The 72,089-nt window shown below is 37.4% G+C and overlaps 1 protein-coding gene and 2 non-coding genes across 5 annotated transcripts; all 3 read left to right on the top strand.

The window, feature by feature from the left end:
* The first annotated feature begins 13,016 nt into the window (after positions 1–13,016).
* Positions 13,017–20,054, top strand: LOC130936698 (uncharacterized). Of its 3 annotated transcripts, none has more exons than XM_057866830.1 (6): positions 13,017–13,342; positions 15,149–15,370; positions 17,967–18,171; positions 18,259–18,331; positions 18,689–18,854; positions 19,494–20,054. In XM_057866830.1, the coding sequence occupies exons 3-6, from the start codon at positions 18,006–18,008 to the stop codon at positions 19,596–19,598; spliced, it is 510 nt and encodes a 169-aa protein (XP_057722813.1). In that variant the 5' UTR covers positions 13,017–13,342; positions 15,149–15,370; positions 17,967–18,005; the 3' UTR covers positions 19,599–20,054. The 3 variants fall into 3 exon arrangements, with proteins under 3 accessions (XP_057722813.1, XP_057722812.1, XP_057722814.1); XM_057866829.1 differs by having other exon boundaries at positions 14,841–15,370; XM_057866831.1 differs by having other exon boundaries at positions 14,841–15,370; positions 18,689–18,859.
* Positions 20,055–37,725: 17,671 nt separating this feature from the next.
* On the top strand, positions 37,726–37,829 carry LOC130938517 (small nucleolar RNA R71). The gene has a single exon (XR_009069681.1). It is a non-coding gene; the product is annotated as a small nucleolar RNA R71 (small nucleolar RNA).
* A 5,473-nt stretch (positions 37,830–43,302) lies between these two features.
* Positions 43,303–43,406, top strand: LOC130938551 (small nucleolar RNA R71). The gene has a single exon (XR_009069713.1). It is a non-coding gene; the product is annotated as a small nucleolar RNA R71 (small nucleolar RNA).
* The last annotated feature ends 28,683 nt before the right edge of the window (positions 43,407–72,089 follow it).

Below are 72,089 nucleotides of genomic sequence, written 5' to 3'. Positions count from 1 at the left end.
GGCGTTTAACGCCAAAAAGGGGCACCAGACTGGCGTTAAATGCCAGGAAAGGGCAAGAAGCTGGCGTTAAACGCCAGAAATGGTCACCAGCCTGGCGTTTAACGCCAGAATTGGCATGAAGAGCAATTTTGCTCGCCATTTGGTGCAGGGATGACTTTTCCTTGACACCTCAGGATCTGTGGACCCCACAGGATCCCCAACTACCCCACCACTCTCTCTCTTCTTCACCCATTCACCAATTACCTCAACACCTCTTCCCCAAAAACCCCTCACTTATCAAATCCCATCTTTCTCTTCACCACTCACATCCATCCTTCATAAAATCCCACCTACCTCACCATTCAAATTCAAACCACTTTCCCTCCCAAACCCACTCTCCCATAGCCGAAACCTACCCCTCTCTTCACCCTATATAAACCCATCTTCACTCCTTCATTTTCACACAACCTAAACACTACTTCTCTCCCTTTGGCCGAACCACAAAGCCATCTCCATCTCCTCTATTTCTTCTTCTTCTACTCTCTTCTTTCTTCTTTTGCTCGAGGACGAGCAAACCTTTTAAGTTTGGTATGGTAAAAGCATTGCTTTTGTTTTTCCATAACCATTTATGGCATCCAAGGCCGGAGAAACCTCTAGAAAGAGGAAAGCGAAGGCAAAAGCTTTCACCTCCGAGTCATGGGAGATGGAGAGATTCATCTCAAGGGTGCATCAAGACCACTTCTATGAAGTTGTGGCCTTGAAGAAGGTGATCCCCGAGGTCCCTTTCAAACTCAAAAAGAGTGAATATCCGGAGATCCGACATGAGATCCGAAGAAGAGGTTGGGAAGATCTCACCAAACCTATTCAACAAGTCGGAATCTTAATGGTTCAAGAGTTCTATGCCAATGCATGGATCACCAAGAGCCATGATCAAAGTGTGAACCCGAACCCAAAGAATTGGCTTACAATGGTTCGGGGGAAATGCTTAGATTTTAGTCTGGAAAATGTAAGGTTGGCATTCAACTTGCCCATGATGCAAGGAGATGAACACCCTTACACTAGAAGGGTCAACCTTGATCAAAGGTTGGACTAAGTCCTCACAGTTATTTGTGAAGAGGGCGCCCAATGGAAGAGAGATTCAAGAGGAAAGCCGGTTCATTGAGCATTCATGAGCATCAATGATTGGAGAATAGAAGTAGAAGTTCATGAGGTTATAGCCCAAGGCTTTATAAGGTGGCGGACAAGTCCTCTACCTTGGCAAGGTTAGCCTTTCCTCATCTCATTTGTCACCTCGTTATTCAGTTGGAGTTGACATAGAGGGAGGACATCCCATTGATGAGGACAAGCCCATCACTAAGAAAAGGATGGAGCAAACAAGAGATCCCACTCATCATGAAATCCCTGAGATGCCTCAAGGGATGCACTTTCCTCCACAGAACTATTGGGAGCAAATCAACACCTCCCTAGGAGAATTGAGTTCCAACATGGGACAACTAAGGGTGGAGCACCAAGAACATTCCATCCCCCTCCATGAAATTAGAAAAGATCAAACAATCATGAGAGAGGAGCAACAAAGACAAGGAAGAGACATTGAGGAGCTCAAGCACTCCATAAGATCTTCAAGAGGAAGAACAAGCCGCCATCACTAAGGTGGACCCGTTCTTTAATTTCCTTGTTCTTTATTTTTTCTGTTTTTCGAAAAATCATGCTTATGTTTATCTATGTTTGTGTCTTGTGATCATTAGTGTCTTAGTGTCTATGCCTTAAAGTTATGAATGTCCTATGAATCCATCACCTTTCTTAAATGAAAAATGTTCTTAATTGAAAAAGAGAAGAATTGCATGAATTTTGAATTTTATAACAGATTAATTATTTTGATGTGGTGGCAATACTTTTATTTTCTGAATGTATGCTTAAACAGTGCATATGTCTTTTGAATTTGTTGTTCATGAATGGTTGGCTCTTGAAAGAATGATGAAAAAGGAGACATGTTACTGAGGATCTGAAAAATCATAAAAATGATTCTTGAAGCAAGAAAAAGCAGTGAATACAAAAAAAAAAGAGAAAAAAAGGAGAAAGAGAAAAAGAAAGAAAAAGAAAGAAATAAAGTTGTGATCCAAGGCAAAAAGAGTGTGCTTAAGAACCCTGGACACCTCTAATTGGGGACTCTAGCAAAGCTGAGTCACAATCTGAAAAGGTTCACCCAATTATGTGTCTGTGGCATGTATGTATCCGGTGGTAATACTGGAAGACAGAGTGCTTTGGGCCACGGCCAAGACTCATAAAGTAGCTGTGTTCAAGAATCATCATACTTAACTAGGAGAATCAATAACACTATCTGGATTCTGAGTTCCTATAGAAGCCAATCATTCTGAATTTCAAAGGATAGAGTGAGATGCCAAAACTGTTCAGAGGCAAAAAGCTAAAAGCTCCGCTCATCTAATTAATACTGATCTTCATAGATTTTTTGGAATTCATTGCATATTCTCTTCTTTTTATCTTGTTTGATTTTCAGTTGCTTGGGGACAAGCAACAATTTAAGTTTGGTGTTGTGATGAGCGGATAATTTGTACGCTTTTTGGCATTATTTTTAGTATGTTTCTAGTAGGATTTAGTTGGTTTTTAGTATATTTTTATTAGTTTTTAGTTAAAATTCACTTTTCTGGACTTTACTATGAGTTTGTGTGTTTTTCTGTGATTTCAGGTATTTTCTGGCTGAAATTGAGGGACTTGAGCAAAAATCTGATTCAGAGACTGAAAAGGACTGCAGATGCTATTGGATTCTGACCTCCCTGCACTCGAAGTGGATTTTCTGGAGCTACAGAAGCCCAATTGGCGCGCTCTCAACGGCGTTGGAACGTAGACATCCTGGTCTTTCCAGCAATGTATAATAGTCTATACTTTGTCCAAGATTTGATGGCCCAAACCGGTGTTCCAAATCAGCTCAAAACGGCCCGGCGTTAAACGCCAGAACTGGCACAAGAATGGGAGTTAAACGCCCAAACTGGCACAAAAGCTGGCGTTTAACTCCAAGAAAAGTCTCTACACGAAAATGCTTCAATGCTCAGCCCAAGCACACACCAAGTGGGCCCGAAAGTGGATTTTTCTGTCATTTACTCATTTCTGTAAACCCTAGGCTACAAGTTCTCTACAAATAGGACCTTTTGCTATTGTATTTTCATCTTGGGATCTTAGATCATCTTGAGATCTTTGAATCTTTTGATCACGTTTTGGGGGCTGGCCTCTCGGCCATGCCTAGACCTTGTTCTTATGTATTTTCAACGGTGGAGTTTCTACACACCATAGATTAAGGTGTGGAGCTCTGCTGTACCTCGAGTATTAATGCAATTACTATTGTTCTTCTATTCAATTCAGCTTGTTCTTATTCTAAGATATTCATTCGTACCCAAGAACATGATGAATGTGATGATTATGTGACACTCATCATCATTCTCACTTATGAACGCGTGCCTGACAACCACTCCCGTTCTACAAGCAAACAAGGCTTGAATGTTTATCTCTTGGATTCCTTAATCGGAATCTTCGTGGTATAAGCTAGAATTGATGGCGGCATTCAAGAGAATCCGGAAGGTCTAAACCTTGTCTGTGGTATTCTAAGTAGGATTCAATGATTGAATGACTGTGACGAGCTTCAAACTCCTGAAGGCTGGGCGTTAGTGACAGACGCAAAAGAATCAATGGATTCTACTCCAACCTGATTTAGAATCGACAGATGATTAGCCGTGCCGTGACAGGGTGCGTTGAACATTTTCACTGAGAGGACGGGATTGTAGCCACTGACAACGGTGATGCCCAACATACAGCTTTCCATGGAAAGGAGTAAGAAGGATTGGATGAAGACAGTAGGAAAGCAGAGAGACGGAAGGGACAAAGCATCTCCATTCGCTTATCTGAAATTCTCACCAATGAAATACATAAGTATCTCTATCCTTATTTTATGTCTTATTCATAAATCATTCATAACCATTTGAATCTGCCTGACTGAGATTTACAAGATGACCATAGCTTGCTTCATACCAACAATCTCCGTGGGATCGACCCTTACTCGCGTAAGGTTTATTACTTGGACGACCTAGTGCACTTGCTGGTTAGTTGTACGAAGTTGTGTTTATACCATGGTATTGAGCACCAAGTTTTTGGATTCATTACCGGGGATTATTTGAGTTGTGAAAAGTAGTGATCACAATTTCGTGCACCACTTTTCCATCATCTTCTCAACAACAGACAGAGAATTCTGAACAAAACACTTCTAATTTAGCCAATCTAGTCTCTGATCTGTCAAAGGCCACTTTCAGTTTCATGAGTGAAACAAGATCCTCCATCAGAAATCTGGAGGCACAAGTGGGCCAACTGAGTAAGAAAGTCATTGAAACTCCTCCTAGTATTCTCCCAAGCAATACAGAAGAGAATCCAAAAGGAGAGTGCAAAGCCATTGATGTGATCAACATGGCCGAATGCACAAGGGAGGAGGAGGACGAAAATCCTAGTGAGGAAGACCTCCTGGGACGTCTCTCAAGCAAGAAGGAGTTTCCTATTAAGGATCCAAAAGAATCTGAGGCTCATATAGAGACCATAGAGATTCCATTAAATCTCCTTCTGCCATTCATGAGCTCTGAAGACTATTCTTCCTCTGAAGAGGATGAAGATGTGACTGGAGAGCAAGTTGCTCAATATTTAGGAGCTATCATGAAGCTGAATGCCAAGTTGTTTGGTAATGAGACTTGGGAAAGTGAACCTCCCTTGCTCATTAGTGAACTAGATACTTGGATTCAGCAAACTTTACCTCAAAAGAGACAAGATCTTGTCAAATTCTTAATACCTTGTACCATAGGCACCATGACCTTTGAAAAAGCTCTGTGTGATCTGGGGTCAGGGATAAATCTTATGCCACTCTCTGTAATGGAGAAGCTGGGGATCATTGAGGTACAACCTGCCTTGTTCTCATTACAATTGGCAGACAAGTCAGTAAGACAATCTTATGGGTTAGTAGAGGACGTGTTAGTAAAGGTTGAAGGCCTTTACATCCCTGCTGATTTCATAATCTTAGACACTAGGAAGGAAGAGGATGAATGCATTATCCTTGGAAGACCTTTCCTAGCTACAGCAGGAGCTGTGATAGATGTCAACAGAAGTGAAATAGTCCTTCAATTAAATGGGGACTACCTTGTGTTTAAGGCACATGGCCATCCCTCTGTGACAAAAGAGAGTAAGCATGAAGAGCTTCTCTCAGTTCAGAGTCAAGAAGAGCCCCCACAGTCAAACTCTAAGTTTGGTGTTGGGATGCCACAACCAAACACTAAGTTTGGTGTTAAGACCCCATATCCAAACTCTAAGTTTGGTGTTGGGACTATACAACATTGACCTAATCACCTTGTGGCTCCATGAGAGTCCACTGTCAAGCTATTGACATTAAAGAAGCGCTTGTTGGGAGGCAACCTAATTTTATTTATCTAATTTTTATTCTATTTTATTTTATTATTATTTTGTGTTTTATTAGGTACATGATCATGAGGAGTCACAAAAAAATATAAAAATTAAAAACAGAATCAAAAACAGCAGAAGAAAAATCACACCCTGGAGGAAGGACAGACTGGCGTTCAACGCCAGTAAGGAGCATCTGGCTGGCGTTCAACGCCAGAACAGAGCATGAATCTGGCGCTGAACGCCAGAAACAAGTAACATTCTGGTGTTTGAACGCCAGGAATGTGCCCTGAGGAAAGCTGGCGCTGAACGCCAGTAACAAGCATGGAACTGGCGTTCAACGCTAGAAACATGCTACACATGGGCGTTGAACGCCCAGAACGTGCATCACCTCGGCGTTTAAACGCCAGAATGGTATGCAAAGGCAATTTACATGCCTAATTGGTGCAGGGATGTAAATCCTTGACACCTCAGGATCTGTGGACCCCACAGGATCATCTCAGGATCTGTGGACCTCACAGGATCCCCACCTACCTCGCCCTCTCTCTCTCCATTCATGGTCATCCCTTCTGTTTTCCATTCACCACTCACATCCATCCACTCTTCCCCATACACCCCACCTACCTTCAAAATTCAAAATCTCTTTCCCACCCAATCCCACCCATATAGCCGAATACACATATCCCTCCATCTCCTCCATATCTTCTTCTTATTCTTCATCTTTTCTTTCTTTTCTTGCTTGAGGGCGAGCAATTTTCTAAGTTTGCTGTGGTAAAAGCATAGCTTTTTGTTTTTCCATAACCATTGATGGCACCTAAGGCCAGAGAAACCTCAAAAAAAAAGGGAGAGAGAAAAGGGAAGACAAAAGCTTCCACCTCTGAGTCATGGGAGATGGAAAGACTCATCTAAAGGGTTTATAGCTCAGTGGTAGAACATTTGACTGCAAATCAAGAGATCCCTGAGATACCTCAGGGGATAAATTGCCCTCCACACAATTATTGGGAGCAACTAAGGATAGGAACACCAAAATTACTAGGAATCATGCAACAAAAGCAAGGAAGAGACATAAAGGAGCTCAAAAAGCACCATTGGTCCTTCAAGAAGGCGCCATCCTCACTAAGGTGGATTCATTCCTTGTTCTTATTTCTTTCTGCTTTTCGGTTTTTATGTTGTGTTCATTTATGTTTTGTGTCTCTACTTCATGATCATTAGTGTTTAGTAACTATGTCTTAAAGCTATGAATAAAATCCATTAATCCTTCACCTCTCTTAAAAGAAAAATGTTTTTAATTCAAAAGAACAAGAAGTACATGAATTTCAAATTTATCCTTGAATTTAGTTTAATTATATTGATGTGGTGACAATACTTTTTGTTTTCTAAATGAATACTTGAACAGTGCATAATTTTAATCTTGTTGTTTATGAATGTTAAAACTGTTGGCTCTTGAAAGAATGATGAACAAAGAGAAATGCTATTGATAATCTGAAAAATCATGAAATTGATTCTTGAAGCAAGAAAAAGCAGTGAAAAACAAAAGCTTGCGAAAAAAAATAGAAAGAAAAAAATAGCGAAAAAAATTAGAAAGAAAAAGAAAAAGCAAGCAGAAAAAGCCAATAGCCCTTAAAACCAAAAGGCAAGGGTAAAAAGGATCCAAGGCTTTGAGCATCAATGGATAGGAGGGCCCAAGGAAATAAAATCCAGGCCTAAGCGGCTAAATCAAGCTGTCCCTAACCATGTGCTTGTGTCATGAAGGTCCAAGTGAAAAGCTTGAGACTAAGTGATTAAAGTCGTGATCCAAAGCAAAAAGAGTGTGCTTAAGAGCTTTGGACACCACTAACTGGGGACTCTAGCAAAGCTGAGTCACAATCTAAAAAGGTTCACCCAGTTATGTGTCTGTGGCATTTATGTATCCGGTGGTAATACTGGAAAACAAAGTGCTTAGGGCCACGGCCAAGACTCATAAGTAGCTGTGTTCAAGAATCAACATACTTAACTAGGAAAGTCAATAACACTATCCAAAATTCTAAGTTCCTAGAGAAGCCAATCATTCTGAACTTCAAGGGAAAAAGTGAGATGCCAAAACTGTTCAGAAGCAAAAAGCTACAAGTCCCGCTCATCTAATTATAATTAATATTCATTGATATTCTGGAATTTATAGTACAGTCTCTTCTTTTTATCCTATCTGATTTTCAGTTGCTTGGGGACAAGCAACAATTTAAGTTTGGTGTTGTGATGAGCGGATAATTTATACGCTTTTTGGCATTATTTTTAGGTAGTTTTTAGTAAGTTCAAGCTACTTTTAGGGATGTTTTCATTATTTTTTATGTTAAATCCACATTTTTGGACTTTACTATGAGTTTGTGTGTTTTTCTGTGATTTCAGGTAAATTCTGGCTGAAATTGAGGGACTTGAGCAAAACTCTGAAAAAGGCTGACAAAAGGACTGCTGATGCTGTTGGAATCTGACCTCCCTGCACTCGAAATGGATTTTCTGGAGCTACAGAACTCAAAATGGCGCGCTCTCAATGGCGTTGGAAAGTAGACATCTAGAGCTTTCCAGCAATATATAATAGTTCATACTTTATTCGGGAATTGACGACGTAAAGTGGCGCTCAACGCCAAGTACACACTGCTGTCTGGAGTTAAACGCCAGAAACACGTCACAACCCGGAGTTGAACGCCAGAAACACGCTATAACTCGGCGTTCAACTCCAATAAAAGCCTCAGCTCGTGGATAGATCAAGCTCAGCCCAAGCATACACCAAGTGGGCCCCGGAAGTGGATTTATGCATCAATTACCTACTCATGTAAACCCTAGTAGCTAGTCTAGTATATATAGAACATTTAACTATTGTATTAGACGTCTTTTGACCACGTTTCATCTTTGGTCTCAGTTTTGTTGTATTCTTCATCTTAGGAGGCCATTGATCACGTTTTGGGGGGCTGGCCATTCGGCCATGCCTGAACCTTTCACTTATGTATTTTCAACAGTGGAGTTTCTGCACACCATAGATTAAGGGTGTAGAGCTCTGCTGTACCTCAAGTTTCAATACAATTACCATTACTTTCTATTCAATTCTCTTTTATTCTTATTCCAAGATATACGTTGCACTTCAAACTTGATGAATGAGATGATCCGTGACACTCATCATCATTCTCACCTATAAACGCGCGTGACTGACAACCACTTCCGTTCTACTTTAGGCCGGGCGCATATCTCTTAGATTCTCCAACAGAATCTTCGTGGTATAAGCTAGATAGATGACGGCATTCATGGGAATCTGGAAAGTCTAACCTTGTCTGTGGTATTCCGAGTAGGATTCCGGGAGTCCGGAAAGTATAACCTTGTCCGTGGTATTCCGAGTCGGATTCCGGTATTGAATGATCGTGACGAGCTTCAAACTCCTAAAGGCTGGGCGTTAGTGACAGACGCAAAAGAATCAAGGGATTCTATTCCAACCTGATTGAGAACCGACAGATGATTAGCCGTGCTGTGACAGAGCATTTGGACCGTTTTCACTGAGAGGATGGGATGTAGCCATCGGCAAGGGTGATGCCTCCAGACGATTAGCCATGCAGTGACAGCGCATAGGACCATTTTCTCGAGAGGATGAAAAGTAGCCATTGACGACGGTGATGCCTTACATACAGCTTGCCATGGAAAGGAGTAAGAAGGATTGGATGAATGTAATAAGAAAGTAGAAATACAAGAGGAGCACAGCATCTCCATACGCCTATCTGAAATTCCCACTATTGATTTACATAAGTATTTCTATCCTATTTTATTTTCTGTTTATTATTAATTTTCGAACTCATCATAAACTATTTAATCTGCCTAACTGAGATTTACAAGGTGACCATAGCTTGCTTCATACCAACAATCTCTATGGGATCGACTCTTACTCACGTAAGGTATTACTTGGATGACCCAGTACACTTGCTGGTTAAGTTGAACGGAGTTATGATCACACCAGGGATTATTAAGATCCCAATTCATCACACCATGATCTCTTTGGGGTATTTTTGATTTCATACAAATACAAAGAGACCAACTTTGAGGATCACAATTTCGTCCACCAATGAGGCCCAATTTATTTTCCCTAGTAGCGTTGGCACATCCTATATTATTGGGCCAAGCAATGAGTTTTTTTGTGTTTATATTTTTTTGCCTCAAGACCCCTTTCTTCAGCTCATTGTCCCACCTCAATAATCCCAACATAACAGTTTTTTCATATTCCACCTCATTTATATCTTTATAACCCACAAAATCTGCACTTTCCTCTAAATCTTTCTTATACGTTACCCTGTGATTGTTCTTCTGATTTGAATTTCAATTAATCCATTCATTCAAAATATATTCTAGAATTACCATCCTCCCTTGGCCTCGCCATCACCAACTCAACCGCCGGATCACTGCCCACTACTGTGAAACTATAGATCTTTTACCACTAACAACCAAATTCCCTGGTGCTCTTGTAAGACTCAATTTCACCTTCCTCTTCCAGCTTGCAATCCAATTCGTAACTCTCATGGCCAACCTCTTTTACTAGAACATCGACTCTACTTGTGCCTATTGTTATGTGGATCTACTCGTTGATTATGTCCATAACACAAGTATTAATTTGTACACGTCCCACACTAAATGATATGCATAATTCTGTGTCTTTGTCACACCCAATTACTTTTCCCTACTAGCCTCCTATCATCTTGAATGTCTCCACTAACCACGTATGCAAAGGAACACCAAAACACTCTAGCCACACCTTCGAGTTTCACTTTGCTCCTTCTTTTTCCATCTCCATACACTATAGAAAACTTGCAAAAGGCTGTTCATTTTGAATGTGAGGGGTTCTTATGCATTCAATAAACTATTAAAAGTCAAAAATGCTTTGTACGCTCCTAGTTCTCGTACTTGCACAACTTGAGAAAAATTCTTCCCAATCATGGCCTTTAAAGAATTATAATCAATGGCCTTCATCATATCGCCTACTAAACTCCTATGTAACCAGTTTAAGTTCTCTTTTGCATTGGGTACTTCCATCTTTTTTGTCCACCCATTGCCATGCGAATATTCTTTTTTCTCTTTTCTTAGATCTTTCACATTCATCCTGAATTCCTTTGAGTCTTCCCTTGAGAATGATGCTTTACAATATTTGGAGCACCATGAACATCATGATACCTCTTTATATTCTTTACTTCATTCACCGATACCTAACTTCTCCTATTGAAACAACATTTCCTTGCAATCTCATTCTATTCATTTTTGCAATAGTCTTCATAGATCAACCCTTCGCATTATATCGTATGAAAGCAAAAATATAAATATTACCATTTTTTATTTTCGTGATAGATATATATCATTTATACGTTCAATCCAGTTGAATAAGTGGTACAATTCCTTCTTTGATATATCTTTGGAAAGATGATATACAAAAATAGAGAATGACTCATTTTTCAGACGACAATACTCTTCTCAGTTCCAAACTTTATTATAGTGCCCAAATTTTTCCTATAAATAAGATCTTCATGGAGCATTAGTTCCTTGTCTAAAAACAAAAGCAATTAATAGTTTCTGTGAAATAAATATTGTAGAGAGTGTCTAATGTAAAATTAGAGTGTTGTAAGGAATATATACTGAATTTTAGGTGGACTCTCTAGTACTCATTAATTACTATAAATTGTGATATAAGAGTGTCCCATTGTGATCACACTATATTGTAACTATGATTGAATATAGTGGATATTTTTTGTAGTTTTACCTGTGATTTTTTTCAGATATTTTATGGGTTTTCCATGTTAAATTGAGGGTGTTATTTTGTTGCTGACGTAGTACATATTTCACTATTCACTATATGGGTACTATTCACTGTATAGTACTATTTAGGGTTAAGTACTTTTGTCGTTTCTAAGGTCTGAGGTCAAAATCAAAATTGTGTGCGACTTTTTTTTCTTATTAAAATCACCATCAACATTAAAAATGTTATAAAGTCATCCTTTTGTCTATAAATAACATTTTTCGGACAATTTTACCCTTAAACAAAAATAAAAAGAAAACCCGCCCTACCCTTACCACTAACCCCCTACATCATCAGTCATCACCACCACCACCACCACACCACTCTTCATCCATCAATCTGAATCCCTCACAGCACCATCCCTTCATCTAAACAACACCAACAATGGCAACAACTCAATTTTAAAGTGAAAAAAGAAGGAAAAAGCTTAGCAACAACAACTCAATGGCAACAATAACTTAAAAGTTATATTTTTCATTCCATCTCCATCAAATACACACCAATATCTCATCTCCAGAAAATAACTAGTACTTATCTCTAGTTTTTTTAGTCACTTTTAACAAATTTAATTGTAATTTAAAGATCTCAGAACAAAAAATCAAAACTTTTTTATAAAATAATAATAATTCCACAAAAACACTGATGTATATATTCTTCAAAAATAAAAATAAAAATAAAAAATAGGAAGAACGGAGAACAGAATAAGAACATCGAACAAGGAACGAGAGCAAAAAAAAAATAGGAACAGGAAACTTGAGGCGGTGAAAAGTGTAGCTGAGTTGGTCTGTTGAGGGCGGCAGAGACGGTGGAGTAGGAGAACCAAGTCGAGATTCAACTTCAAAATGAGATATTTGGGCTTGACACTAAAGTAGGAGACTTAAATCGGCAGCTTAAGCTAAAACGACGCCATTGATGTTGATGCCGACATGGTTGTCATTGAGGCTTAAGAAGGGGCCGAGATCACCAAGGAGAGGTCGTCGTGAGAGACGAAGATGGTGAGGCCGACGCCAATGGAAGAAGGGTTGAGGTTGGTGATGGAGAGGGAGAAGAAGGTGGTGGAGAAGGAGGAAGGGGCGGAGGTGTTAGGGTGGCAGAAAGGGAGAGAAGAAGAATTGGGGTGGGGGGAGTGGGAGGAAGTTTGAAGAGAGACTGGTCAGAGGAAAGGGATAGGGTGGGAAGAGAGTGAAGAGATATCGGTGGTAGGGGTTGATTTTTTTTAATATTATTTTTATTATTGTTAAAGGTAATTTGGTCAAAAACTAAAAATTGAGGTAGAAAAATGACGATTTCATAATGTTTTGTAATGTTGAGGATGATTTTAATAAGAAAAAAAATCGGGGGGCGATTTTGATTTTAACATCAAATCTTAGGGACGAAAAACGTACTTAACCGTGCTATTTACTTATGCGGTTATTGTTCAACTGCACGAAATTACAGCACTTACAATTTTGTTTGCTGTACTTACTAGTGATATTTTACATCATTTTTTGGTGCGCTTCCACTTACACTCATAGTATTTAATATGCTAGGAGCAAGATTCTAAAAATCGGACCGGACTGGTCGGTTCGACCAGGTTAACCGGGAACAGGTTATCTGGCCGGTCTAGTTGATCTCCAAAACTTCTCTACAAAAAATTGGTCAAAAAACCGATTGAACCGGTGGTTAACCGGTGGTCCATACGAACCGGACGGGTTTTTTGAAGTTCTGGTTTTTGAAAATAGCCCAAAACGGCGTCGTTTTTTCAAGGGAAAAAAAATAAAACAAAACCCACGACCCACGACCCACTAACCTAACCCACCCCCAAATCACGGTGTTGTCACCACGCCTCCCTCAACCCAACTTTCCTTTTCCTCCAACGAGCAGAGGGACTCCACCATCCACACCACAATCGACGCCGCCAGTGAGCCAGTGACCACCAGCGGTTGCCACCCTCGCGGTTTGAAGCGTCTAGAATCATCGTCGTCTGGTCTTCGGAAGAACACACACGACACACCCCACAACACAGCTGTCAGCGGTGTCGTCGTCTTGAGCTCTGAACACTGAAGCTTCTGGTGTCGGCGTCGTCGGCTTGTCGTCGGCTTCTGTCAACATCGTAGTCAGGCATCTGTTCTGCTGCCGTGAACCGCAGTGAGTTCTTGGGTTTTTCAATTAATTTTTTTATTTGGTTTTAATTAACTGTATGAATTGCTGGTTGCTGCAATAAGGAATTTAGTTCAGATTTAAGTTCAGTTGATCTTTTTATTTTGTTAATTATATGAATTGATGGCTTGATGCAGAGTTCTTATTCTGCTTTTCAATTTTTTTTTGTTTTGTTAATTATATGAATTAATCGGTATGTAATTCTGAATTTTACTGAATATAAATTTGATATAAGTTCAATTTTGGAACTTTGGACTTTGAATTGAATTTCGCTGAATATAATTTTTTATTTTGAATGCTGTATGAATTGATATAATCTTCTGGGTTCTGAATTGTTATCATTTTGAATTTTTCTATAATTGTTGGATGTAATTTGTAATTTGGATTTCTAAATTTTGAATTTGATTTCGCTTCTGAAGCCATGACAAATCCCTTCCAATTCAATCAATCATGGCATTTACAGACATGTTCCTGCATTGAAGTATTTTTTCTTTTGTCAATCTCTCCATATGTTGTGTTCTCTTTTGGCTACATAAAGTCACTCTTGGTATGGTAGAAATTTCTAGAATTAGGTAATTGTTGAGAATGTAGTTTAGAGGGTTTTTTATTTTTATTGGTACCATTTGTTTCTAAATAATGGAGAGATCCTGTCTTAATTATTATGAATGTATTATTTCTATTAGTGTTTTTAATGAGCATCTTAATGTATCCAGTGTTAGTATTTTTAAGAAATCTGTTAATGTCTAATTTTCAGGTATAACACCTTTTAGTCTCATGTTGAGGTATAACTTCAAAATTATTTTCATATTAAAATTTTTAGATTTAGCAATTATTAAATTTAAATATTGAAAATTATATATTAAATTTTTAACAATTTTATTTATATTTAATTAAACCGGTTGAACCCCGATCAAATTCCGGTCAAACCACTGAATCAGTGAACCAGTTGCCTCACCGGTTCATTGACCGGTCCGGTTCTCGCAACCTTGGCTAGGAGTGTACCCGACTCTGATTACCCCTAACACGAGCTGCGTAACTACTCTGCTCCTCTTCAGTCTACCACCTTCCGCTTCTCGATCTCCTCGATCATCTCCTTCTCTCCTAGACCTCTCTTCCAATTCGCCGTTTGTCGTTGATTTCTCCGTACCTCATCCGCCTCACCGTTGCTTCTCGGGCTTTGCAACCTTCTGTCGTCAATCTTTTCTCCTTGTACTGGTTTCTACTGTACTTCTTGTTTATTACATTGTTTTTGTTGATGCTATTAAAGTTTAACCCTTCTTGTTGTTGTGTCTTGCATTTTAAACCCTTGTTTAATACATTGTTATTACTACTACTGTTTCTTACATAGTACTATTAGTTTTGCAGCTGCAGTTTTTTAAACAACCATTGGTGTTATTTATGCTGTGAAAACCCTCATTGTTGATTCTATTTTATTAATTTTATTATTTGCAAAATGATGAAGTTTTACCAATGTTTTGAAAACTAGTTCGAACCGATCTGATCGGTCGAACTGGAAACCAACAGGCATAGCGGTTCGGCGAGTAAGCATAATCGCTGGTGTCAAAAACCGTTGGACCTCTGAATCGGCCGAAAATTGCCCAGTTGAACAGACTGAGATCTGGCTGGTTTTCAACTTTGACACAAAGTGGGCCCTTTCATCATATAATTAATTAAGAAAAACCTAACGTAAACCTAATTTCCATAACCTGCATCTCCTCCTTCTCGAGCTCTCCGCTCCTCCCTCACTCCCTCAGCAAAAGAAAAATAAAAAATCACATCACTTGCTCTGTCCAGCCACTGCCGCCGTCGCATATGCTCGAAGCGGACGTCCCTACTGCGCTCGTCTCTACCACTGCTTGAAGCTGTCGTCCCCACTGCAACTCGTCTCGCGTCGTTCCTCCGTCGCGCAGCCGCTGTTTCACTGCGTCGGCTCTGTTCCACCAGGCTCCAGCCCTTCTTTGCTCCAGTTCTGTTGTGTCAAGCCCTTCGTGCTCCCTCACCGCTGTACTCTAGAAGGTATTTTTTTACTGTCATTGTTGTTTTAATTGGTTTATGATTATTAATCTGTGATTTTTCTTGTTCAATTATTGTTGTTATTACTGCCGTTTAGGATTGTTGATCATGCTCTTGATTCTGTTATATTGTTGTTGTCCTGTTTTCTTTATTTATTTTTTTTTTTTTTAACTGAATTTCTGTTCTTGAACTTGTTAAGTTGAGAATTTGCTAAATTGTTGGGCTGATGTTGTTTGAATTTGCTAAATTATTAAGTTGATAATTTGCTAATTTGCTAAATTGTTGTTGAGATTCTTGAGATTGAGATTGTCCTTGTTTCTTGTTATTGGGTTGCTTGAATTTTATTCGGGCCTTTCTTGTATTTAGACGAGATTATAACATTGAGGTTGATGTAATATTTTTAATTTGGATGATATTTTAAAATTTATATATTTGTAATGCCTCGGATGCTCAGTTAGTGCTCACTGCTTCTTGATAAATTTCAATTCTGTTACTGGCTTACTAGCTTGTTCTTGCTTGTTCTAGGTTGGTTAACTATGTTATATTGATGATAAATTGATGCTGATAAATTGTTACTACCTTGTTCTTGCTTTTCTTTTCTGTTAAATTTTGTTAAAATTTCTTGGTGATAAATTTTGTGCTCATTGCCTCATTCAGTATTTTTTTTCTGTTGTTAATCATTATGCTGAGATTGTTAAAAATTGGGTTGAAAACTTTGTTAATCTTTGTTAAAGCATGTTAATTTTTGTGTTAAAAATTAGAAATCATGGATAACAACATCATAGTAAAACAAGAAAATGGGTATTGAAATGAACTTGCAAGTTATGGCAGGTTCTTGATATTGATGTTTTGGTTATTGCAAGTACTGTGTAATAGATTGTCCTGCTTTGTCAGGTTGAGTTTCTATGAACTACTTATAAACCAAAAAACAAAACAAATGCATCCTAAAGGAATACTTGTAATTTAATCACAAAATATAACAAATTATGTATTGAAATAAACTCAAATAATTATCGTCTTAATGATATTTTAGCAACTATGTTTTACTGTTTTAGCCATCAGAAACTAGGTAATTATCATTTCTGTCTGTATTAATACCATTGAATACAGTAAAACACTGAAATGATATGTGATTAATCACTATTATGTCAACTTGAAACTTGAAAGTAACTGTGTGTAAAGTTTGAATATTGTTAGTTTTACTTTATTGGTTAAGAAATCAACGTCTAGAATCTTTGGGATTTCATACTTTAAAACCAAACTTGATTAGCCAAACAAAGTGGCAACAAACACACAAAACATGAGCGTATGTATCCTTTGATAGTACATATTGCCATAAGTTGGTGCTTAATACTCTTACTATATCACAAAGCTCTTAAACTTATAATTGAAGAAGTTAACACTTCATTTTTTGTCTGATCTATGCTCTTAGCTAAAGTAACAATAGACCTTGTTTTAAACTTATAACCAGAAAAGTTAAGATTTTGGTTGATGATATTTTGTTAGTTTTAAATTTGAATGACATTTTAAAGTTTATGTTAGACTATAATTATGTTCTAGTGTGTTTATTTATATTTTATTTATTATTTTATTTTAAAACTGATATTCCGGTTGAACCAGTTGGACCAGTGAACCAGTGAACCAGTGACTTGAGCAGTTTGATGACTGGTTCGGTTTTCAGAACCTTGTAATTATGTTTTAGTGTGTTTATTTATATTTTATTTTTTATTTTATTACAAAACGGTAGAACTGGTTGAACCAATAAACCAGTGAATCAATAGTTAGAGCAATTCAATGACTGGTTCAGTAGTCGGAACCTCGAATTTTACTAAATGTTTATATAAATAAGAATGCATAAGGCTTTTTTTGAATCTTATATATGTTGTATACCATGCTTTTATTATTTTATGTATTATCTATAAATAATAAATGATGTGTTATAACAGAGAGGGTGCTTCTGCTCCCAAACTTAATGGAAAGTCTTACTTAGATGTCTTGAGAATACTGAATGACGATTATTGTTGATGAAAAATTAAATCATGTGGTCAATATTTGTAGTTAAGAAATGTCATTAATGAATAAGCTTCAGCTAGACCTGTTAGATTCTTTAATTTAATTTGTTTTGTTAAGTAAGTATGTTTTAAAGCACTTTAGATTACTGTTCTAGCTTGATTGTATCAGCAATATATTGGAAAGAGGAAATTACTTTTTGTTCTTGGCTTTATCTTTTCAAAATTTCTTAATTAATTAAGCAAACTAGATGCTATATTATTAGAGTTTGTGGATGTTTAGGGCTTGGTGGGGTCTTAAAAAATGAGAAGGCTTATAACATGATGAAGTTTTTATTTACAAATTTTTCATTTCACATATCCACACTCCATTGACAACGGAGAACTAGTTTCATCTGTTTTGCATAAAAGCTTATGTTATTTTTTGTCCTTTTATTTTTGTCTTAAAAATTGTAACAGTTCTGCACTCAAAAATCATAAAAAGGAAAATTTTGATTGACTAATGCAATATATTTAAATGAATGTGCTTTTATCCTTTTACATTCCTCTATTCCCCTGTTCTCATTGATATTTCGGGAAGTTGGTTGCAGATGGTTTACATACATTTGGCATAACATGCACTTGAACAAATGGGATCAAGCAGCTTTCTGTGGAATTTTACCAAAAAGTTTGTCACATTTGGGATCATTACTGTTACTGTGTCTGATCGTTATGTAACAGTGGTTCCAGTTCGGGGTGGCTCTATGTCTCCCACACTTAATCCAAAAACCAGCTCTTTTGCAGGAAACTTCTCTGGTAATATTCTTGCCAAAGGGGGTTCATAAGAAACATGGTTTTTTGGGATTGCAGATTTTGTTATTTGACCATTTGGTTATGCTGCAGATGATTATGTCTTGGTTGAGAAGTTTTGCATTGACAAATACAAATTTTCACATGGAGATGTTGTGGTCTTCAGGTAATACATTTGTTTCACTCTTGAATATATGTTTGCATTTATATGCCATATTTTACATTAGTATATGATGTCTAGATGAAGTTAAACAACATAGTTACGAAAAATTGCCACCTTGGACCCTGTGATTGTTTGACTTCACAAAGGATTTTTTCTTGGACTAATGTTGCACTTCTGTTCAAGTTATTGGTAGTGCTGGTGAATGATTATGCTATTATATTCAACTACTAAGATAATTCATGTTTTATTAGAATGTAGATTAGATCTAAGTTTTGCTTCTTTTGAAATTCTTAATTGGTGATTTTATTTATTTATTTATTTATTTAAGATTTTAATTAGTGCATCCCAAACCTTTTGTAGTTCCCCATTGAATCACAAGGAGAGACACATAAAGAGAATAGTTGCATTATCTGGTGAATGGTTTAGTAGTCGTCAGAACTATGATGTGTTGAAGGTTCCAGAAGGACATTGTTGGGTTGAGGGAGATAATGCGGCTTTTAGCATGGATTCAAAACAATTTGGATCTGTAAGGTTCTCTTATTACTTAGTTTAAGGCGTGTTACTTATATAATATATTGCAAAACTTGACCAGCCAGGCTTCTATTGCCACAAAAAAAGCAATTTATTATTTGTCAATGTCAATTTTGTTGACATGTTTAAAGATAGTAGTGTATATGAGCTTTTTTGTTTAATTCAATATCCTTATGTTCCATGCGTAATGTATTCAATCAAGGTGCTATTCACTGTGGTTTTACAGCTACAGCTGAGCCATCTTACTGATTTATATTTCACATGAATACTTGCATACATTAATATATCAGTCGTTTAACAAGACTCCGGTTTTGGGTTTCGTATATTGATTTTCATGTGCATTGATGTTGAGATAGATAATAAGGGTACCATGCTGTTAGCCTTGACTGAAAATTTTTATTGATTTGGATTTTCATTGTTGTAGACTTTGTCTATGTTTTTTTCCTTTTATTTTTGGTCATTATCACACACACACACACAAGGGGGAGAGGGGAAAGGATCGATTCCGAGAATCGAACCAGGGTGTGGTTGCTCATGAGTCAAGTGAGTTGCCATTGCGCCAAGGCCTCAAACCATGCTTCATGTATGGTTGCAACCTTTTAACATCTTGGTAACATGTAAATTGTGTTTGCAGATTCCTTTGGGCCTCATACGAGGAAGGGTGACCCATGTTGTGTGGCCTCCACAAAGAATAGGCGCCATCCAGAGTCCTCCACGAGAAGGATTATCTTCTTTATAGTTGGATCCTGATGATGCTGTTGCCGGGCCTCCTCAAAGTGCAGAATTTTGTGAGGAGAATCCTTCCTGGAGTATTCTTTTCTCTTCCCTAATGTTGTTTTAATCGGACACAAACCATTCTTTGCTCCATTTGTTTCGCTTTGCGGAGGAGAGTTACTACAATTCATTTGTTAATTGGATTATCGTATAACCGTTTAACCCTTCAATTATTTTTATTTTTATTTTTCTCGGAACCGAGCAATTAATCAAAATAGAAATGAGATGAATGATATGTTGCTCGTTTTTTAGCAGAAGAGATTAAGATGGTAATGTTCAAAATTGATACTTCTAGTCTCCTTGTCCAAAATTTTCTCGTTGTTCTCTTTTTAGAGATGATTTGGGACATGTTGGTTCTTTGCATATTTATTATTATTTAATTAATTTAATATCAAATACGTGAATAACGTATATTTTAGAACCCTTGTACTTTTAGTTGGGGAACCAAATAGGCAACTACTGGATTTACGATTTTCACAACCTTGCTTTTCACATGGTCAGTTAATTTGCAATACATTTTATTTATATTTCTTTGTCTGTTGGAGCAATAAAACCATAATAGTAAAAAAAACTAGAATAACCATAATAACCATTGAAAAAATATTTCTAAAGTCAGGAGATTGATAGTGTGATAAACTTAACTATGTGAAAATGTAGGTAACTAACTCTATATGTAGTTAACTGGTTAATCTAACAGCTAATTTTTTTAAAAAAAATTTAAAATTTTGAAAAACTAGGATTGCGCTAAGAAAATATGCGCCTTCCCACTCCAGTTCTCACACACCAATTCCTTGCACGGTGACCTCCTTCGAATTCCTCTTGCTGTGATGCACCCTTCCCCTCCAACTCTTCTCATTGCGCCGCCGCGCGCTCCTTAGTGAACTCCTTTCGCCGCACCGGCGTGCCCTTTGTGTGCAACTCCTCTCGTCGCGATGCCTTCAATCCTTCAGTGTCCCTCCTCTTCTCCAACAACGACATTCTAATGTCTTCTTCTGTCTATATTTCATTCATTTTAATGTTTCTTTTTATTAAGTTTTAGATGTTTCTTCTTTTTATGTTGGATGATTCTTTTTAATGCTTTTAGATTTTTTTATCTTAGTTTTTGGATATTTCATTTTCTTATGTTTTGGATGTTTTCTTTTATTTTTGGGTGTTTTTTTCTCAATAATTTTGAATATTTCGTTTTGCTAGGCTTAGGATGTTTTTAAAATGATTTTGGATATATCTTTTTTGTTAGGTTTCGGATGTTTCTTTTTGTTAAGTTTCGAATGTTCGTTTCTCAATAATCTTAGATTTTTTTAAACATTTTTTATGTTTCTTTTTATTAAGTTTTTTATGTTTCTTTTTATTACTGTTCATACCTTGACCCAAAATTAAGGCCATGACCAAAACAATTAGTTTGGTCTACAAAGATCTAAAGGGATCATTTCTCAACTGTCCGTCCAGTGCGAAAAGTGACTCCTTTGATCTACGCACCCGACCCGACTTGCTTGACAAGAAGATCTCAACTGCACTAATGTACATCCCTACAAATTCGCCCATTATTTTAGATATGGGATCACAACAACCCCCTAAACATAAGGGAAATAATCACCCATCATTATAGGTGGAGTAGTTACAAAGTGATAGTTAGACTAGCACTCCAACTGTATAATCAACCATAATTTATAAAAAACTGCCTAAAACCTTTGCTAACTTAAGCATTAGAGTCCCTTGCAGGTACCATTCCTCACTCTCACTAGAAGACCTCGGACGACTTTGCCTCGCTTGGAAAGACGTCGAAACCCTCATAGAAAAGAGTCTAGACCTCACGCTCAGACCCAAACCACATCAATTTTAAGTAATCCTCAGAACTGTTAGGCTTCAGATGTTCTCTTCCTAATAATGAAAGAGAAAAGGAAAAAAGGGTCTCAACATATTTTTCTGTGAGGGAAGTGTCAGAGTGATTGAGTCATGAATTTGGAATTTTTTATTTTTAATTGACTTTTTTACGATCCAACTAATAATTGACTGTTACCTTAATTGGTTACGAAGTATGCTTGTAATCACTTTTAAATTTGTCATTTTCATTATGTGCAAATTTTATTATCTTGATTTAAAAGCGATTACATCCTCAATTTTATTATGGACAATACATATATTAATTATAATAACAAGCTACACATCCATGTAATTTTTCATTCAAGTCTATCCAAGCTGGCCCAATAAAAAAAAAACCAATTTCATTAAATGAACCGTGAAATACACGCGCTCCAAACTCCCGAAACGTTAACATTCATTCGTGCCTTGAATATGAAACAACGTTCCTTCTTCAACCTTGAAACCCCTACTGGAGAACTTTGAATCTCTCTCAAAATCTCTCAAAGCTCGATCGTTTTCTCTGCGAAAATTTCTTCAACTCAGGAATCGCGAGAAGATTTCGAAAGGAACAAGAAAAAACAAACGAAACCAACAACAGAGATTGTGAAAAGTATGATAAAAACTACCGTTCATTTAAAATCTCGTAACCTCGCGTTTGTCCTAGCTACATTTTAGGTTTAATGGATTGAGTTGCTTTGTTTAGTAGATCGACTTATTCTGAATCAATTTTTTTTGTGTAACTAGGGCATAGGAATGGAAATGTGTTCTTATTTTCATTCAGTTTAGTGGAATTGGTCATTTTGATTTACTTGATTGTTAGTGTGTTCAGTTGAGTTCTTTTGCATGTAAAAATATTTTTCTTGATGATTGAATGTTTATCATGTTTTATTTAAAACATGAATGGTGTTCTGTTCAGTGGAGTTAGTCATTTTGATTCACTTAATTGTTAGTGTGTTCAGTTGAGTTCTTTTGCATGCAGACATATTTTTCTTGATGATTGAATGTTTATCACGTTTTATTCAGAAGATGAATGGTGTTTGGTTCAGTGGAGTTGGCCATTTTCATTCACTTGATTGTTAGTATGTTCAGTTGAGTCATTTTCTTGATGATTGTGTAACACCCTAACTTTTAGCACCTCATGATCGTAGTAAAAGTCCATGCATCACTTACCTCTAAACCTTTATATTTTATATTACCTTTATTTAATATTGAGCATTCGCGAATACGAATCGAAATTTTAATCAAGAAATCGAAAGAATATTTTAATTCACTTAACCACAGAAGTATATATTCACAAAGCTTTATATACATAGATATTTTGAGAGATCGTCAAATATAAATCCTTTCCCCTCTAAAATCCAAAGAAAATAAGCGACGAGGGGAAAATATAGTCTAAAACAAAATCAAAAACAGAAAATACGGATATATATTACATAAAACTCTTATGTTCAGTCGTGGCTCCGCGCCAAGGATTTTTGAACCTGTTGCTGAAAAAAAAAAGATCTATAGGGGGGTGAGAACGTCGTCTTCGCATGTTCTCAATAGGGAAGGTGAATGCCGTGAGAGTAAAAAAATAATATGCAAAAGATTACTTTATAACTTTAAAAATAATTACCTTTAAAATTCTTTGAACTCACTTTAATGACTTTAGTTAGTTTTCTTTAAATTACATTACTAAGTTCGCAGCATAACAAAATACCCAATTAAGCACACAAGCAAGACACTAAGGCAAACAGCACAAGCAAACAACACAACCACAGGAAAATAAAATAAACAACCACAATCAAATGCTAATGCGCAAACAATATGATGCATGTCTGTCCTAAGCAAACCATGAGCTCATGTGTCGGTTGCGTACCTACTCCCGACATTACCCGGGCACGAGTCCCAGATATGGCTTTCCAGATGCATACAGTGTGCTTATAAGTCTTACGACTAGGTCGCATACAGTGTGACTTTCAAATCAATGAGCTTACATCTGGAAAACAATTCTCAGTGTGTGGATGTCCCTACTATACATTTGGCACTAAGGCCCAAACAAAGTCACATTTGCTCTCCTGTGGGCTGTGGCAGACATTCCTTTAATTAATATATTCCTTTGATCTTTGTTCTCTGCTCTCCTGCGACAGAGATTCCTTTAATTATCTCTCTTTCCTTTACTTTTCGTTCTTCTTCTTTTCTTTCTTATCAAACCGAACTCAAAACATAACTTAAAGCAAAATCCCTTCTCAAAAGATTGAGTTTAAAACATTATACTTTTCTTAATAAATCGAATTGAAAACAAAAATATTTTTGTAATAAATCGAAATCAAATAATATTCTTACATCAGATTTACTTTTAAATAACACTTTAAATAAAATCTTAGAGTTTTATAAAAAAATTGGCAGCATTTCCTCTAAAATTCGGACTATGCCACCCTTTCAAGGTCCCAACCAAATAATCTCTCAACCATTTCAAATATCAAATCCTTTTCAATAATCAAACCATTTTCAAATATCAAATAATTCTCAATAATCAAATCTTTTCCTTTGAAACTAAGCCTCGTTCTATTTCAATAAAATTCAGCTTTCTTTCAAATCCTTTGCTCTTGAATCAAACCAATAATTACTAATGAATCAAACCAATATTTTTCCAAACTCCTTCAAACGGTTTCAAACCCAAGTCACTCATTAGTGTAAATTTTATAACTCAAACTTTGAATACAAAACCCTTTTCTTAATATGAGTAAATATGCAATCAGATCTTTTTCAACGTATGATCATTTTCTTAAAATAGGTTTATAAATCGGATTTCCAATAAAAAGATCATTTCTTAATATAAGTATATCTAAAAATCAAGATTTCAAAACAAAATCACTTTTTTGTTTATTTTTACAAAAATACGGGCGGAACCCCTCCTTAAAACTCGACTTCACCATCCTTACGGGCTCCCTCACTTTCATAATTATCGACAGTTTACCAGCCTTCCATCAGCACTTTTCAAATACAAGGTTCTCAATAATCGACATACGATTCCAATCCTAGTAAAATCATTTATATAGTAACACCAAAATTAATTACCATTCACTTTCTCAACCAAAAATTCAATCACAGTCACAGCCAATCATTCATAGCAAAAAAGTCCAAACTCAATAACATTATAATTACTAACATATTTGTAATTATTTACTATACTTTTGGGCATTCTTAAATTGAAAACTGTTAATTTTAAAATAAAATCTCTATCTTTGTACGGAACCAAAATAACGAAAGCTCTGGAGAAGCTTTCTGTTGAGCTGTTGAAGAAGAAAACGTCAGAAATCGTCTGTGCCTTCTAGAACTCCAATTAGTCAAACTTAAGGAGAAGAAGAACTACATCACTGTCAATTTCTACGAGACAAAAGTAACGCCAACGTGTAAAAGAGGAGGATACGAACACTTTACCAAATTAAATTTTTTATTGGAGTTACGGATCTAAAAAAATTGAAGTCGAAAGTTCGGTAGAAGGTTACGGTTCTCTCTCTCTGGGTGACTCTTCTCTCTTCCTCACCATTTGCATGCAATCAACTAAGGTTATATGATGAGTAAGGTAATAAAAATAGTTATGTGGCTTACTTTTATATGGGCCACGGTTTATGCTTTTATGAGAATGATCATGCAATACTAGTATTATTTTGCCTATCATGCAATACTAGTATTCTTTTGCCTATATATATATTACTTTTATATGGGCCACGATTTATGCTTTTATGAGAATGATCATGCAATACTAGTATTCTTTTGCCTTAATAATATATATATATATATATATATATATATATATATATATATGTGCGCGCGCGCGTAACTAATGGAACTCCACTTAATAATAATAATAATAATTATAATGCTAATATGATTATAATAATATATATAAAGTTAAATGTATATGAGTTACTAATATAAATGATATTAACAATATAACAATAAAAGATATACCGTGAAATATTAGTAAAATTATGTTTACTGAAAAGTATCGATATTTATTTATATCGGTGGATATCGAACTCGATAATAATATTATTAATTAAATTTTGTTTTTAAATTAAAAATATCAAACTTAAATTAAAAAATATATATAATTTTCATTATTTATAAATTAATAAAATTTTAATTTTAATTATTTAAAATATTTTATCATAATAAAAATATATATAAGGTTCTGAATTTAATTGAATTCAAATAGTTATAAAATTATATATATATATATATATATATATATATATATATGTGTGTGTGTGCGCGCGCGCGCGTAACTAATGGAACTCCACTTAATAATAATAATAATTATAATGCTAATATGATTATAATAATATATATAAAGTTAAATGTATATGAGTTACTAATATAAATGATATTAACAACATAACAATAAAAGATATACCGTTAAATATTAGTAAAATTATGTTTACCGAAAAGTATCGATATTTATTCATATCGGTGGATATCGAACTCGATAATAATATTATTAATTAAACTTTGTTTTTAAATTAAAAATATCAAACTTAAATTAAAAATATATATAATTTTCATTATTTATAAATTAATAAAATTTTAATTTTAATTATTTAAAATATTTTATCATAATAAAAATATATATAAGGTTCTGAATTTAATTGAATTCAAATAGTTATAAAATTAATTTAATTACTTATAATAAAATAATTTCTAAAATATGAAACTCCAATTTATAAAATAAATTATAATTTATTTATATTTATATTTTCAAAAATGTGGGTTGTTACATCCTACCTACCTTACAAAAATTTTTGTCCTCGAAAATTGATATAAAATGAAAAAGATTTATTCTAACCTCCCTTTTCAAACATGTCAAAGAAAAACAGAAAGATTTGACATGTTTAATTTTCAAACATGAGGGAAATCAAAGTCATACTGACACCAAACTGTAACAAAGATGGATGTTCCAAAAGGTTCAAGTAGACAATTAGGAACATGGTCAAGCCAAGATATATGCGAATGATGGAATATGATCAGAAGAGAATCAAAGCATGGTTCAGGAAAGGTATCAGAAACTAAGAATTCCAATAAAGATGAAAAAATAGGAAATGCTGTGCCAACTCTTGTGTCAAGAATCGTAAGTCGAAACTGAACGGACCATTGAGAAATAACTCCTAACGTTTCTAAACTCCGTGATTCGCATAACCTATTATTTTTACTTTGTCCATGACAACCCATTAGTGTTTCCATATACATAAGTCATTAGTATTAAGTTGGCCAGACTTAATACCATGAGAAATGCAATGGTAAGCTAATAGCGTTAATCAACAGACAGTCATGCATATAAAATCTAAACCCTTGCCATTAAGACAAGTCCTATCGCATGACAGACACTCAGAGTATGTAGTGAAGCATAGTTAATCCATTCCCAAGGCTCTAACAGGAACGAACTGCTCTGATACCATAATGTAACACCCTACCACACAGAGTCTTATGCTTAAGTCATAAAGATGAGGTGATAAGGTATTACGACCTCTAAAAGTAAAAATATATGTATAATAATAGTTGAAAGGAATTTTAACTAGCTTCGCGTGTAGAGTCAGAAGCCTTGCTATATGTATCTTTCGAATTCTTCTCTCATATTTATCGCTTACGCGAGTGATGCAATTTTCTATATATTTAACGCCTTGCTTAACTCTTCTTCACAAGCTTCTAGTTAAAATTTCTTTTAACTATTATTATACATATGTTTTACTTTTAGAAGTCATAATACCTTGCCACCTCAACTTTATGATTTAAGCATAAGACTCTGTGTGGTAGGGTGTTATAGATTGAATGTTTATCACATTTTATTCAGAACATGAATGGTGTTCAGTTCAATGGAGTTGGCCATTTTCATTCACTTGTTGTTATGAGTCCTTTTCTTGATGGTTGAATGTTTATCACATTTTATTCAGAACATGAATGATGTTCAGTTCAATGGAGTTGGCCATTTTCATTCACTTGATTGTTAGTGTATTCAGTTGAGTCCTTTTCTTGATGATTGAATATTTATTACATTTTATTCAAAACATGAATGATATTCAGTTGAGTGGAGTTGGCCATTTTTATTCACTTGATTGTTAGTGTGTTCAGTTGAGTCCTTTTTTTGATGATTGAATGTTTATCACATTTTATTCAGAACATAAATGGTGTTCAGTGGAGTTGGCCATTTTTATTCACTTGATTGTTACTGTGTTCAGTTGAGTTCTTTTCTTGATGATTGAATGTTTATCACTGGTGCACGAATTTGTGATCATCAACAATGGCTCCAATAATGTGGTAGCTCTCACACGTGAATTACACTTAGTCACAACTCCGCACAACTAACCAGCAAGTGCACTGGGTCGTCCAAGTAATACCTTACGTGAGTAAGGGTCGATCCCACAGAGATTGTTGGTATGAAGCAAGCTATGGTCATCTTGTAAATCTCATTCAGGCAGATAATAATTGGTTATGGGAAATATAAAGAGATACTTGCTTAAATAATAAAGGATAGAAGTACTTATGTAAATTAATGGTGGGAATTTCAGATAAGCGTATGGAGATGCTTGTCCCTGTTGAATCTCTGTTTTCCTACTGCTTTCATCCAATCTTTCTTACTCCTTTCCATGGCAAGCTGTATGTAGGGCATCACCGTTGTCAATGGCTACATCCCATCTTCTCAGTGAAAATGGTCCAAATGCTCTGTCACAGCATGGCTAATCATCTGTCGGTTCTCAATCAGGTTGGAGTAGAATCCAGTGATTCTTTTGCGTCTGTCACTAACGCCCAGCCTTCAGGAGTTTGAAGCTCGTCACAGTCATTCAATCCCAGAATCCTACTGGGAATACCACAGACAAGGTTAGACTTTTCGGATTCCCATGAATGCTGCCATCAATTCTAGCTTATACCACGAAAATTCTGATTAAGGAATCCAAGAGATATGCGCCCGGTCTAAAGTAGAACGGAAGTGATTGTCAGTCACGCGCGTTCATAGGTGAGAATGATGATGAGTGTCATGGATCATCATATTCATCAAATTGAAGTGCAACGAATATCTTAGAACAGGAATAAATCGAATTGGATAGAAAATAATAGTAATTGCATTGAAACTTGAGGTACAGCAGAGCTCCACACCTTTAATCTATGGTGTGTAGAAACTCCACCGTTGAAAATACATAAGTGATAGAGGTTCAGGCATGGCCGAATGGCCAGCCCCCAAGATCTGAGAACTAATCGTCCAAAGATGTCTAATACACTAGTAAAAAGTCCTATTTATAATAAACTAGCTGCTAGGGTTTACAGAAGTAAGTAATTGATGCATAAATCCACTTCCGGGACCCACTTGGTGTATGTTTGGGCTGAGCTTGAACGCCAAGTTGTAACGTGTTTTGGGCGTTCAACTCCGGTCTGTGACGTGTTTCTGGCGTTTGACTCCAGACAGCAACATGGAACTGGCGTTGAGCACCAGTTTATGTTGTCTAATCACGAATAAAGTATGGACTATTATATATTGCTGGAAAGCTATGGATGTCTACTTTTCAACGCCGTTGAGAGCGTGCCATTTGTAGTTCTGTAGCTCCAGAAAATCCATTTTGAGTGCAGGGAGGTCAGATTCCAACAGCATCAGCAGTCCTTTGTCAGCCTCCTATCAGAGTTTTGCTCAGGTCCCTCAATTTCAGCCAGAAAATACCTGAAATCATAGAAAAATACACAAACTCATAGTAAAGTCCAAAAATGTGAATTTAGCATAAAAACTAATAAAAATATCCCTAAAAGTAACTAGAACCTATTAAAAACTACCTAAAAATAATGCCAAAAAGCGTATAAATTATCCGCTCATCACAACACCAAACTTAAATTGTTGCTTGTCCCCAAGCAACTGAAAATCAATTAGGATAAAAAGAAGAGAATATACTATAAATTCCAAAATATCAATGAATATTAATTCTAATTAGATGAGCGGGACTTGTAGCTTTTTGCTTCTGAATAGTTTTGGCATCTCACTTTTTCCTTTGAAGTTCAGAATGATTGGCTTCTCTAGAAACTTAGAATTTCGGATAGTGTTATTGATTCTTCTAGTTAAGTATGTTGATTCTTGAACACAGCTACTTTTATGAGTCTTGGCCGTGGCCCTAAGTACTTTGTTTTCCAGTATTACCACCGGATACATAAATGCCACAGACACATAACTGGGTGAACTTTTTCAGATTGTGACTCAGCTTTACTAGAGTCCCCAGTTAGAGGTGTCCAGAGCTCTTAAGCACACTCTTTTTGCTTTGGATCACGACTTTAACCACTCAGTCTCAAGCTTTTCACTTGGACCTTCATGACATAAGCACATGGTTAGGGACAGCTTGATTTAGCCGCTTAGGCCTGGATTTATTTCCTTGGGCCCTCCTATCCATTGATGCTCAAGTCTTGGATCCTTTTTACCCTTGCCTTTTGGTTTTAAGGGCTATTGGCTTTTTCTGCTTGCTTTTTCTTTTTCTTTCTATTTTTTGCCTTTTTTTCGCAAGCTTTTGCTTTTTCTTGCTTCAAGAATCAATTTTATGATTTTTCAGATCATCAATAACATTTCTCTTAGTTCATCATTCTTTCAAGAGCCAAAAATTTTAACATTCATAAACAACAAGATAAAAAATATGCACTGTTCAAGCATTCATTCGGAAAACAAAGAGTATTGTCACCACATCAATATAATTAAACTAAATTCAAGCATAATTTCGAAACTCATGTACTTCTTGTTCTTTTGAATTAGAAACATTTTTCATTTAAGAGAGGTGAAGGAGTTATGGAATTATTTATAGCTTTAAGACATAGTTACTCAACACTAATGATCATGAAGTAGAGACACAAAACATAAATAGACATGAAGCATAAAAATTGAAAAACAAAGAAATAAGAACAAGGAATGAGTCCACCTTAGTGGCATCTTCTTCTTGAAGGACCAATGATGTCCTTAAGCTCTTCTATGTCCCTTCCTTGCCTTTGTTGCTCCTCCCTCATTGCTCTTTGATCTTCTCTTATTTCATGGAGAATGATGGAGTGCTCTTGATGTTCCACCCTTAATTGTTCCACATTGTAACTCAAATCTTCTAAGGAAGTGTTGAGTTGTTCCCAATAGTTGTTGGGAGGAAAGTGCATCCCTTGAGGCATCTCTGGGATTTCTCGGTGATGAGCTTCCTCATGCGTCTCTTGGGTTCCATGAGTGGGCTCTCTTGTTTGCTCCATCCTTTTCTTAGTGATGGGCTTGTCCTCCTCAATGAGGATGTCTCCTTCTATGATAACTCCAGCTGAGTAACATAGATGGCAAATAAGATGAGGAAAAGCTAGCCTTGCCAAAGTAGAGGACTTATCGGCTATTTTGTAGAATTCATGGGAGATGACTTCATGAACTTCTGCTTCCTCCCCAATCGTGATGCTATGAATCATGATGACCCGATCCACAGTAACTTCAGATCGATTGCTAGTGGGGATGATGGAGCGTTGAATGAACTCCAACCATCCTCTAGCCAGAGGCTTGAGGTCCAGTCTTCTTAGTTGAACCGGCTTGCCTTTGGAGTCTCTTTTCCATTGAGCTCCTTCCACACATATGTCCATAAGGACTTGATCCAACCTTTGATTAAAGTTGACCCTTCTAGTGTAGGGGCGTTCATCTCCTTGCATCATGGGCAAGTTGAATGCCAACCTCACATTTTTCGGACTAAAATCTAAGTATTTCCCCCGAACCATTGTAAGATAATTCTTTGGACTCGGGTTCATACTTTGATCATGGTTCCTAGTGATCCATGCATTGGCATAGAACTCTTGAACCATTAAAATTCTGACTTGTTGAATGGGGTTGGTTAGAACTTCCCAACCTCTTCTTTGGATCTCATGTCGGATCTCCGGATACTCATTTTTCTTGAGCTTGAAAGGGACCACAGGGATCACCTTCTTCTTGGTCACAACATCATAGAAGTGGTCTTGATGGGCTTTGGAGATGAATCTTTCCATCTCCCATGACTCGGAGGTGGAAGCTTTTGTCTTCCCTTTCCCTTTTCTAGAGGATTCTCCGGCCTTGGGTGCCATCAATGGTTATGGAAAAACAAAAAGCTTATGCTTTTACCACACCAAACTTAAAATATTGCTCGCCCTCGAGCAAGAAAAGAAAGAAGAGAAGAAGAAGAAGAAGAAAAGATGGAGGAGAAGGGGAGGTGTAGGTTTCGGCCAAGGTATAGAAGAGGGGGTTGTGTTGTGTGAAAATGAAGTAGAATGGAGGGGTATATATAGGGAGGGGGGAGGGGGTAGGTTCGGCCATTTAGGGTGGGTTTGGGTGGGAAAGATTTTTGAATTTTGAAGGTAGGTGGGGCTTATGGGGAAAAGTGGATGGATGTGAGTGGTGAAGGGGTAATTGGGAAGAGAGATTGAGGTGATTGGTGAAGGGTTTTTGGGAAAGTATGTTATAGGATTAGGAGGTAAGGTGGGAATATGTTAGGTGGGGATCCTGTGGGATCCACAGATCCTGAGGTGTCAAGGATTTACATCCCTGCACCAATTAGGCATGTAAAATGCCTTAGCATACCATTCTGGCGTTTAAACACCGAAGTGATGCACGTTCTGGGCGTTCAACGCCCATGTGCAGCATGTTTCTGGCGTTGAACGCCAGTTCCATCCTTATTACTGGCGTTCAGTGCCAGCTTTCCTCAGGGCATATTCCTGGCGTCCAAACGCCAGGATGTTGCTTGTTTTTGGCATTCAGCGCCAGATCCATGCTGTGTTCTGGCGTTGAACGCCAGCCAGATGCACCTTACTGGCGTTTAAACGCCAGTAAGTCCTTCCTCCAGGGAGTGATTTTTCTTCTGCTATTTTTGATTCTGTTTTTAATTTTAATAATTTTTTCGTGACTCCTTATGATTGGTGCGCGAAATTGTGATCACTACACAACTTTGCACAACTAACCAGCAAGTGCACTGGGTCGTCCAAGTAATACCTTACGTGAGTAAGGGTCGATCCCACGGAGATTGTTGGTATGAAGCAAGCTATGGTCACCTTGTAAATCTCAGTCAGGCAGACTCAAATGGGTATAGATGATGAATAAAACATAAAGATAAAGATAGAGATACTTATGTATATCATTGGTGAGAGCTTCAGATAAGCGTATGAAGATGCCTTCCCTTCCGTCTCTCTGCTTTCCTACTGTCTTCATCCAATCCTTCTTACTCCTTTCCATGGCAAGCTCATGTAGGGTTTCACCGTTGTCAGTGGCTACCTCCCATCCTCTTAGTGAAAATGTTCCCATGCTCTGTCACAGCATATGGCTAATCAGCTGTCGGTTCTCGGTCAGGCCGGAATAAAATCCATCGATTCTTTTGCGTCTGTCACTAACGCCCCGCCTGCTAGGAGTTTGAAGCACGTCACAGTCATTCAATCATTGAATCCTACTCAGAATACCACAGACAAGGTTAGACCTTCCGGATTCTCTTGAATGCTGCCATCAGTTCTCGCCTATACCACGAAGACTCTGATCTCACGGAATGGCTGGCTCGTTTGTCAGGCGAGCACTCGGTTGTCAGGCGATCAACCATGCATCGTGTATCAGGAATCCAAGAGATATTCACTAAGCCTCGTATGCTTGTAGAACAAGAGTGGTTGTCAGTCACTTTGTTCATGAGTGAGAATGATGATGAGTGTCACGGATCATCACATTCATCAAGTTGAAGAACAAGTGATATCTTGGACAAAGAACAAGCGGAATTGAATAGAAGAACAATAGTAATTGCATTAATACTCGAGGTACAGCAGAGCTCCACACCTTAATCTATGGTATGTAGAAACTCCACCGTTGAAAATACATAAGAACAAAAGTGATCATTGGTTTCGGCCCCAAAGAGGGAACCAGAAGAACCAAGATGAAAATACAATAGTAAAAGGTCCTACTTATAGAAAACTAGTAGCCTAGGGTGTACAGAGATGAGTAAATGTCATAAAAATCCACTTCCGGGCCCACTTGGTGTGTGCTTGGGCTGAGCAATGAAGCATTTTCGTGTAGAGACTCTTCTTGGAGTTAAACGCCAGCTTTTATGCCAGTTTGGGCGTTTAACTCCCATTTTGGTGCCAGTTCCGGCGTTTAACGCTGGGAATTCTGAGGGTGACTTTGAACGCCGGTTTGGGCCATCAAATCTTGGGCAAAGTATGGACTATCATATATTGCTGGCAAGCCCAGGATGTCTACTTTCCAACGCCGTTGAGAGCGCGCCAATTGGGCTTCTGTAGCTCCAGAAAATCTACTTCGAGTGCAGGGAGGTCAGAATCCAACAGCATCTGCAGTCCTTTTCAGTCTCTGGATCAGATTTTTGCTCAGGTCCCTCAATTTCAGCCAGAAAATACCTGAAATCACAGAAAAACACACAAACTCATAGTAAAGTCCAGAAAAGTGAATTTTAACTAAAAACTAATAAAAATATAATAAAAACTAACTAAAAGATACTAAAAACATACTAAAAACAATGCCAAAAAGCGTACAAATTATCCGCTCATCACAACACCAAACTTAAATTGTTGCTTGTCCCCAAGCAACTGAAAATCAAATAAGATAAAAAGAAGAGAATATACTATAGACTCCAAATTATCAATGAAACTTAGCTCCAAATTAGATGAGCGGGACTAGTAGCTTTTTGCCTCCGAACAGTTTTGGCATCTCACTCTATCCTTTGAAATTCAGAATGATTGACTTCTTTAGGAACTCAGAATCCAGATAGTGTTATTGATTCTCCTAGTTAAGTATGATGATTCTTGAACACAGCTACTTATTGAGTCTTGGCTGTGGCCCAAAGCACTCTGTCTTCCAGTATTACCACCGGATACATACATGCCACAGACACATAATTGGGTGAACCTTTTCAGATTGTGACTCAGCTTTGCTAGAGTCCCCAATTAGAGGTGTCCAGGGTTCTTAAGCACACTCTTTTTGCCTTGGATCACAACTTTATTTCTTTCTTTTTCTTTCTTTTTCTTTTTCTCCCTTTTTTTCGTTTTTTTTTGTATTCACTGCTTTTTCTTGCTTCAAGAATCATTTTTATGATTTTTCAGATCCTCAGTAACATGTCTCCTTTTTCATCATTCTTTCAAGAGCCAACAATTTTAACATTCATGAACCACAAATTCAAAAGACATATGCACTGTTCAAGCATACATTCAGAAAACAAAAAGTATTGTCACCACATCAAACTAATTAAGCTAGTTTTAAAGATGAATTCAAAATCCTGTACTTCTTGTTCTTTTGTAATAAAAACAGTTTTCTTTTAAGAAAGGTGATGGATTCATAGGACATTCATAACTTTAAGGCATAGACACTAAGACACTAATGATCACAAGACACAAACATAGATAAACATAAGCATGAAAATTTCGAAAAACAGGAAAATAAAGAACAAGGAGATTAAAGAACGGGTCCACCTTAGTGATGGCGGCTTGTTCTTCGTCTTGAAGATCCTATGGAGTGCTTGAGCTCCTCAATGTCTCTTCCTTGTCTTTGTGGAGGAAAGTGCATCCCTTGAGGCATCTCAGGGATCTCATGATGAGAGGGGTCTCTTGTTTGCTCCATCCTTTAGTAATGGGCTTGAGGTCATGCCTTCTCAGTTGAACCGGCTTCCCTCTTGAATTTCTCTTCCATTGGGCGTCCTCTTCACAGATATCTATGAGGACTTGGTCCAACCTTTTGATCAAAGTTGACCCTTCTTCATGGCCACAACTTCATAGAAGTGGTCTTGATGCACCCTTGAGATGAATCTCTCCATCCCTCATGACTCGGAGGTAGAAGCTTTTGCCTTCCCTTTCCTCTTTCTAGAGGTTTCTCCGGCCTTGGATGCCATAAATGGTTATGGAAAAACAAAAAGCAATGCTTTTACCACACCAAACTTAAAAGGTTTGCTCGTCCTCGAGCAAAAGAAGAAAGAAGAGAGTAGAAGAAGAAGAAATGGAGGAGAGAGAGATGGCTTTGTGGTTCGGCCAAAAGGGGAAGAAGTAGTGTTTAGGGTGTGTGAAAATGAAGGAGTGAAGATGATAGTGGGATTTGCTAGGTGGGGTAGGTGTGGATCCTGTGGGGTCCACAGATCCTGAGGTGTCAAGGAAAAGTCATCCCTGCACCAAGTGGCGTGCAAAAAATGCACTTTGTGCCAATTCTGGCGTTAAACGCCGGGCTGGTGCCCATTTCTGGCGTTTAACGCCAGGTTCTTGCCCTTTCCTGGCGTTTAACGCCAGTCTGGTGCCCCTTTCTGGCGTTAAACGCCCAGAATGGTGCCAGACTGGGCGTTAAACGCCCATCTGCTAGCCTCACTGGCGTTTAAACGCCAGTGAGTTCTTCCTCCAGGGTGTGCTATTTTTCTTCCTGTTTTTCATTTTATTTTTGCTTTTTCAATTGATTTTGTGACTTCTTATGATCATCAACCTACAAAAAACATAAAATAACAAAAGAAAATAGATAAAATATAACATTGGGTTGCCTCCCAACAAGCGCTTCTTTAATGTCAGTAGCTTGACAGTGGGCTCTCATGGAGCCTCACAAATGCTCTGAGCAATGTTGGAACCTCCCAACACCAAACTTAGAGTTTGAATGTGGGGTTTCAACACCAAACTTAGAGTTTGGTTATGGCCTCCCAACACCAAACTTAGAGTTTGATTGTGGGGGCTCTGTTTGACTCTGATTTGAGGGAAGCTCTTCATGCTTCCTCTCCATGGTGACAGAGGGATATCCTTGAGCCTTAAACACAAAGGATTCTTCATTCACTTGAATGATCAGTTCACCTCTATCAACATCAAACACAGCCTTTGCTGTGGCTAGGAAGGGTCTGCCAAGGATGATGGTTTCATCCATGCACTTCCCAGTCTCTAGGACTATGAAATCAGCAGGGATGTAATGGTCTTCAATCTTCACCAAAACATCCTCTACAAGTCCATAAGCTTGTTTTCTTGAGTTGTTTGCCATCTCTAGTGAGATTCTTGCAGCTTGTACCTCAAAGATCCCTAGCTTCTCTATTACAGAGAGAGGCATGAGGTTTACACTTGACCCTAAGTCACACAGAGCCTTCTTGAAGGTCATGGTGCCTATGGTACAAGGTATGGAAAACTTCCCAGGATCTTGTCTCTTTTGAGGTAATTTCTGCCTAGACAAGTCATCCAGTTCTTTGGTGAGCAAAGGAGGTTCATCCTCCCAAGTCTCATTTCCAAATAACTTGTCATTTAGTTCCATGATTGCTCCAAGGTATTTAGCAACTTGCTCTTTAGTGACATACTCATCCTCTTCAGAGGAAGAATACTCATCAGAGCTCATGAAAGGCAGAAGTAAGTCCAATGGAATCTCTATGGTCTCATTTTGAGCCTCAGATTCCCATGGTTCCTCATTAGGGAACTCATTGGAGGTTAGTGCACGCCCATTGAGGTCTTCCTCAGTGGCGTTCACTTCCTTTCCCTCCTCTCCAAATTCGGCCATGTTGATGGCCTTGCACTCTCCTTTTGGATTTTCTTCTGTGTTGCTTGGGAGAGTACTAGGAGGGAGTTCAGTAATTTTCTTGCTCAGCTGTCCCACTTGTGCCTCCAAATTTCTAATGGAGGACCTTGTTTCAGTCATGAAACTTTGAGTGGTTTTGATTAGATCAGAGACCATGGTTGCTAAGTCAGAGGGGTTCTGCTTAGAATTCTCTGTCTGTTGCTGAGAAGATGATGGAAAAGGCTTGCCATTGCTAAACCTGTTTCTTCCACCATTATTGTTATTGAAACCTTGTTGAGGTCTCTCTTGATTCTTCCATGAGAAATTTGGGTGATTTCTCCATGAAGAATTATAGGTGTTTCCATAGGGTTCTCCTAGGTAATTCACCTCTTCCATTGAAGGGTTCTTAGGATCATAGGCTTCTTCTTCAGATGAAGCATCCTTAGTACTGCTTGGTGCATTTTGCATTCAAGACAGACTTTGAAAAATCAAATTGACTTGTTGAGTCAATATCTTGTTCTGAGCCAAAATGGCATTCAGAGTATCAATCTCAAGAACTCCTTTCTTCTGATTTGTCCCATTGTTCACATGATTCCTTTCAGAAGTGTACATGAATTGGTTATTTGCAACCATTTCAATTAGCTCTTGAGCTTCTGTAGGCGTCTTCTTCAGATGAAGAGATCCTCCAGCAGAGCTATCCAAAGACATCTTGGATAGTTCAGAGAGACCATCATAGAAAATACCTATGGTGCTCCATTCAGAAAGCATGTCAGATGGACACTTTCTGATCAATTGTTTGTATCTTTCCCAAGCTTCATAGAGGGATTCTCCATCCTTCTGTCTGAAGGTTTGGACTTCCACTCTAAGCTTACTCAATTTTTGAGGTGGAAAGAACTTTGCCAAGAAGGCATTGACTAGCTTTTCCCATGAGTCCAAGCTTTCTTTAGGTTGTGAGTCCAACCATATCCTAGCTCTGTCTCTTACAGCAAAAGGGAATAGCATAAGTCTGTAGACTTCAGGGTCAACCCTATTAGTCTTGACAGTGTCACAGATTTGCAAGAATTCAGCTAAGAACTGATGAGGATCTTCCAATGGAAGTCCATGGAACTTGCAATTCTGTTGCATTAGAGAAACTAATTGAGGCTTAAGCTCAAAGTTGTTTGCTCCAATGGCAGGGATAGAGATGCTTCTCCCGTAGAAGTCGGGAGTAGGTGCAGTAAAGTCACCAAGCACCTTCCTTGCATTGTTGGCATTGTTGTTATTTTCGGCTGCCATGGGTTCTTCTTCTTTGAAGATTTCTGTTAGGTCCTCTACAGAGAGTTGTGCCTTAGCTTCTCTTAGCTTTCGCTTCAAGGTCCTTTCAGGTTCAGGGTCAGCTTCAACAAGAATGCTTTTGTATTTGTTCCTGCTCATATGAAAGAGAAAAAAACAAGAAAATATGGAATCCTCTATGTCACAGTATAGAGATTCCTTGAGGTGTCAGAGGAAAAGAAAAGTAGAAGACAGAAGTAGAAAATTCGAACTTATCAAAGAAGATGGAGTTCGAATTTTGCATTAAGGAATATAGTTAGTTCATAAATAGAAGGATGTGAGAAGAAGGGAAGTAATTTTCGAAAATTGAGTAAAAGATTTTGAAAAACACTAATTGATTTTCGAAAACAAAAGTGGGAAAGAAGTAAAGTGATTTTTGAAAAAGATTTTGAAATTAGAAATCAACAAGATATGATTTGAAAACTATTTTGAAAAAGATGTGATTAAAGAGATATGATTGAAAAGTTATGGTTTTAAAAAAAAGATATGATTGAAAAGATATGATTTTGAAAACAATTTTAAAAAGATTTGATTTTAAAAATTAATGACTTGCCTAACAAGAAAAGATATGATTCAAACATTAAACCTTTCTCAACAGAAAAGGCAACATACTTAAAATGTTCAATCAAATCATTAATTGTTAGTAAGTATCTTTGAAAAAGGAAAGAAATTGATTTTGAAAACATTTGATTGAAAAGATATGATTTGAAAAAGATTTGATTTTGAAAAACTTTGAAAACTTGAAAAAAAATTGATTTTGAAAACAAAATCTTCCCCCTTGTGCCATCCTGGCGTTAAACGCCCAGAATGGTGCACATTCTGGCGTTAAACGCCCAGAATGGTGCACATTCTGGCGTTTAACGCCCAAAACTATACCCTTTTGGGCGTTAAACGCCCAACCAGGTACCCTGGCTGGCGTTTAAACGCCAGTCTGTCTTCTTCACTGGGCATTTTTGAATGCCCAACTTTTTCTGTATAATTCCTCTGCAGTATGTTCTGAATCTTCAATTCTCTGTATTATTGACTTGAAAAGACACAAATTAAAAATATTTTTGGATTTTTAATAATGAGGAATAATCAAAATGCAACTAAAATCAAATAACAATGCATGCAAGACACCAAACTTAGCAGTTTGTATACTATTGACACTAACAAAATGAGAATGCACATAAGAAATAACAAAACACTCAAGTCAATAGAATTCAAAGATCAAAACAAGGAAATCATCAAGAACAACTTGAAGATAAATGAAGACACATGCATAAATTTGAAAAATGCAAGAAGAACAGAAACATGCAATTGACACCAAACTTAAAATGAGACACTAGACTTAAACAAGAAATATTTTTTTTTTGTTTTTATGATTTTGTAATTTTTTTGGATTTTTCGAAAATTAAGTGGAAGAAGAAAATAAAGGTATCAAAATTCTTAATGAGAATTCCAGGAATCATGCAATGTTAGTCTAAAGCTTTAGTCTAAAGGAATTAGACAAAGCTAGCTAAGCTTCAGCAGAACATTGCATTCAAGAGCTAAATTGATAATGATCAATCAGCTTTGGTGATGATAAGAACATCACCTTGAAACACTAGAATTCACTCTTAAGAATTCTGAAGAAAAATAATACCTAATCTAAGCAACAAGATGAACCGTCAGTTGTCCATACACAAACAATCCCCGGCAACGGCGCCAAAAACTTGGTGCGCGAAATTGTGATCACTACACAACTTTGCACAACTAACCAGCAAGTGCACTGGGTCGTCCAAGTAATACCTTACGTGAGTAAGGGTCGATCCCACGGAGATTGTTGGTATGAAGCAAGCTATGGTCACCTTGTAAATCTCAGTCAGGCAGACTCAAATGGGTATAGATGATGAATAAAACATAAAGATAAAGATAGAGATACTTATGTATATCATTGGTGAGAGCTTCAGATAAGCGTATGAAGATGCCTTCCCTTCCGTCTCTCTGCTTTCCTACTGTCTTCATCCAATCCTTCTTACTCCTTTCCATGGCAAGCTCATGTAGGGTTTCACCGTTGTCAGTGGCTACCTCCCATCCTCTCAGTGAAAATGTTCCCATGCTCTGTCACAGCATATGGCTAATCAGCTGTCGGTTCTCGGTCAGGCCGGAATAAAATCCATCGATTCTTTGCGTCTGTCACTAACGCCCCGCCTGCTAGGAGTTTGAAGCACGTCACAGTCATTCAATCATTGAATCCTACTCAGAATACCACAGACAAGGTTAGACCTTCCGGATTCTCTTGAATGCTGCCATCAGTTCTCGCCTATACCACGAAGACTCTGATCTCACGGAATGGCTGGCTCGTTTGTCAGGCGAGCACTCGGTTGTCAGGCGATCAACCATGCATCGTGTATCAGGAATCCAAGAGATATTCACTAAGCCTCGTATGCTTGTAGAACAAGAGTGGTTGTCAGTCACTTTGTTCATGAGTGAGAATGATGATGAGTGTCACGGATCATCACATTCATCAAGTTGAAGAACAAGTGATATCTTGGACAAAGAACAAGCGGAATTGAATAGAAGAACAATAGTAATTGCATTAATACTCGAGGTACAGCAGAGCTCCACACCTTAATCTATGGTGTGTAGAAACTCCACCGTTGAAAATACATAAGAACAAAAGTGATCATTGGTTTCGGCCCCAAAGAGGGAACCAGAAGAACCAAGATGAAAATACAATAGTAAAAGGTCCTACTTATAGAAAACTAGTAGCCTAGGGTGTACAGAGATGAGTAAATGTCATAAAAATCCACTTCCGGGCCCACTTGGTGTGTGCTTGGGCTGAGCAATGAAGCATTTTCGTGTAGAGACTCTTCTTGGAGTTAAACGCCAGCTTTTATGCCAGTTTGGGCGTTTAACTCCCATTTTGGTGCCAGTTCCGGCGTTTAACGCTGGGAATTCTGAGGGTGACTTTGAACGCCGGTTTGGGCCATCAAATCTTGGGCAAAGTATGGACTATCATATATTTCTGGAAAGCCCAGGATGTCTACTTTCTAACGCCGTTGAGAGCGCGCCAATTGGGCTTCTGTAGCTCTAGAAAATCCACTTAGAGTGCAGGAAGGTCAGAATCCAACAGCATCTGCAGTCCTTTTCAGTCTCTGGATCAGATTTTTGCTCAGGTCCCTCAATTTCAGCCAGAAAATACCTGAAATCACAGAAAAATACACAAACTCATAGTAAAGTCCAGAAAAGTGAATTTTAACTAAAAACTAATAAAAATATAATAAAAACTAACTAAAAGATACTAAAAATATACTAAAAACAATGCCAAAAAGCGTACAAATTATCCGCTCATCAATGATCATGAACCTACTAAAACACAAAATAACAATAAAATAAAAATAAAATTAGATAAATAAAAATTGGGTTGCCTCCCAACAAGCGCTTCTTTAATGTCAATAGCTTGATAGTGGGCTCTCATGGAGCCACAAAGGTGATTGATTGTGGGGGCTCTGTTTGACTCTGTATTGAGAGAAGCTGCATACTTACTCTCCCTTGTTACAGAAGGATAGTCGTGTGCCTTAAACACAAGGTAGTCCCCATTCAATTGAAGGACTAATTCTCCTCTGTTAACATCAATCACAGCACCTGCTGTGGCTAGGAAAGGTCTTCCAAGGATGATGCATTCATCCTCTTCCTTCCTAGTGTCTAAGATTATGAAATCAGCAGGGATGTAAAGGCCTTCAACCTTTACTAACACGTTCTCTACTAATCCATAAGCTTGTCTTACTGACTTGTCTGCCAATTGTAATGAGAATAAGGCAGGCTGCACCTCAAGGATCCCCAGTTTTTCCATTACAGAGAGTGGCATAAGATTTATGCCTGACCCTAGGTCACACAGAGCCTTGTTAAAGGTCTTGGTGCCTATGGTATAGGGTATTAAGAATTTACCAGGATCTTGTTTCTTTTGAGGTAGAGTTTGCTGAACCCATGTATCAAGTTCACTAATGAGCAAGGGAGGTTCACCTTCCCAACTCTCATCACCAAATAACTTGGCATTCAGCTTCATGATGGCTCCTAGATATTGAGCAACTTGCTCTCCAGTTACATCTTCATCCTCTTCAGAGGAAGAATAATCTTCAGAGCTTATGAATGGTAGAAGAAATTTAATGGAATCTCTATGGTCTCTATATGAACCTCAGATTTCTTTAGGTCCTCAATGGAGAACTTCTTCTTGCTTGAGAGACGTCCCAGGAGGTCTTCCTCACTAGGATTTTTGTCCTTCTCCTCCCTTGTGCATTCGGCCATATTGATTACATCAATGGCCTTGCACTCTCCTCTTGGATTTTCTTCTGTATTGCTTGGAAGAGTACTGGGAGGAGTTTCAGTGACTTTCTTACTCAGCTGGCCCACTTGTGCCTCCAAATTTCTGATGGAGGACCTTGTTTCACTCATGAAACTTAGAGTGGCCTTAGACAGATCAGAGACTAAATTTGCTAAATTAGAGGGGCTCTGCTTAGAATTCTCTGTCTGTTGCTGAGAAGATGATGGAAAAGGCTTGTTATTGCTGAGCCTGTTTCTTCCACCATTATTAAAGCCTTGTTGAGGCTTTTGTTGATCCTTCCATGAGAAATTTGGATGATTTCTCCATAATGAATTATAGGTGTTTCCATAAGGTTCACCTATGTAATTTATCTCTGCTATTGCAGGGTTCTCAGGATCATAAGCTTCTTTAGAAGCTGCCTCTTTAGTACTGTTGGATGCATTTTGCCATCCATTCAGACTTTGAGAGATCATGTTGACTTGCTGAGTCAACACTTTGTTCTGAGCCAATATGGCATTCAGAGCATCAATCTCAAGAACTCCCTTCCTCTGAGGCATCCCATTATTCACGGAATTCCTCTCAGAAGTATACATGAATTGGTTATTTGCAACCATGTCAATAAGTTCTTGAGCTTCTGCATGCGTTTTCTTTAGGTGAATGGATCCACCTGCAGAATGGTCCAATGACATCTTGGAAAATTCAGATAGACCATAATAGAATATATCTAATATGGTCCATTCTGAAAACATGTCAGAAGGACACTTTTTGGTCATCTGCTTGTATCTTTCCCAAGCTTCATAAAGGGATACACCATCTTTTTGCTTGAAGGTCTAAACATCCACTCTAAGCTTGCTCAGCTTTTGAGGAGGAAAGAATTTATCCAAGAAGGCCGTGACCAGCTTATCCCAAGAGTCCAGGCTATCTTTAGGTTGTGAGTCCAACCATGTTCTAGCTCTGTCTCTTACAGCAAAAGGGAAAAGCATGAGCCTGTAGACTCCAGGATCTACTCCATTCGTCTTTACAAGCTCACAAATCTGCAAGAACTCAGTTAAAAACTGGTAAGGATCTTCAGATGGAAGTCCATGAAACTTGCAGTTCTGTTGTATTAGAGCAACTAATTGAGGTTTCAGCTCAAAATTGTTTGCTCCAATGGCAGGAATTGAGATGCTTCTTCCATCAAATTTGGAAGTTGGTTTAGTGAAATCACCAAGCATCCTCCTTGCATTATTGTTGTTGGGTTCGGCTGCCATCTCCTTTTATCGTTCAAAAATTTCAGAAAGGTTGTCTCTGGATTGTTTAGCTTCTCTTAATTTCCTCTTCAGAGTCCTTTCAGGTTCAAGATCAGCTTCAACAAGAATTCCTTTTTCCTTGTTCCTGCTCATATAGGGAAGAAGAGAACAAGAAAAGAAAGAGGAATCCTCTATGTCACAGTATAGAGATTCCTTTATGTTAGTAGAAGAAGAAAGGGAATAGGAGTGAAGAAGAATGAATAGGTAGGGGCAGTGATTTGAGATGAAGAGAGGTGAAGAGAAGTGTTAGTAGATAAATAAATAAATAGAAGAAGGGGAGAGGGAAGAAATTTCGAAAATAAAATTGAAAAGAAGTTAAATGATTTTCGAAAATAAAAGATAAGATAGAATTAAAATTAAAACAATTAATTAATTAAAAAGAATTTTTGAAAAAGGGATGAGATATTTTCGAAAATTAGAGAGGGAAAAGTAGTTAGGTGGTTTTGAAAAAGATAAGAAACAAACAAAAATTCAAATAGTTAGTTGAAAAAGATATTAAAATCAAATTTGAAAAGATAAGAAGATAAGAAGTTAGATAAGATATTTTTAAATCAAATTTTTGAAAAAGATAGAATTTTGAAAAAGATAAGATAAAAAGATAAGATAAGAAGATATGATTAAAAAGATAAAAAATATATTTTGAAAAAGATTTGAATTTAAAATTAAAATTAATTACTTGACTAACAAGAAACTAAAAGATAAGATTCTAGAATTTAAAGATTGAACTTTTCTTAACAAGAAAGTAACAAACTTCAAATTTTTGAATCAATCACATTAATTGTTAGTGAATTTTCGAAAATTATGAAATAAAGTTAAGAAAAAGAGATTTTGAAAAATAATTTTCAAAATTTTTGAAAAAATAGAAAAAAATGAAAAAGATATGATTTTTGAAAAAGATTTTGAAAAGATAAGATTTTTAAAATTGAAAATTTGACTTGACTTACAAGAAATAACTAATTTTAAAAATTTTTGACTAAGTCAACTCAAATTTTCGAAATTTTGGAGAGAAATAAGAAAAAGATATTTTTTTGATTTTTGAATTTTTAATGATGAGAGAGAAAAACACAAAAATGACCCAAAACATGAAAATTTTGGATCAAAACACAAGATGTATGCAAGAACACTATGAATGTCAAGATGAACACCAAGAACACTTTGAAGATCATGATAAACATCAAGAACATAATTTTGAAAAATTTTTGATGCAAAGAAAACATGCAAGACACCAAACTTAGAAATCTTTAATGCATGGACTCTAACAAACGAAAAATGCATATGAAAAACAACAAACAACACAAAACAAGAAAACATCAAGATCAAACAAGAAGACTTGTCAAGAACAACTTGAAGATCATGAAGAACACCATGAATGCATGAATTTTCGAAAAATGCAAGAAAAATTTTTAAAGCATGCAATTGACACCAAACTTAAAAGTTGACTCAAGACTCAAACAAGAAACACAAAATATTTTTGATTTTTTATGATTTTATGATTTTTTTGTATTTTTATTATTTTTTTCGAAAATATTCTTTAGAAAAATGAAAATAAAGAAAATTTTTTTTTTCGAAAATTTTTTGAAAACTTTTTGAAAAGAAAATTACCTAATCTGAGCAACAAGACGAACCGTCAGTTGTCCATACTCGAACAATCCCCGGCAACGGCACCAAAAACTTGGTGCACGGATTTGTGATCATCAACAATGGCTCCAATAATGTGGTAGCTCTCACACGTGAATTACACTTAGTCACAACTCCGCATAACTAACCACCAAGTGCACTGGGTCGTCCAAGTAATACCTTACGTGAGTAAGGGTCGATCCCACGGAGATTGTTGGTATGAAGCAAGCTATGGTCATCTTGTAAATCTCATTCAGGCAGATAATAATTGGTTATGGGAAATATAAAGAGATACTTGCTTAAATAATAAAGGATAGAAATACTTATGTAAATTAATGGTGGAAATTTCAGATAAGCGTATGGAGATGCTTGTCCCTGTTGAATCTCTGCTTTCCTACTGCTTTCATCCAATCCTTCTTACTCCTTTTCATGGCAAGCTGTATGTAGGGCATTACCGTTGTCAATGGCTACATCCCATCCTCTCAGTAAAAATGGTCCAAATACTCTGTCACAGCACGGCTAATCATCTGTCGATTCTCAATCAGGTTAGAGTAGAATCCAGTGATTCTTTTGCGTCTGTCACTAACGCCCAGCCTTCAGGAGTTTGAAGCTCGTCACAGTCATTCAATCCCAGAATCCTACTCGGAATACCACAGACAAGGTTAGATTTTCCGGATTCCCATGAATGCTGCCATCAATTCTAGCTTATACCACGAAGATTCTGATTAAGGAATCCAAGAGATATGCGCCCGGTCTAAAGTAGAACGGAAGTGGTTGTCAGTCATGCACGTTCATAGGTGAGAATGATGATGCGTGTCATGGATCATCACATTTATCAAATTGAAGTGCAACGAATATCTTAGAACAGAAATAAATCGAATTAGATAGAAAATAATAGTAACTGCATTGAAACTTGAGGTACAACAGAGCTCCACACCTTTAATCTATGGTGTGTAGAAACTCCACCGTTGAAAATACATAAGTGATAGAGGTTCAGGCATGGCCGAATGGCCAGCCCCCAAGATCTGAGAACTAATCGTCCAAAGATGTCTAATACACTAGTAAAAAGTCCTATTTATAATAAACTAGCTGCTAGGGTTTACAGAAGTAAGTAATTGATGCATAAATCTACTTCCGGGGCCCACTTGGTGTATGTTTGGGCTGAGCTTGATCTATCCACGAGCTGAGGCTTCTCTTGGAGTTGAACGCCAAGTTGCAACGTGTTTTGGGCGTTCAACTCCGGTTTGTGACGTGTTTCTGGCGTTTGACTCCAGACAGCAACATGGAACTGGCGTTGAGCGCCAGTATACGTCATCTAATCACGAATAAAGTATAAACTATTATATATTGCTGAAAAGCTCTGGGTGTCTACTTTCCAACGCCGTTGATAGCGCGCCATTTAGAGTTATGTAACTCCAGAAAATCTATTTCGAGTGCAGGGAGGTCAGATTCCAACAGCATCAGCAGTCCTTTGTCAGCCTCCTATCAGAGTTTTGCTCAGGTCCCTCAATTTCAGCTAGAAAATACCTGAAATCACAGAAAAACACACAAACTCATAGTAAAGTCTAGAAATGTGAATTTAGCATAAAAACTAATGAAAACATCCCTAAAAGTAACTAGAACCTATTAAAAACTACCTAAAAACAATGTCAAAAAGCGTATAAATTATCCGCTCATCAATCACATTTTTATTCATAACATGAATAGTGTTCAATTCAGTGGAGTTGGCCATTTTCATTCACTTTATTGTTAGTGTGTTCAGTTGAGTCCTTTTGCATGCAGAAATATTTTTCTTGATAATTGAATGTTTATCACATTTTATTCAGAACATGAATGGTGTTTTGTTCAGTGGAGTTGGGCATTTTGATTCACTTGATTGTTAGTGTGTTCAGTTGAGTCCTTTTGCATACAGAAATATTTTCCTTGATGATTAAATGTTTATCACATTTTATTCAGAACATGAATGGTGTTCAGTTAAGTGAAGTTGGGCATTTTGATTCACTTAATTGTTAGTGTGTTTAGTTGAGTTCTTTTGCATGCTTTTGTTGCTGATTGAATGTTTATCACATTTTATTCAAAACATAAATAGTGTTCGGTTCAATGGATTTGGCTATTTTGATTCACCTGATTAAAATATGCATGCTTGTGCTTGTCAGTGTATCGAGTGAAGTATTGACCAAATTTTTTTCCTTACAGCAAAAATGAAGAAGACAATGATAACATACAAAGAAAAGCCGCACTATAACGTAAGCATATGTACACATTAAATATATTTATCACCTTTCATTCGAATAAACTCTATTTTGGATTATAAACATATCGTGATATAATGTTTCGAAACATTGCAAAAAACTCACGATCTCAGATGCCAAACAAAGGCAATAGCGAGGGTGTTCAAGGTATTGAGTCAGGAAAATCAAGATATAATTGAAGAAATGGGATTCGGTGTGCTAGCACATGTCTCGGAAATGAACGTCTCTCACAACCTCTTGAGAGAGTTGATAGCTTGCTATGATGACTATTATGGATGCTTGAACACTCTCCGTGGGAAATTATACATAACACCTGATAAGGTAGTAGCTGCTGGTGGACGAAATTGTGATCACTATGTTCTTCTATCTTTTGAGCTTTAGTATGAATATACCCTTAGGGCACTGTTTATTTTCTTAACTTGAATTCACAACTCCGTTCAACTAACCAGCAAGTGTACTGGGTCGTCCAAGTAATAACCTTACGTGAGTAAGGGTCGAATCCACAGAGATTGTTGGTATGCAGCAAGCTATGGTCACCTTGCAAATCTCAGTTAGGCAGATTAAAAAGGTAATTGTGATTATTGGATTGTAAATAAAAAGGAATAATAAAAAGGATAGAAATACTTATGTAGATTTGTGCATAGGAATTTCAGTTAAGTGGAATGGAGATGCTGTAGAGCTCTCGGACGCCTGCTCTCCCACTGCTTCTACTCAATCCTTCTTACTCCTTTCCATGGCAAGCTGTGTATAGGGGTTCACCATCAACTGTGGCTACTTTCATCCTCACGGGGAAATATCCTATGCGGCTGTCACTCGCACAGCTAACCAGTCTGGAGGCATCACCCATGGTTGATAACTACATCCCATCCTCGCAGTGAAAACTAATGCTCACGCACTCTGTCACAGTACGGCTAATCACCGGTTGGTTCCCTCCCCTACTGGAATAGAATCCCTCTTTTGCGTCTGTCACTAACGCCCAGCAGGTTACAGGTTTAAAGCACGTCACAGTCATTCATTACCGGAATCCTACTCGGAACACCACAGACAAGGTTGGACTTTCCGGATTCCCAGGATCCTACTCGGAATACCACAGACAAGGTGAGACTTTCCGGATCCTCATAAATGCCGCCATCTATCTAGCTTATACCACGAAGATTCTGTTGGGGAATCTAAGAGATACACATTCAAGCCTTGTTGCATGTAGAACGGAAGTGGTTGTCAATCACGCACGTTCATCAGTCAGAATAGTGATGAGGGTTATCTAACTCATCACATTCATCATGTTCTTGGGTACGAATGAATATCTTGGAATAAGAATAAGATAGAGATTTGAATAAAAGAAAATAGAACTTCATTAATCTTTGAGGTACAGCAGAGCTCCACACCCTTAATCTATGGTGTGCAGAAACTCCACCGTTGAAAATACATAAGTGAAAGAGGTCCAGGCATGGCCGAATGGCCAGCCCCCTAAAACGTGATCACAGGATTCAAAATACAATCCAGGATCCAGCATCTTCTAATACAATAGATAGATGTCCTATATATACTAGACTAGCTCCTAGGGTTTACATGAGTAAGTAATTGATGCATAAATCCACTTCCGGGGCCCACTTGGTGTGTGCTTGGGCTGAGCTTGATCAATACACGAGCAGAGGTTTCTCTTGGAGTTGAACTCTGAGTTATGACGTGTTTTGGGCGTTCAACTCCGGATAATGACGTTTTTCTGGCGTTTAACTCCAGACAGCAGCGTGTACTTGGCGTTCAACGCCAAGTTACGTCGTCATTCTTCGAATAATGTATGGACTATTATATATTGCTGGAAAGCTCTGGATGTCTACTTTCCAAAGCCGTTGAGAGCGCGCCATTTGGAGGTCTGTAGCTCCAGAAAATCCATTTCGAGTGTAGGGAGGTCAGATTCCAACAGCATCAGCAGTCCTTTTGTCAGCCTTTTTCAGAGTTTTGCTCAAATCCTTCAATTTCAGTCAGAATTTACCTGAAATCACAGAAAAACACACAAACTCATAGTAAAGTCCAGAAATGTGAATTTAACATAAAAACTAATGAAAACATCCCTAAAAGTAGCTTGAACTTACTAAAAACTACCTAAAAACAATGCCAAAAAGCGTGTAAATTATCCGCTCATCACAACACCAAACTTAAATTGTTGCTTGTCCCCAAGCAACTGAAAATCAAATAGGATAAAAAGAAGAGAATATACTATAAGGTCCAAAATATCAATGAATATTAATTTAATTACATGAGCGGGACTTGTAGCTTTTTGCTTCTGAACAGTTTTGGCATCTCACTTTTTCCTTTGTAGTTTAGAGGTATTGGCGTCTCTGGGGGAACTTAGAATTTGGGATAGTGTTATTGACTTTCTTAGTTAAGCATGTTGATTCTTGAACACAACTACTTATGAGTCTTGGCTGTGGCCCTAAGCACTTTGTCTTCCAGTATTACCACCGGATACACAAATGCCACAGACACATAACTGGGTGAACCTTTTCAGATTGTGACTTAGCTTTGCTAAAGTCCCCAGTTAGTGGTGTCCAGAGCTCTTAAGCACACTCTTTAGCTTTAGATCACGACTTTAACCATTCAGTCTCAAGCTTTTCACTTGGACCTTCATGACACAAGCACATGGTTAGGGACAGCTTGATTTAGCCGCTTAGGCCTGGATTTATTTTCCTTGGGCCCTCCTATCCAGTGATGCTCAAAGCCTTGGATCCTTGCTTTAAAATTTTCGCCATTTTTTTTTTCTTCAAGAATCAATTTCATGATGTTTTTCAGGTCATCAATAACATTTCTCTTTGTTCATCATTCTTTCAAGAACCAACAATTTTAACACTCATAAACAACAAGATCCAAAGACATATGCACTGTTCAAGCATTCATTCAGAAAGCAAAAATTATTGCCACCACATCAATATAATTAAACTAAATTCAATAATAATTTCGAAAATTATGTACTTCTTGTTCTTTTGAATTAAAACATTTTTCTTTTAAGAGAGGTGAAGGATTAATGGAATTTATTCATAGCTTTAAGGCATGGTTACATACTAATGATCATGAAGTAGAGACACAAAACATAGATAAACACAATACTTAAAAACCGAAAACAGACAGAAAATAAAGAACAAGGAATGAATCCACCTCTAGTGGCGTCTTCTTCTTGAAGGACCAATAATGTTCTTCAACTCTTCTATGTCCCTTCCTTGCCTTTGTTGCTCCTCCCTCATTGCTCTTTGATCTTCTCTTATTTCTTGGAGAGTGAGGGCGTGGTCATGGTGTTCCACCCTTAGTTGTTCCACATTATGGCTCAAATCCTCTAAAGAGGTACTGAGTTGCTCCCAATAGTTGTTGGGAGGAAAGTGCATTCCATGAGGCATTTGTTGATGATGAACTTCCTCATGTTCTCCTTGGGGGCCGTGAGGAACTTCCCTTGTTTGCTCCATCCTTTTCTTGGTGATGGGCTTGTCTTCTTCAATGGAGACATCTCCATCTATGATAACTCCGGCTGAATAACATAGATGGCATATGAGGTGGGGGAAGGCTAGCCGTGCCATGTATGAAGGCTTGTCAGCTATTTTGTAGAGTTCATTGGATATGACTTCATGAACCTCTACTTCCTCTCCAATCATGATGCTATGAATCATGATGGCCCGATCCACAGTAACTTCAGATCGGTTGCTTGTAGGGATGATGGATCTTTGGATGAACTCCAACCATCCTCTAGCTATAGGCTTGAGGTCCAGTCTTCTTAGTTGGACCGGTTTGCCTTTGGAGTCTACTCTCCATTGGGCGCCTTCCACACAAATGTCCATTAGGACTTGGTCCAACCTTTGATCAAAGTTGACCCTTCTAGTGTAGGAGCGTTCATCACCTTGCATCATAGGCAAATGAAACGCCAACCTCACATTTTCCGGACTAAAATCTAAGTATTTCCCCCTAACCATTGTGAGATAATTCTTTGGATTCGGGTTCATACTTTGATCATGGTTCCTAGTGATCCATGCATTGGCATAGAACTCTTGAACCATCAATATTCCAACTTGTTGCATGGGGTTGGTTATGACTTCCCAACCTCTTCTTTGAACTTCATGTCGGATTTTCGGATACTCATTCTTCTTGAGTTTGAAAGGGACCTCATGGATCACTTTCTTCTTTGCCACAACATCATAGAAGTGGTCTTGGTGGCTCTTGGAGATGAATCTCTCCTTCTCCCATGACTCGGAAGTGGAAGCTTTTGCCTTCCCTTTTCCTTTTCTTGAGGAAACTCCGGTCTTGGGTGCCATTGATGGTGAATGAAAAATAAAAAGCTTAGGCTTTTTACCACACCAAACTTAAAATTTGCTCGTCCTCGAGCAAAAAAAGAAAAGAAGAGTAGAAGAAGAAGAAGAGAATATTGAAAGAGAGGGAGAAGAGTGGGTTCGGCTATATGAGAGAAGAAGGGGTTTGTGTTGTGTGAAAATGAAGAAGAAAGGAAAGGTATTTATAGGGAGAGGGGGGTTGGGTTTCGGCCATTTTGGGTGGGAAAGGGTGGGAAATTGAATTTGAATGTAATGGAGGTAGGTGGGGTTTATGGGGAAGAGGGGGTGATGTGAATGGTGAATGGGGTAATTGGGAAGAGGAATTGAGGTGATAGGTGAAGGTTTTTGGGAAGTGTGACATTGAGAATGAGATTTGGATTAGGAGAGTGTGATTAGGATTAAAAGAAAAGGTAGGTGGGGATCCTGTGGGGTCCACAGATCCTGAGGTGGGGATCCTGTGGGGTCCACAGATCCTGAGGTGAAAAGAAATACCATTCCTTCACCATATAGGCATGTAACATGCCTTCATGCATCATCCTGGCGTTCAAACGCCTATTGGTGCATGTTCTGGGCGTTAAACGCCCATGTAATGCATGTTTCTGGCGTTGAACGCCAGTTTCATGCTTGTTTCTGGCGTTCAGCGCCAGTTTGTCCTCTGTGTGCGCATCCTGGCGTTTAACGCCAGGTTGTTGCTTGTTTTGGGCGTTCAGCGCCAGAATGGTGCTCTGTTCTGGCGTTGAACGCCAGATAGATGCACCTTACTGGCGTTGAACGCCAGCCTGTGCTGCCTCCAGGGTGAAAAATTTTTTCTTCTGTTTTTGACTCTGTTTTTAATTTTTTTGATTTTTTTCGTGACTCCTCATGATCATGTACCTAATAAAACACAAAAATAACAAAGAAACAAAATAAAATAAAATTAGATAAATAAAATTGGGTTGCCTCCCAACAAGCGCTTCTTTAATGTCAATAGCTTGACAGTGGTTCTCATGGAACCACAAGATGATCAGGTCAATTTAAGTGTGGTATTCCCAACACCAAACTTAGAGTTTGATTGTGGCCTCACAACACCAAACTTAGAGTTTGACTGTGTGAGTTCTTTTTGACTCTGAACTGAGAGAAGCTCTTCATGCTTACTCTCTTTTGTCACAGAGGGATGGCCATGTGCCTTAAACACAAGGTAGTCCCCATTCAATTGAAGGACTAACTCACCTCTGTTGACATCTATCACAGCTCCTGCTGTGGCTAGGAAAGGTCTTCCTAGGATGATGCATTCATCATCTTCCTTCCTAGTGTCTAGGATTATGAAATCAGTAGGGATGTAAAGGCCTTCAACCTTTACTAGCACGTCCTCTACTATTCCATAAGCTTGTCTCATTGACTTGTCTGCCAATTGTAATGAGAACAAGGCTGGTTGTACCTCAATGATCCCCAGCTTCTCCATTACAGAGAGTGGTATCAGATTTATCCCTGACCCCAGATCACATAGAGCTTTTTCAAAGCTCATGGTGCCAATGGTGCAAGGTATTAAGAACTTGCCAGGATCTTGTCTCTTTTGAGGTAGAGTTCTCTGAATCCAAGAATCTAGTTCACTAATGAGCAAGGGAGGTTCACTTTCCCAAGTCTCATTACCAAACAGCTTGGCATTCAGCTTCATGATAGCTCCTAAATATTGAGCAACTTGCTCTCCAGTCACATCTTCATCCTCTTCAGAGGAAGAATAGTCCTCAGAGCTCATGAATGGCAGAAGGAGATTTAATGGAATCTCTATGGTCTCTAGGTGAGACTCAGATTCCTCAGGATCCTTAATAGGAAACTCCTTCTTGCTTGAGGGACGTCCCAGGAGGTCTTCCTCACTAGGATTTTCGTCCTCCTCCTCCCTAGTGCATTCGGCCATTTTGACTATGTCAATGGCCTTGCACTCTCCTTTTGGATTTTCTTCTGTATTGCTTGGGAGAGTACTGGGAGGAGTTTCAATTACTTTCTTACTCAGCTGGCCCACTTGTGCCTCCAGATTTCTAATGGAGGATCTTGTTTCATTCATGAAACTAAAAGTGGCCTTTGACAGATCAGAGACTATATTAGCTAAATTAGAATTATTTTGTTCAGGATTCTCTGTCTGTTGCTGAGAAGATGATGGATATGGCTTACTATTATTCAGCCTGTTGCGTCCACCATTGTTAAAACCTTGTTGAGGTTTTTGTTGATCCTTCCATGAGAAATTTGGATGATTTCTCCATGATGAGTTATAGGTGTTTCCATAAGGTTCACCTAAGTAATTAACCTCTGCCATGGCAGGGTTTTCAGGATCATAAGCTTCTTCAGAAGCTGCCTCTCTATTACTGTTGGATGCATGTTGCAATCCATTCAGATTTTGAGAGATCATGTTGACCTGTTGTGTCAACACTTTGTTTTGAGCCAGTATGGCATTCAGAGCATCAATTTCAAGAACTCCTTTCTTTTGAGGTACCCCATTGTTCACGGAATTCCTCTCAGAAGTATACATGAACTGGTTGTTTGCAACCATGTCAATGAGTTCTTGAGCCTCTTCAGGCGTTTTCTTCAGGTGAATAGATCCACCTGCAGAATGATCCAATGACATTTTCGAAAATTCAGAGAGACCATAATAGAATATATCTAATATGGTCCATTCTGAAAACATGTCAGATGGACATCTTTTGGTCAGCTGCTTGTATCTTTCCCAAGCTTCATAGAGGGATTCACCATCTTTTTGTTTGAAGGTTTGAACATCCACTCTCAGCTTGCTCAGCTTTTGAAGAGGAAAGAACTTATCTAAGAATGCAGTGACAAGCTTATCCCATGAGTCCAGGCTATCCTTGGGTTGTGAATCCAACCATACTCTAGCTCTGTCTCTTACAGCAAAAGGGAAAAGCATGAGTCTGTAGACTTCAGGATCAACTCCATTCGTCTTTACAGTCTCAGATCTGCAAGAATTCAGTTAAAAACTGATAAGGATCTTCAGATGGAAGTCCATAAAACTTGCAATTTTGTTGCATTAAAGCAACTAGTTGAGGCTTAAGCTCAAAGTTATTGGCTCCAATGGCAGGAATGGAGATGCTTCTTCCATCAAACTTGGACGTTGGCTTTGTGAAGTCACCAAGCATTCTCCTTGCATTATTATTATTATTTTCGGCCATCTCCTTCTCTTGTTCGAAATTTTCTAGAAGGGCTCTTCTGGATTGTTGTAATTTAGCTTCTTTTAATTTTCTCTTCAGAGTCCTTTCAGGTTCTGGATCAATTTCAACAAGAGTGCCTTTATCCCTGTTCCTGCTCATATGAAAGAGAAGAAAACAAGAAAAGAAAGAGGAATCATCTATGTCACAGTATAGAGATTCCTTTATGTTAGTAGAAAAAGAAGGGGGTATAAGAATGAAGAAGGGGGTTCGGATTTTTGATGAAGAGAGGTGAAGAGAAGTGTTAATAATTAAATAATTAAATAGAAGAAGAAAAGATGAGAGAAATTTCGAAAATAATTTTGAAAAAGGAGTTAGTATTTTTCGAAAATTAGAAATAATTTATAATTAAAATTTAAACATGAAACAATTAATTAATTAAAAAGAATTTTTGAAAAAGAGAGAGATATTTTCGAAAATAGAAGAGGGAGAAGTAGTTAGGTGGTTTTGAAAAAGATAAGAAACAAACAAAAAGTTAGTTAGTTGATTGAAAAAGATTTGAAATCAAATTTGAAAAAGATAAGAAGATAGTGAGTTAGATAAGATATTTTGAAATCAAATTTTGAAAAAGATAAAATTTTTTTTTGAAAAAGATAAAATAAAAGATAAAATAAAAGTTTTAAGAAAAAGATATTTTGAAAAAGATTTAATTTTTAAAATAACTTAACTAACAAGAAACTACAAGATAAGATTCTAGAACTTAAAGATTGAACCTTTCTTAACAAGAAAGTAACAAACTTCAAATTTTTGAACCAATCACATTAATTGTTAGCTAATTTTCGAAAATTATATATAAAGATAAGAAAAAGATTTTGAAAATAATTTGAAAAAAATATTTTTGAAATTTTCGAAAAAAATAGAAAAAAAATGAAAAAGATATGATTTTTGAAAAAGATTTTGAAAAGATAAGATTTTTAAAATTGAAATTTTGACTTGACTTGGAAGAAACAACTAATTTTGAAAATTTTTGACCAAGTCAACCCAAAATTTCGAAAATTTGGAGGGAAATAAGGAAAAGATATTTTTTTTATTTTTGAATTTTTAACTATGAGAGAGAAAAACAACAAAAATACTTTATGCATGAAATTTTTAGATCAAAACCATGAATGCATGCAAGAATGCTATGAATGTCAAGATGAACACCAAGAACACTTTGAAGATCATGATGAACATCAAGAACATAATTTTGAAAAATTTTTGATGCAAAGAAAACATGCAAGACACCAAACTTAGAAATTTTTAATGCATGAAAAATATGAATGCAAAAATGCACATGAAAAACAAGAAAAGACACAAAACAAAAAAATCATCAAGATCAAACAAGAAAACTTATCAAGAACAACTTGAAGATCATGAAGAACACTATGAATGCATGGGATTTTCGAAAAAAAATGCAAGAAAAATTTTAAAGCATGCAATTGACACCAAACTTAAAAATTGACTCAAGACTCAAACAAGAAACACAAAATATTTTTGATTTTTATGATTTTCTAATTTTTTTTGAATTTTCATTAATATTTTCGAAAAATAAAGTTTTGAAAAACGAAAAATAAAAGAAAATTTTTGAAAAAGATTTTTGAAAAGAAAATTACCTAATCTGAGCAACAAGATGAACCGTCAGTTGTCCATACTCGAACAATCCCCGGCAACGGCGCCAAAAACTTGGTGGACGAAATTGTGATCACTATGTTCTTCTATCTTTTGAGCTTTAGTATGAATATACCCTTAGGGCACTGTTTATTTTCTTAACTTGAATTCACAACTCCGTTCAACTAACCAGCAAGTGTACTGGGTCGTCCAAGTAATAACCTTACGTGAGTAAGGGTCGAATCCACAGAGATTGTTGGTATGCAGCAAGCTATGGTCACCTTGCAAATCTCAGTTAGGCAGATTTAAAAGGTAATTGTGATTATTGGATTGTAAATAAAAAGGAATAATAAAAAGGATAGAAATACTTATGTAGATTCGTGCATAGGAATTTCAGTTAAGTGGAATGGAGATGCTGTAGAGCTCTCGGACGCCTGCTCTCCCACTGCTTCTACTCAATCCTTCTTACTCCTTTCCATGGCAAGCTGTGTATAGGAGTTCACCATCAACTGTGGCTACTTTCATCCTCACGGGGAAATATCCTATGCGGCTGTCACTCGCACAGCTAACCAGTCTGGAGGCATCACCCATGGTTGATAACTACATCCCATCCTCGCAGTGAAAACTAATGCTCACGCACTCTGTCACAGTACGGCTAATCACCGGTTGGTTCCCTCCCCTACTGGAATAGAATCCCTCTTTTGCGTCTGTCACTAACGCCCAGCAGGTTACAGGTTTGAAGCACGTCACAGTCATTCATTACCGGAATCCTACTCGGAACACCACAGACAAGGTTGGACTTTCCGGATTCCCAGGATCCTACTCGGAATACCACAGACAAGGTGAGACTTTTCGGATCCTCATAAATGCCGCCATCTATCTAGCTTATACCACGAAGATTCTGTTGGGGAATCTAAGAGATACACATTCAAGCCTTGTTGCATGTAGAACGGAAGTGGTTGTCAATCACGCGCGTTCATCAGTGAGAATAGTGATGAGGGTTATCTAACTCATCACATTCATCATGTTCTTGGGTACGAATGAATATCTTGGAATAAGAATAAGATAGAGATTTGAATAAAAGAAAATAGAACTTCATTAATCTTTGAGGTACAGCAGAGCTCCACACCCTTAATCTATGGTGTGCAGAAACTCCACCGTTGAAAATACATAAGTGAAAGAGGTCCAGGCATGGCCGAATGGCCAGCCCCCTAAAACGTGATCACAGGATTCAAAATACAATCCAGGATCCAGCATCTTCTAATACAATAGATAGATGTCCTATATATACTAGACTAGCTCCTAGGGTTTACATGAGTAAGTAATTGATGCATAAATCCACTTCCGGGGCCCACTTGGTGTGTGCTTGGGCTGAGCTTGATCAATACACGAGCAGAGGCTTCTCTTGGAGTTGAACTCTGAGTTATGACGTGTTTTGGGCGTTCAACTCCGGATAATGACGTTTTTCTGGCGTTTAACTCCAGACAGCAGCGTGTACTTGGCGTTCAACGCCAAGTTACGTCGTCATTCTTCGAATAAAGTATGGAATATTATATATTGCTGGAAAGCTCTGGATGTCTACTTTCCAACGACGTTGAGAGCGCGCCATTTGGAGGTCTGTAGCTCCAGAAAATCCATTTCGAGTGCAGGGAGGTCAGATTCCAACAGCATCAGCAGTCCTTTTGTCAGCCTTTTTCAGAGTTTTGCTCAAATCCCTCAATTTCAGTCAGAATTTACCTGAAATCACAGAAAAACACACAAACTCATAGTAAAGTCCAGAAATGTGAATTTAACATAAAAACTAATGAAAACATCCCTAAAAGTAGCTTGAACTTACTAAAAACTACCTAAAAACAATGCCAAAAAGCGTGTAAATTATCCGCTCATCAGCTGCGCTGGGCATAAATCACAGCGGTAATAAACTTTATACCTTGTGCTTATTTCAGTTCATTGCTTGCTATATTTTCGGTTCACTTGTGTAGAGAAAATAAAACTAAGCCTATTTGACTGGTTAAAATATTGTAGGGGATCGTTTTCCTAAAAAAGTTGACTACAGCAGACTGACTGAGACAGACCAAAAGATTATTGATGGCTTCAAATATGTTACCTTGGCATGTTTGACAAAATCTGTCCTCGATATGAGTGTTAAAGGGGAGGAGAACCGATAGAAATTGAAGAGGACTTTTGTTGTCTTCGTCCAGAAGTTCTTCCTGCTACCGACCACGGTAAGCATGGCCTCCCAAATCCATAAGCCGCTTGACCTTCGTGTGGATAACATCTGGCAGTGGGATTGGAAAAATCATGTCTTGAGCTTCCTAAGGAAGGGGATTGAAAAGAGGAGAAAGGGGAAAGAAATAGTCCGTTGATGGCTGCGTGTTTGTGTTGATGCTCATATATTTTCATGAATCCAAGTTCCCTCGCTTGGATGCACCTGAGGAAGCCGGGCCACCGTGGGTGGCCCACCAGACACAGAAGATGATGCTCGATCGAATTTCTCAAGAAGCAACCGATACAATGGTAAATTAAACAAAAAATTCTCTTGAAATTTCCGTTTAGAAGCTTCTAAAATACTCTGCTAACTAAATTAGCTTGTGTTTTAGGGACTTCTGTATAGAGCACAATCAAGGGAGGGAAAGAAAAGAAAGTGGAGAAGAAACCAATTTTTCTGAAGGAGAAAGAGAAGGGAAAGAGGAATAAAGAAGAAAAGAAACTTGTTGTTCTGGATTCTTCTCCGGAAGAAGACAATTTTTTCGAATCCGAATATGAATCCGAGAAAACACCCCTAGCCAAAAGAACAAGACAAAAGATTGTTCCGATAGATTTAGAGAGCACAAGTGAATCCAAAAACCAGTAAGTTTGATGTTTATTTGGTTTCATTTTGCTTGTATTTGGTTAAAATTGTTCTTATGCGCTTATTCTTATGTGTTGCAGAGAAGAAGAAGAAACTCAAAATAGCGTCAAAGAAAAGAAAACAACCACAGAAGGTGGTTTAAAAAGAAAGCAAAAAAAAGAAAGCCTGTGCCGACGGATTCGGAGAGCACAAGCAAATATGAAAAATAGTAAGTTTGGGAATCGATAATTTTCGGTTCATTTATGTGATTGTATGATGATCATTTGATTTAGTTGGGCATTTCTTTGCTGAAAATTATTTGTGTGTGCTTGTTAAGTAAATTACAGATGTGATATTATTCTCCGGTATAAGTTCGATGTGTTTGTATGTGTTGGAGAGAAAAAAATTGAAAAAACTTCGACAGTGAAAAGAAAACAACTGGAGAGGGGGTGCAAAAAACAAACAAAATCAAGCAAGCTTGTTCTGATAGATTCAGAGAGCAAAACTGAATCTGAAAGCGGGTAAGTTTCTGAAATCATATTTTCGGTTGATTGATACTTTAGCTTTAGCCTCATTGATACTTGGTGCACGAAATTGTGATCATCAATGGCGCCATCAACATGGTACGCTCAATTGCAATCTCAACTCTTTATCACAACTTCGCACAACTAACCAGCAAGTGCACTGGGTCGTCCAAGTAATAAACCTTACGCGAGTAAGGGTCGATCCCACGGAGATTGTTGGTATGAAGCAAGCTATGGTCACCTTGTAAATCTCAGTCAGGCAGATTCAAATGGTTATGGATGATTTATGAATAAAACATAAAACAAGGATAGAGATACTTATGTAATTCGTTGGTGAGAATTTCAGATAAGCGTATGGAGATGCTTTGTCCCTTCCGTCTCTCTGCTTTCCTACTGTCTTCATCCAATCCTTCTTACTCCTTTCCATGGCAAGCTGTATGTTGGGCATCACCGTTGTCAGTGGCTACAGTCCCATCCTCTCAGTGAAAATGATCCAAATGCTCTGTCACAGCACGGCTAATCATCTGTCGGTTCTCAATCAGGTTGGAATAGAATCCATTGATTCTTTTGCGTCTGTCACTAACGCCCATCCTTCAGGAGTTTGAAGCTCGTCACAGTCATTCAATCCTTGAATCCTACTTAGAATACCACAGACAAGGTTTAGACCTTGCGGATTCTCTTGAATGCCGCCATCAATTCTAGCTTATACCACGAAGATTCCGATTAAGGGATCTAAGAGATATCCACTCAATCTAAGGTGGAACGGAGGTGGTTGTCAGACACACGTTCATAGGTGAGAATGATTATGAGTGTCACGGATCATCACATTCATCAAGTTGAGGAACAAGTGATATCTTAGAACAAGAATAAGCTGAATTGAATAGAAGAACAATAGTAATTGCATTAATACTCGAGGTACAGCAGAGCTCCACACCTTAATCTATGGTGTGTAGAAACTCCACCGTTGAAAATACATAAGAATAAGGTCTAGGCATGGCCGAATGGCCAGCCCCCAAAACGTGATCAAAAGATGATCCAAAGATCTAAAGATCTAAAAATCTCCAGATGAAAATACAATAGCAAAAGGTCCTATTTGTAGAGAACTAGTAGCCTAGGGTTTACAGAAATGAGTAAATGACATAAAAATCCACTTCCGGGCCCACTTAGTGTGTGCTTGGGCTGAGCATTGAAGCTTTCATGTGTAGAGACTTTTCTTGGAGTTAAACGCCAGCTTTTATGCCAGTTTGGGCGTTTAACTCCCATTCTTGTGCCAGTTCCGGCGTTTAACACCGGGCATTCTTGAGCTGATTTGGAACGCCAGTTTGGGCCATAAAATCTCGGGCAAAGTATGGACTATTATATATTGCTAGAAAGCCCAGGATGTCTACTTTCCAACGCCGTTGAGAGCGCGCCAATTGGGCCTCTGTAGCTCCAGAAAATCCACTTCGAGTGCAGGGAGGTCAGAATCCAACAGCATCTGCAGTCCTTTTCAGCCTCTGAATCAGATTTTTGCTCAGGTCCCTCAATTTCAGCCAGAAAATACCTGAAATCACAGAAAAACACACAAACTCATAGTAAAGTCCAGAAAAGTGAATTTTAACCAAAAACTAATAAAAATATAATAAAAACTAACTAAAACATACTAAAAATACACTAAAAACAATGCCAAAAGTTGTATAAATTATCCGCTCATCAATACTTATTTTATGAATTTTCATAAGTGAACAAGTAAGGGTCAGCACTACCAAAAGAGGAAGAGATGCGTTGCAGCTGTTAAAAGAAAAAAGAGCAAAGGGAAGAAATGATGGAGCTCAAAAAACAAACGTTGCTCCGAATCGCTTTAACTCGACAGAGGTGCGAAATGATTTATCCGAGACGTAAGATTCGTTTTCTTATATTGAGTTCTTTTTCTTTGTTTGCTAACTTTTCCAAAAAGCTCTTCTAATTCCTTTGGATTTACTGAGTAATATCTATTTATTTTGCTTAGACTGCCGATTGTAAATCTGGGCAGCAAACCTCTCTTACAGACTCAGACGAACTCTGCACCATCTATAAATGCTCCGGCCAATACCAGATAAATTCGGTTCATTGTAGGCTTTAATTTCGGTTCATTGGATTCCAAAAATGAATTTGATGTGTTTCTAGACTTTTGCTTTTAATCTTAGTTGCTGATTTTAATTTGGTATCTTTTTTATTAGGAAAAATACCCCAAAAACTCCGGTAAAAAATTTTTAGAAGAAAGAAAATCCATAAAAAACAGAGTTTACAAACTCCACCTGTGTTAGTTGAAATATTTATGTTGGTCTTTTAGATTTAGTTAATAATTTTTGTTTAATTAATCACACGAAATTTATGTTTAAATGTCAGTAGCACCACACCTGATCCTGAACTCCAAATCATTGAGGTTCAAGAAGAAACTCGTCTCAACCTTTGGATATGTGAGTTTTTAAAGGTGTAGATTTCGGTTTCTCAGTACATATTCTAATAGTTCAATATTAACTTTTTCCTTGTTTACATTCCTTAGATTTCCTATTGTAGTGTCTCTTCCGAGTTCTCTTAAGGAAGATCTAATAAAAGATGCCTTTATCTATGTCCCTTCCGAAAGTATAATACAAGAAGCTTCTATTAATGAGTAAGTTCCACATAAAATTCTTTATATTATTTTTAATGGTTTATTATTAAACTCTTTTCTGTTTAATGCAGCAGCCCTTCAGAACTGCAACAGCAACCCTGCGAAGAAACACCGGCAGGGCAATTGGAATAAGAGGCACCTGTCAATGTGTAAGTTTTACTACTTGTTTAAACATGGATAATTTCGGTTCATTACATGCTTTACTTGTGGATCATTTGAATCCAGAAATCAATTCCATGTATTCTTATATTGGATTCTCTTTTGTTTGTTACAACTGTCCTCAAGAACCCGAAAAGCAGGCCGGCGAGAAATCTTCCCCGATGAGGACGGAGCCAAAACCTCCGTTGAATGTGTAAGTTTTAATTAATATCATTTTTTATAAACTTTCTTGTTATATGATATTGCTTTTTCATTGTTCTTTTAAGTTGTTTTAGAATTCTTTTTCTTGGTTTTAATGGTATAGGATAATAATTCCGGGTCATTATTGAACTCTTTTCTGTTTAATCCAGCAGCCTTTCCGAAGAACAATAGCAACCGTGCCAAGAAACTCCGGTGGCACGGAAACTGGAAGAAGAAGCATAACCTAATTTGTAAGTTTTCTGCTTATTCAAATCTGCATAATTTCGGTTCATTACATGGTTTAATTGTGGTTCAGTTGAATCCAGAAATCAATTACCCTCTTCTGTTTGTAACAGCTGCCCTCCGAAACCCGAAAAGCAGACTGGCGAGGGATCTTACCCGAGGAAGACAGAGCCAGAACCTCCGTTGAATGTGTAAGTTTTAATTAATAACATTTTTTCTTAGCTTTCCTGTTATATGATATTGCTTTTTCATTTTTACTTAAAACTTTCCTCTGTCTTCTTGCAGTGACGCTTGTCCTTCTTTGCGGGAACATGATGCACCTTCATTCGACCTTGGCATAAGTCTTCCGAATCTCAACCAACTCCCCCGACCTCTCAGTCGACGGAGACACAACTTGAAATCCTGGCAGACGCGGTGATAGATGCTGGGGTGGCGGCGGCATTGAAATTTGCTGATGCAACAAGTGCCGAGCCGAGCTTCACAGCCGCTGAAGGGTACAAAACTCCAGAGAAAGAGAAAGAAATCACAGAGGAAATGAAGGAAAAGTGTTATCATTGGATGACACATGTGAAATAAACCAAAGATAGTACCAACGAATATGACGCCATATTCGTCTTGAAGCATGAAGCAAATTTTAAGGGGCTTAGACATCATTTCATGTCTCTAATTCCCGAACAACATGTGGAAAGCACGGTAAACTCTTTGCCTCTTGCGTTAACATTAATGATTTTTCTAAAGACTCTTATACTGTATATCTCATAAATTTTCTTCTTGTAGGTGGTCAATGCACATTGCATGATTCTCAACGACATAAATGTCCCCGATTTCAGGAAGAAATATACTGTGTGCCGACGGATATTGTGATAAGCCAAATTTTTTATTCCCTGAGTAATATACTGGTTCTGATAAATAATTTGGTTCATTTGTGATTTGAATGAGGTTCATTTTGCAGATGTTTATGTTGGGAAACCATGGCAAGGATTACATTGATCCAAAGACCAACAAAGCCTACTGGATGGATGTCGATCAATATGCCCACTACTGCCGTTTTCTTGACAAAAGAAACCTCGCATCACATCCATTTGTAAGTTGTGATTTCTAAAAATTCTTTGATAATTCTCTCGTTTGCTATCGTTTGGACTGAAATATTCTATAATTTTCCCAAACTTCAGCTGTTTGTACTGATTTGTAATGGAAGACACTGGTGGTTGTGGATTGCCAATGTCCAGAAAAAGGTATTCTATATGCTTGACCCCGTGAATAAGAAGAAAGATGAATTACCTGACTTGAGAATTAAACTGAATAAATTTGTTGTAAGTTATTTAAATCATACATATTTTGTTGTAAATTATTCAAATATGAGTATAATTCGGTTCATTAGAGTTGGTGATTTACATTCAGTTCATCCTTAAGTGTTCAGTTGAGTTCTTTTGCATGCACAACTATTTTCCTTGCTGATTGAATATTTATCACGTTTTATTCAGAACATGAACATAATTCAGTTCATTATTGTTGCTGATTTACATTCACTTCATCCTTATGTGTTCACTTAGGTTCTTTTGCATGCACAAAATGTTTCCCTTGCTGATTTAATATTTATCACGTTTTGTTCAGAACATGAACAGAGTTTGGTTCATTGTAGTTGCTAATTTTTATTCACTTTTTGTATCCCTTTCAGGGATTAATAATCTCCCAAATAAGGGTTTACGTTGGGGCGAAACCCTTAATAGAGGACAGAGAGGGAGAAAAAGCAGAATATATCAGGCTGAATGGTCAACGTACAAGGTAAAAATATTTCTCTACTATAGTGCTATTTTTAATGTGTTTTATTTTGTATACTATTAATTATACTTTACTTAATTCTTGCTTAACTATGATTGTGCAATATACGTCTTGAAATGGCTTGAAACAATTGATCTTCAAAAGATCAAAAGAGGGAAGAGGTATCAATATAAAAGTTGGAAACAAGTAAGTAGTTTCTAAATTAATGAAATTCTTTCATTTCTTATTTCAGTTGGGTTCATTTCTTATATAACTAATTCCTTTCAATTGAGATCTAGGAAGAGATTGATGCCTTCAGGCTCGAATATGGTTTAAATATTCTATTGCACAAACTGAAAAAAATCAGAGACCAAGTGATTCAGGCGTCTGAAGCAATAAGACTCCCAAAGCCATCTGCTACCCTCTCCAGCCCTTATTGTAAATTCACATCTGGAGATATATATAGTAAATAGGATATACTTTATTTGAATAGTTGTAATTAACACTATTTTGTTTAACTTGTTTAAAAAAGAAAACACTGCTTCTTTCAATATATATATATATATATATATATATGTGAATATTAATGTATATATTTGATTCAAGATGGATTAGTCCTTGTCCTGTCAGTCTGAGATATTAATGCATATACCTGTTGGAACTATCTAGCTGCTGTTTTATTCCAGGTTCACAGTTAATGGAATCAGGGTATTTATCAAATATTAAGAGCCCCAAAAATACAAATGAACTGAAATTAATACACTGGGTGCCTAGAAAAATTCCATATACCAATATAGTAGAGAGCTAATTTTAAAAAAATATTGCTATTAGTATTTAGTTTCAGAAACACCTGAACTCTTTGACATAACAGAATAAATTGAATATTCAATAAAAAATTTCAGAAAGCTAATATCAAACACAGAAAAGTGATTATTCAACAAAGACTAACACCAGTAAGAAATTAACCCTCCTATAAGTTCAATGAACCGAAATTTGCTCATACATGAATGGAAATTTATGTTAATAAAAATTGAAACTCCTATAATCCTCTTCAGGATAATTCATATCCGGTGCATTGTAAAGGCTGGAGCTTGACTGTATCATTGATCTGTCGTCTAAAAGGTTCAACTGCAAAAGAGAAAATAAATCGTATATTAGCAAAATGCACAAATGAATTTTTCCCAAATCGAAAGCAAATCAATTTTACCTAGCTTGGAGCTGGCTTTTTCTTTTTCTTTGTGGCGTTTGAGATCTTTTTTCTAGGTTTGATCCCAGTCTGTTCTTAGTCCTCTTGTTCTGACATGTGGCGGGCTTTGAAGGTCGTTTACCTCGCTCAACGTCGCTTCTTCGTGGGATAACGAACTTTTTCCTTTGCTTCTTGCTTGATATTCTTGTATCTTGGCCATAACATTGTTAAAGGCCCGGTGCAGAATTTCGGTTAGCTCCTCGAACTCTGATGCAAATTCACAGACATTATGCGACCGAAACACCAAATCGTCGAATCTCTTACTTCTCAGCTCCATTAGAGACTCGTCTTGGCTACTCTTGATGTGTGTGTGCCTCCTCTTTATGTTTTTGCTCCAGCGTTTCAGTATGTATTCCAGTGCCATGTTATCTACTCGCTCGAAGCTTAAGACGCTCAAGGAATGACGGCACAGTATGCCCCTTGACTCAAATAGCAGGCACTGGCACTTTACCTCTCGTGATATTGTGTCGTAGGTGATGAAAAACTTGTTGAATGTGAAGTTAGAAACTTGCTCTACGACTTTGTATATTGTGAAACCTAGGGTGGAATTCACTAGTCTTGTGATGCAGTTCACCTTTTCTCTGAATTGTCCTTGAAATTTCCTAAACTTCTCATGGGTATACATGTGCTAAACCTGGGCCTCTATTGCTGATTTTGTTGCACACGGTATCACGGTGTAAAAATCTGTAGTGTCAAATTCTCTCCCTCTCTCTCTTTGCTCTTTGCTTGCTAGGCAATTGTCGTATTACTTCAAGAATTGACTCAAGGAGCTGTTGTGTGTGATGAACTTGTTGAAAAATGCGTGCATGCTCTCGCTCCTTTGTGCGCTTCTCATCTCGGAACAGAAGTGGTGATCCAAGTAAACTGGAATCCATATATGCCGATCTTTGTATAGCTCTGCATAATGAACCGAAAACATGAGCTGGGATAGGCCGAAATATGTGCACGTTTTAACCAAAAAGTAACGGCATAAAAATAATTTGAATTAAAACCTCAGTTAACTAAGAGCCACTTGTTGCATCCGAGGACGTACTTTGTGACAAAATCGTTCCAATTTCTGTTGAATGTGTCTTTTGTAAATGAGTTCCAAACGACGTGGCTCATCTCTTGTTTGATTTTTTTATGTCGTCTGAAGCTGTTTAGTTTGATTGGGATCTTCTTCATGATGTGTCAGATGTACCACCAGTGAATTGTTGTTGGCATGCACATCTCAATGGCCCTTTGTTTCGATGCGCATTGGTCAGTGAGAATGTCTTTTGGTGCCTTCCCTCCCACTCAATGAAGGCAACACTCGAATAGCCATTTGAATGATTGGATGTCCTCGTTTTTCATCAGGGTGCATCCGAGAAGTGTCGACTGACCAGGGTGATTCACACCCACAAAAGAACCAAATACCAGATTGTACCTGTATAAATGGACGCTCTCACAAAGTGATGAACCAAAATGTGTAGATTTGGTGAATGTAAAGACTTAATTTGGGTGAACCGAATACCTGTTTGTGTTTTAGGTGGTGTCGAATGAAACCACGTCTCTGGAATACTTGCATGCAGCCCTGCTTCTTGCATCGGCCCATAATGCACTTTTGATGGAGTGATCGCCTTCGAGGTTGAGCTCGAAAAAGAAATTTTAGTTCTTCTCTTTCATTCTTAATAGGTACTTTCTGAATTCTTTGGCATCGTCTTGTCCGGAAACATTCTGTACTTTCCTTGAGATGTAATTCCTCACGTCTTTTTCTATAAAATTTAGTTCTTGATGACTGCCAACTGTTGCTACGAATGATTGGTAAGTTTTGCTCGGTCTGATTTCTTCTTCCTCGTTGGTTTCAATGGAGCGATGCACAAACATGCTTAGCTCCCTATGTTGTTTGAGCTGCTCTTCCCGGTCTGGACAGCAGGGGTGTGAATGATTCAGAACAACTTTGAAAATTTTCTATAGACCGACGTCCTTCAATATGTGTACGTAGATCCTGGCAAGACAGTTTATCCCGGCTAAGGGATTTGTCTTCAGAGTTAGAGATATCTTGGATTTCCACCTCCCCTATCTGCTGCATACGATTAGTTAATTCTTAATCTTGTCTCCCTTCCGAGTCATGTTCCTTATTTTGGTAGAAAAACTGGCAAGTTTGAAATAATTTTTGTAGAACTTTCCAGTTTCTTCTAGTGTCTTGAAAGTCATCCTGACCTTTGGGACAAATTGTTCATCCACAACACACCTGATCTGCAGAATGAACAAAAAATCTTATTAAGGTGAAACAATTGTATAGTACTAGATGAATAGAATATTATCCTCTATATAAACTCAAATTCAAACGGCTATCTGCATACTGAACTGAACATGTTATTAAGGTAAAACAATTATATAGTACTAAATGAACAGAACATTATCCATTATTTAAATTTTAATTCAAATAGCTTTCTGCATAATGAACTGAACACGTTATTAATGTGAAACAATTGTATAGTACTAAATGAACGAAACATTATCCATTATATAAAATCAAAATAAAAACACCTGTGTCTACAATTTAGAGATTATCAATTCAATTCAATTCAAATCAGAACACCTGCATCCATTCAATTCAATTCAATTCAATTTAGCAATTGCATTCCATTCAATTTGATTAAAAAAATAATCCAAACCTTGTCCACTTGATTCGTTGTAGAAGAATAATCCAAATCTTCCTCATTCAACTAATTTGAAGTTGAATCATTTATTATTCCAATTTAGAAGATAAATGCTATGTGCAGATCAAAGAAGAAAATGAAGAAGAATAGAAAGAAGATAAATGCAACGTAAGGAGATCAAAAGAAGAAAACGAAGAAGATGAACGTGAGTAGAGAAGAATGACGAAGCTTATTACATAAAATGCAATGCAGATCAACAAAGAAAACGAAGAAGAAAGATGCGAGCAGAGAAGAACTACGAGAGTACAAAAGGTTTACATTGCAGCAGAGAAGGTTTACGTTAATATGTTAAGTGCGTGTATCATAAACAAGTTGGGGGTAGGGGAGGCGCATCTAGCAAAAATTGCTTGGATAACTTGGATATATATTTTGCATGGATATGGAGCATTATTGTTTCATATTATATGACTTATATATAACGATGATCACATTATTGTCATAAATGCTGAATTGGATAAGTCATTATTACTTTTGATTTGAAATTAAATGAGGATAAAGTCAAAGATGTTAATTTATTTGGGCTTTTGAGTTTACTAGATGTCACACTCAAATATAAATAGTGACTTCAAGGTTTTGGTTCCAAACACATCAAAGTCGTCTCTGTAACTTTTTTTTCCATCATAGGAGTTGTGATTAAGCCCTATCAGACATATAGAAGGCTTTGGTTGAGAAAGATCAAAGAATCAAACTCTCTTAATTATATTCACGAATTCAAATACACTTCCATACTCTCAATTATATTTTTTAATAATTTAATATGAATAATCTTAAATTGAGAAATCCTAAAATTTCTACCAAGTGGTATCAATAGCTACCCATTAATAAACTATTGGGAAGTAATGGATTTATTTTACTTGATATTTAAATTTTAAAGTAAGCTTTATAGATCCAACCCGTTCCAATATAATTATGGCTCTTCCGATTGCATAATTATATATTATATTAGCAATAGGGGTGTTCATGGTTTGGTTAATCCAAAAATCAAACCAGTTTTTTGGTTAACCAAAAGTATAGCATTTGTTAATTAACCAAATTGGTTTTACATGATAAAACCGGTTATTAACCGGTTAGTGAAATTCAAAACCGATTTTTAACCGATTATTAAAGCAAAACCAATTTTTAAAAAATAACCGGTTTTATACAAAAAAATGGTTTTTACATTAAAAACCGGTTTTTATACTAAAAAATTAGTTTTTATATCATAAAATTGGTTTTTACATGTAAAAGTAAATTTTTACACAAAAATTAATATTTTTTACATACAAAAACCCAAAATTTTAAACCTTTTTTAATTAAATTTTTTTAATCTAAATTTTTTTCCTTTATAAATGATACGAGTAACATTTGTAAATAATGAAATTTCTTCCATTGCTTTCGTTCCTTTTTCTTTCTTATCTGTTTTCAACATTTTCTATAAATAGTTTTTACTAATATAAATAATTTTCTTTCTAAATGAAACGAGTAACTTTTTCTTATCTCCTTCTTTCCATCTCTCTCCTTTTCTCTCCCCCTCCTCTTCTCTCTTCCTTCTTTCTCTCTCTTTCTCCCCCTCCCCTCTCATTCTCTTCCTCTCTCTCTTCCCTCTCTCCCCCTTCCTCTCTCTCTCTCTCTCTCCTCCTCTCTTTCTTTTCTCTCTCTCTCCCCTCCTCTCTATCTATCTCTCTCCCCTCTCTGCTTTCTCTCTTTCTCCCCTTCCCTCTTTCTCTCTCCCCTCCTCTCCCTCTCTCCTTCTCTCTCCCCTCTTCTCTTTTCTCTCTCCCCATTCTCTCTCTCTCTATCTCTCTCTCTCCCCTCTCTCTTTCTCTCTCTTCTTTTCTCTCTATCCTTCTCTCTTCTTATCTCTCTCTTTTTTTTTCTGCTCCTCTCTTTCTCTCCTCTCTCGCTTTAGAGAGAAGAGGAGAAAAGAGATAGAAGAGGAATAGAGATTAAAAGAAGGTTGAGAGATAAAGAAAAAAGAGAGAGTAAGAAAAGAAAGAGGAGAAGGAGAGAAAAGGAAGAGAGGAAGAAGAAGAGAGAGAGAGAAAATGGGAGAGAGAAAAAGAAGAAAAGGAAAGAAAGAGGAGCAAGAGAAAGAAAGAGAGAAAGAAAAAAAAGAGAGAAAGAGAGGTGAGGGAAAGGAGAGAGAGAGAGAGAGGAAGGAGAGATAAGAAAAATGAGAGGAGAAAGGAGAGAGATATGGGAGAGAGAGAAAGAGAGGAGAGGAGTAAGAGATAGGAGGGCAGAGAGAGATGAGGAGGAGAGATGATTAGAGAGAGGAAGGGGAGGAGAGAGAGAAAGGAAGAGAAAGGAGGGAGAGAAATAAGGCAAAAAAAGAGAGAGAGGAAGTGAGAGAGTAGAAAGAAGGAGAGAGAGACAGAGAAAGAAGGAGAGAAAGAGAGAGATAGAGAGAAGGATAGAGAGACAAGGGACATAGAAAGAAAGACGAGGTAGAGAGAATGAGACGAGAGGGGAGAGAGAGAAAGAGAGGAAGAAATGGAAAGAAAGAGATAAAGGAGAGAGAAGAGGGGAGAGAGAGAGAGAGAGTGGGGAGAAAGAGAGAGAGAAAAGTAGAGAGAAAGAGAGAAAAAAGAGAGAGAGAAGGGAGAGGAGATAAAGAGGAAAATGAGTGAGAGAGAGAATGCAGAGAAAGAGAGAGAGGGGGAGAAAGGGAGAGAGAAATAGGAGAAAAAGAAGAAAGAGAATAGAAAGAGAGGAAGGAAGGAGGGAGAGAGAGAGGAGGGGGAGAGAGAAAATGAGAGGACAAAGAGGAGGAGAAGAAAGGAAATAAGAGAGAGGAGGGAGAGAAGGGAAAAAGAGAGATAGGAGGAGAGAGAGAACGGAGAGAAAGAGGAGAGAGAGAGAGAGAGAGAGAGAGAGAGAAGGGAGGGAGAGAGAAAGAGAGAGGAAGGGGGAGAGGGAGGGAGAGAGAGAGAGAGATAGAGAGAGAGATAGAGAGAAAGAGTATGTAATTTGGTTTTGAAATTAGGTTTTGGTTTTGGTTTTGGTTAACCGGTTAAAAACTGGTTTTTTAATTTGGTTTTGGTTAACCA

This window comes from Arachis stenosperma, chromosome 6 (assembly GCF_014773155.1).
Source record: "Arachis stenosperma cultivar V10309 chromosome 6, arast.V10309.gnm1.PFL2, whole genome shotgun sequence".
Lineage (NCBI taxonomy): Eukaryota > Viridiplantae > Streptophyta > Magnoliopsida > Fabales > Fabaceae > Arachis > Arachis stenosperma.
The sequence above is the reverse complement of the archived record's forward strand: the minus strand, read 5'-3'. Positions and strand labels throughout refer to the sequence as shown.

Bases quoted from the DNA above. Each gene is read 5' to 3' on its own strand.
- LOC130936698 (XM_057866830.1), top strand. From the start codon at position 18,006: ATGGGATCAAGCAGCTTTCTGTGGAATTTTACCAAAAAGTTTGTCACA. The intron at 18,332-18,688 runs GTAATACATTTG...AACCTTTTGTAG, and splicing joins GGAGATGTTGTGGTCTTCAG to TTCCCCATTGAATCACAAGG. The intron at 18,855-19,493 runs GTAAGGTTCTCT...TTGTGTTTGCAG, and splicing joins ATTCAAAACAATTTGGATCT to ATTCCTTTGGGCCTCATACG.